Source organism: Saccoglossus kowalevskii, chromosome 5 (assembly GCF_978046115.1).
Source record: "Saccoglossus kowalevskii chromosome 5, keSacKowa6.1, whole genome shotgun sequence".
Classification (NCBI taxonomy): domain Eukaryota; kingdom Metazoa; phylum Hemichordata; class Enteropneusta; family Harrimaniidae; genus Saccoglossus; species Saccoglossus kowalevskii.
The window spans coordinates 26,439,358-26,511,446 of NC_140645.1; the positions used below are offsets into that span (position 1 = coordinate 26,439,358).

General features: G+C 34.8%; 1 protein-coding gene and 1 long non-coding RNA gene across 2 annotated transcripts; both read right to left on the reverse strand.

Annotated features, from left to right (window-relative positions):
* Positions 1-12,380: 12,380 nt before the first annotated feature.
* On the reverse strand, positions 12,381-33,887 carry LOC146745952 (uncharacterized). The gene is made up of 15 exons (XM_085498843.1): positions 33,845-33,887; positions 32,801-33,058; positions 31,839-32,105; positions 30,791-31,087; positions 20,412-20,663; positions 19,190-19,311; positions 18,336-18,482; positions 17,964-18,177; positions 17,745-17,855; positions 16,754-16,908; positions 15,799-15,918; positions 15,468-15,579; positions 14,474-14,570; positions 14,257-14,353; positions 12,381-13,899 (listed from the first exon to the last, which is right to left on the reverse strand). The coding sequence occupies exons 1-15, from the start codon at positions 33,885-33,887 to the stop codon at positions 13,846-13,848; spliced, it is 2,346 nt and encodes a 781-aa protein (XP_085354969.1). The 3' UTR covers positions 12,381-13,845.
* A 14,763-nt stretch (positions 33,888-48,650) lies between these two features.
* Positions 48,651-53,970, reverse strand: LOC146745953 (uncharacterized). Its single transcript, XR_014929552.1, has 3 exons — positions 53,923-53,970; positions 49,465-49,722; positions 48,651-48,786 (listed from the first exon to the last, which is right to left on the reverse strand). It is a non-coding gene; the product is annotated as an uncharacterized LOC146745953 (long non-coding RNA).
* Positions 53,971-72,089: the final 18,119 nt, after the last annotated feature.

The following is a 72,089-nucleotide window of genomic DNA, read 5'->3' on the forward strand; positions in this document are numbered from 1 at the left end:
TGCTGATCTAAGATTGCACAGGCAAGGATGTAAGCGTATTTAGTATTTATTTTAAGATCGTCACTAATTAAAAAATAAAGGCTCAGTTTTGTATCGTTTGCATTCACATTCTGCTTTATCTTCAGGTGTCAATTAATCTGTATATTTCCATACTTTCATTCAGGACATAACTTTGTGTCCCCTTCCCATATTATTTGGGCATCTGGATCAATATCCTCTTCTATTCGATGTTGTTACCGTGAAGTATCGATTTGAGTTTCTTAGTCATCAGAACTGGAGTTGAGTCTATATATTTTTTTAAACATAGCTTTTTATTGCGATTGCTGCCCTCTGTATTTGAAACCAGTTTCATTAATTTCAATTGTTTTTTAACGTAGAGGACGCTATTACGAAAGTCATGGGTACTAGATGACTGCAGCACAATTTGCCTTGAAATAGTTAACAATTTTAAATAACTTGGCAAGTTGATGGCAATTTGAAAGTATAGTTTTTGTGGAGCAAGTTGATATTAACGAGCAAGTGCGATATATTTCAGACCTAGAATGGCATAACGTTACAATCTAATCACTTTGAACAACATAATTTGTATATGATGTAACCGTCATATGTATCATCAAATACACAATACAGACAATAACAGGATTTTGTCACAGCTACAAATTAACATTACTGAGCCGCCCCTCACGACATCCGACATTGCCGCCGAACCATGTGACCATTCGCCACAAGATATATCGTTTATATAACAAAAACACAACATTACTATGACCCCAAGTATGAAAAATGGCGCACTTCTGTTTTTTTAAATAGTCAACAAATTTTCAAACTTTAGTGTACCCATCATATACATGATGTATAGCAAATATCAGGAAAGGTGATTAGTGGTTCTGAAAAAGTTCAAGACGGCGCCCAAACGACATGATCAATCAGACCTTCTTAAACTATGTTACACTTTCTGATTCTGAATTTCCAATTTAAGGTCACGTGGCCGTTAAAGACTGGAATGATCCCTGGACCCGCCTTAGGCGGCAGTATTTTCATGCAAGGTCAATTTCGGATCACCAGGTCATTCTTAAACGCGTAATTAGGACTGAATCGAGAATCAATTTTAGGTGCCAGAAATCAACCAAAGACGCTTATTTAGGTGTAATTTGCGCGGTCAAGACAAAGTTCAGGTTAATAAAATAAGATCGACGACGTTTTCCCGGGAGAAAAAAGTGAATTAATTGTTAAAAAAAGCGAAGATAAATTGACAAGCAAAAGTCGTGATGTCGATTCGACGCATGCAATGTAGCGTCATGGAAATTGTGTACAGTACACAACGAACACGCACCTTTTCGATGATGTAGATTATTTTGCCAGCCAGCCGATGACCTTGTACTATAGGTGGGAGCTGGTACCCTTACCTTGTACTATAGGTGGGAGCTGGTACCCTTTTATAAAGGCCAAAATAAACGTGACGTCTCATTGCGGCCACGGCAGCATGTCATCGCCAAACATTGCATCCTACATCAATCATAAGATCGATTTACTAGGCCTGTGCCTATGGCCTGTGAAATCATGATTTGTGTGATGTGCACATGCACAGTGCGACTAGTAACAATTACCTAACGTTGTCACGATGCATCTCAATTTAGCATCTAAAACCAAAAGTTAGGGTCGGTATGTGTAAATACTTGTACATTAATAGTTTGGTCTATGCAGCAAGCAATAATGAAATTGCAAGAATAGCATTGGCAAAATGATGACCTCGGATGTAGCCATGTCTAGGGGTATGTATATGATTTATAGTCTTTGCCCATTAATGTAATATTATAGTGTCTATGAAGTATGTGACCCTGATTAATTGTCATGATCGTTTGTGAGCACGCCATTGATTATTTGGCATAGGCTACCACACACTGTGTAATATTGAACAGAAAGTCATGCAAAAATTGCATTTCATTCACCACATAAATTGGCATGGCTGGCTATACCCATTCTTACTGTTCATGGCCATTGTTTGGCTCACTACAATTTGTTTGTGATTTAGGCTGATTTTTTGACACATGCAAGACACAGCAAGAGCTGCAGTGTGTACATCAGGAATCCTCTTATCATGCTTGTGATGTTGCTATTGTAGGTAAATGACCACAGCAGGAATGTACATAACTGTCATTTATTAAACAGAAACGTATAGGAGTCAATTCCTATTGCTGATGTCTACATACATATTTCTGTTCAGACTAAATCAAAGATGGTGGCAAGAGTGTTTGGCTAATCAGGAAGCTGCAAGAAGTGTTTTGTAACTCATACAAGCACTTTTGCACTTACTAATAACTGTAGCTGCAATTCTAAAAAAAATACCTATAATGCATCATAATTGGAAATGTTAATAGTACGTAGAAGTAAACCTCAATTCACACGTAAGACTTTATTCTTTAAAGAAATTGCTACACAGTGATAACAACTTGAAAAAAAAATAACTCAACATAGGAAGAACAGTTCAAAACATCAATTTCGACACAATGCGCACCTCTGTGTAGATTAAATGGCGGTGGTCGTCGCGTGCGCATGTGCGACATTTGTTGCTTTGCTGCCTTTTAACATGAAATATAAGTATGATACATAAGAAATGACCTTGTTGATCTCCTCTTTATTACTTTGATGAATTACCCCTGGGTTATCCATGTTATGTTTTAATTTGTTTATTCGTTTACTCTATTTATACTTTCGTTGATATTTGATGTTGACGGTATATTTGCTTTCATTATTATTTTAACATTGGTAGGATATTTAACCTGGATCACGTGTATAATAACAATCAATGTTTATTTATCTACTTCTAATTTTACATTTGCCACCCATAGCTCCTCACTCAGTATACTCTGATTATTACTTTACCGCGATCTTGTTACTGATATCAGAAACTGTCGAAATTCTTATGAATTGAACTGTTTTGAAAGAAATAAACCGAATAATTGGAAAGAACGGTTATTAATATATCCCCAGATGCCCCAGAACTATTTATTTTTACAATTTATGGTAATAAATGGCTAGTTGAAATGGACGATGCGTCGATTTCATGGCAACCTAGTTTCACTTAGGTACTATTATTGTAAAAGTGACAGAAATACAGGGAAATATGTTACAAAAACTAATAGTGCAGATCAATTTATTTGGATTGTTAGACCTCTGGTTTCAAGAGAAGGTTTATAACAAAGATCCCCTATCTGAATTGGCGAGCAGAGAGTATTTATATATAATCCCTACATATGTTATCTTAGGTTAACGTCAGCAGACACGAGTGATTGCGAGTTTTTTTTATCAATTCAGGCCGCATTTTTTAAAAATTGAAACCGATTTTCTGTAGGAACTGAAAAATAATTCTGAAAATACAAACGTGAGCTCGCCAAAATAAGGCATTGATACCACAACGTGACACTGTAGTGAAATTGGTTTCTCATCTGTCCTGTTTCACGTCACTCTATGGTGATATAGGTGATATGTAAATCAAAAATTATTAGCTAGAGTGTTATTTTAGCTAAATTAGCTAATCTATACTTTTGCTAAGATGTAGTTAATTTAACAGAAAGTATATTCTCACAATGAGATAGTTTGCATTCTGTTCATACAGGATATCAAATTCGATAAAATTGAATTTAAAATTACCATTTCGACGTGTTTTACAGTATACATCAACAACTTTCTTCTCGAAGTAAAACCCGTGAACAACAGTATCCTTACAACGCCAATAGAGGGCGGAATCAAAATAAACAATATTCGACTGTGGTACATCCGGAACAACGAACAACAATGAAAGGATATTTCCAGACCACGACATAAACAAATGTATGTGTTCATATTCTAACATTTGAATGCATAACCTTACTACAGAGTAAAGTAAGTATCCATTCGTGTATCGCCCACGGTTTCGACGTACATTCAAGGGCCCATGAAAGTTTCTACATACTTTCACAGAGAAGTTGAAAAGTGTCAGTCGTCACCATTCAAAATATCTTGAGATTTGACTAATATAAGTGAAATAGTTGTTCTTACCTTTCAAGACGACTTGAGATTTGACGAATATGAGTGAAATATTTCAGTCACAAAATCAATTGAGGAAAAACAGCAACTCACTTTCGACTGTACTATTTTATCCGGAAGTGTACCTTGACGAATGAGCATGCGCCAATATGGGTCGGAGGTCAACCGCAAAACATAGTCAACTGAAGTGTGTTTTGTTCCACTACATTAATGAGCGTCGGGGAGAGGGTTATTGCATTTGGTGGCTAAGCATCTGTTACTGGGATTTTAAGAAGAGAGCTACATGGTACAAATAATTATGTCGCTATTAGAGATCAAAAAAAAAGTGAAACATTTAAGATATCATTAGTCGCGTCGATTTTGGAAAATAACATCCCATTGTCGGCAACTTTCGAGTCAATTTCCCAAGGATTGAAGGAGATCCTGATCCACACGCATGGCGAAAAAATATATATAGCGCGTAACAATCTATCTATCTATCACTGATTCATTATATTGAGCGAGAGACAATCTTTTTTACAAAAAAAAATTAAATTCAGAAATACTAACAATTCTAGGTATTAATTACGTTTTTAAATAGGAATTCACCGATATTTATTGTATATGCTTCTCGGGGGCGGAGCTACGTCACAGCACATTTATTTATTTATTTATTTGATTGCTATCACATTTCATTAAAATATGATGTGACAATGATGATTTAAAAATAAAAACATGACATGATATTCATGAAGTCTTCATATATGTAGTAAGGAATCCAGATTTTGGTAGTGATGTAAATTTTAATTGTGAATGTGTTATATAATAGTCATGTAACTTCCCATAATAACACGAAACTGCTGCATTTTAATAATGTGCATGCAACAAAATAATACAGTGAAAATATTGGTTTTCAGATCCCCATGGATGTAAGACTTGGTTACCCTGACAACACTGGTCATGTTGTAGCTGGTAAGACATTGAAACTCACCTGTATATCATGTAGCAGTAATCCGAAAGCTGAACTGGAATGGTACAAAAACAACAGGAAGATTACTTCAGGTTTCAGTGATGCGTAATATCAAGATAGGGTACGCGATAGAATCCTCATACTGATTGTTATATTGTGAAACTAACAATTTTTACTTCACTACAAAATAATCATCAGATACAAACTCGGTAACTTAGATTATGCCATTTTTTTTATCACATGACTACCGCTTTAAAGAAGCAGGTCTGGAAATTACTGTCAGTTTTAAGAACCCACTTTCCATGTGATGTACTGTAAATTGTCATTATCTTGTCTTGTATTCATTGTATTCAACAGATAGAGCATTTGTAGTGAATGATAAAAAATAACAAACAGTCAGCAGTAAGTTACAGTGCTAAGGTAGCAAGAGAGAAAAGACGAGAATTTTTTTCAAAAAATTTCAGAATATTAAACGTTTTATTGTATGCTTTCTAGATCATTATCTTATGAAACAACACTGAAACAATCTCATAGAAAGAACGAACAACGAGAAACATCCAATCCCGCAAAAAAACCTCATTTTAGAATGTTCACGGGAATATCTGCTACCTTAATGATTCTACATATTATGTATTTAACCTGTCGTGTATTAGGCGTCATTTTACTATTGTTTCTCTGGAAATATCACCCCAAAGATCTGTCATCGTTTAATGAGCCGATGCACAAATATCCGACGGAAAGGTGAGTCGTATATGTTATATCAATTATATATTTTCAACGGTGGTGGGATTTAATACAGGTAGTCTTGATTATGTTCTTGCTTATAACATTGTTAGTTTGATTTCAGAAGCACGTCGACCTTTACGTATTAATGAACCTTCTCACTACAGATGGCATCATGTTGTGTCGCTTAATGGTTTTAAATTGAAGTGTATGGGTTTAGACCGTCGTGAGACAGGTTAGTTTTACCCTACTGATACCCATAGTCTAGGTACTGTATACAATATTTTATATTTAGTAGAATCAATGTAACCGTGCTTAGTATTGTTGATAAACAAAAAATGGCAACCTGGAGCTGAAAAATTAGCTACTTGAAATATTGTCTATAACGGATAATGTGTGTGTGTTGATTACCTTTTTATTAACCGTATACATGTATATTTAGTAACCGATTTCTATAGTTTTGTCGATGAAGAGGTAAGGATCAGTAGGGGCACTAATATTATATAGTATATTGAAATCATATAGTTTTCACTTCATTTAAAGTCATTTGAAGTTTTGTGTACAATTATGAATTACAATTGCCAAATAGTTAGAAGGTTGATATTCCTATATTAGGTTTTGCAACACATGCATAGATTACACACACTGTCTCCACTGCAAGATACACGTTGTAAGTGGAGTTCAATTGTTTAGTTTCTCATAATACCAGGTATCCATTATAATGTATAGTATTCAAACATTGTATTCAATTATTTAAATTTGTCACCCATAACTCTTCCATGTGATGATATGTATAATAGCGAACTAATGATACAAAAATTAATATAGTAATACACAACACGCATTTCTCACAAAATACGCCCATTTATCGCATTTATCAAATTTTCGTCGCCATCTATCAATTTTGCATCGATTATTGAAATGATTCCACATACCAATATATGTTGTTGCAACGTTCAAAATGAATATTTATATTCTGTGTGTTTGTACTCAGCCTGCTTTATGATTCGAAAAATATTACGACTCAAAAAAGGCAATGGTGAAATTAAATCAAATTATCATCCTCAAAAAAGAGAGGTTTGAAAAATAACGAAACCAATTTGGTTTCTTATGTTATGTTGTCCTGATTTATTTCAAAACTCCGAGTTTTAAAGATTGGTTATTTTTTCCATAGCGTTGTATTCTATGAAATCACAATTTTTGAAAAAATATCACAATTCGCAAGTGGAAGGCACAAAGAATAAGTTTACATAATAAACTAATGAACATTGTTACGCGAATTAGGACCAATGCACTCGCATAGAAACTACAATATCGGCGTAACTTATACTGACTGTTAGTAGTGCGAATAGTGAAAAACAACAACTTTGAGAAAATAGTCATAAATACTAGCTCTTAAAAACGCTCGAAATAAATTTAGGTAAAAGTACAACCTTTGAAAGTAGTGCTAACAACGCGACTACATATAAATTCGTCTTGAGAGAGAGCGGGTTAAAGCCATAACACTTATTTAAGTTAATGCTTAAACACTGCGACCTTTAGTTCCGACTAGTTCCAGTGCTGCAATGTGTCAGTATTTGTGGCCAAACCAACCGATTTTTTTTTATCTTGGTAGTCAAAATAATCATTGGAAGGTGTATGCTTACACAATGGGAATGCAGCTTCAAAATTCAATTGCTGACTGAGACGAGTACCAACTTGGAGAATGTAATGTAAGAACAAATCATTGATTTAGGTTTTATTTCTAATCTTAAATACGTCATCAGTTTTGTCATAAATGAATGCAAACATGCTTGACGTCGATTATTGACATCAAAACATGGCATATTTACCGATTACGACTCTGGAATTACCGTGCTTGATATTAAACTTTGTCGTTAGCATGTCAATGCAATAGACAATGACACAGAACACTTAGGCATCAGGTGATGTAAAATCATACCTCATTCGACCGACTCTGATATTTACTTGATGATCTCTTCGTTCACTATAAATTATACACCTACACGTCACCAGTAAACGTTTATTCAGATTCACTTTCTACCAAGTACCAGATAGAGTACTACAAGTGCAAAAAATCGTATATCGGCGACAAAGTCATGCGTCCCATTATGTATATTTATTTTATTCAAGAGTATCATGACTTGTTTTACATATACATGAGTCTAACCTAATCACTGTTTATTATTGTAATACTGTGGATACATGATTGACAGCACGCATTAATTGCAATTTGTGAAGAAGGGTTATTACATAGTGCCTCTTTCCATAAAACCATTATTTATCACGGGTCAAATATTAAAATAATAACCCTGGACTAAAATAACAATATACACATGTTTAATTATCGTATTAATTATGCTGGGTAATAATTTAAAATGAAACCTACACATAGTTTTGTATACCGCCATGTTGGATTAATAGACCTGTACCGATACAAATTAGGGAAAAACAAGAAATCACTAATTTAAAACAATCATAAATACCAGAAGCCTAAGACGGTTGTCATTAATCGAGGTCAAAGTGCAAAAAAGGTACATACAACTCAAACACACAGTGTGGAAGTATTCAACATTTTGCTCACACAGTGTCTGAATTGTGAAAATTCAATTTGCATATCAAAGGAATTGAGAACATGAACCTAAGTTGTCAGTCTTTACTTCAAACACAATTGATCCCTGTGCTGACCTGTATTGTGTAGCGCATGCTGTGGTATTCAGCGGTTGTTGAGCTGTCAAATTTGTAAGGTTTAGACTAGTGTTTCTATTCAAAAGAATTACACTAAACATATTATATAAACTCATTTAGTTAATGTTCACATATGTATGTATGAATCACTGCAAAAAAACTAACTGATCAGTCGTTAGCGGCTTTTCATTTAAAAAAAAATGAAGATTCTTTCATCGATGCCAAATAATGCACCTTTAATAAAGCTCGTCAGTTCTAGCCAAAAATGCGAGGTATGATTCACGATAACAGTTTATAAAATATGTCACAGTTATCTGTAACAAGTATACATGTCATATGAATACAGCCACAGAATACAGCGCATCACTCGCGAAAGTACATTCATACTCCAACAAACGCCAGGGCGATGCCATGGCATTCTATCTTATCGATATCTCGTGTTATGATTTGGTTGTACTATTATATGATGTAGGGATTTATCATGCGATGTTAACGTTGATAAGTTATTACGTCGTGCAGATGTATCATGACAAGATGTGGGTATATTAATACGCCAGTTTAGAAACACTAATATGCAATGTTGATATACTAATACCTCGTGTAGATACATCATGACACTATGTAGGTATATTATTATTTGATGTAGACACTTTATTAGCAATGTTGATAGGTCATTGTGCCTTGTTGATATATCATGACATGACACTATCACGTGAGGTTGATATACCATCGCGTTGTGTGAATACACCGTGACACGATGTGTGTATACTATTTTATGTCAATGTTTTATTATGTGATTTTGATATGTCGTTACGTCATGTCGATATGTCATGAGATGATGTAGATATACTATTATGTTATGTAAAGATTCGGGTGCAAAATCTTTATCTGATTGAGTCATACGCACTGGTCTTGTTCAAATCATGCACGACAAAGCCATAATGAATATTTTGAGTTTAGAGGCGTACCTGTCAGCAACTGTCACTTCGCGCACTTGAATCCAAAAAATAAAATAAAACAGACGGTGTAATTTGGGGCCATGCATTGAGGAACTGACCATTTGGAGCATTACAAGTGATCGAGCTCGCTTCCGGGGTTTGTGACCTAAAATACAAGCGGCATATATCTACATCACGTCATATAATGCCATGTGCATCACATGATGCTGTATCGACATTACATAATGTCAAATCTACATCAAGTAACGATTTATCCGCACTATTCAATGTCACATAAATATCATGTCATATACACATCACGTTATGATCTCTCAGCATCACATACCGATACACCTACATAAAATAATGACATATCTCCATCGTCATATAATTGTAACATTATATTATGTTATAAATGCAACACATGATGTCATCTAACGTCATCATGTAATGTCAAAATAACGTAATCGTAATATCGACATCACACAATGCTATACCTCCTAACATGACATAATAATGATATTTCAACATTATGTAATGTCACAAATACTAGATAATATCATATTTACATCACGAAATATCAACGTGATTTTATATCTACATCGCATAATACTCTATGGGCACTCCCAAACGTCATAACTGTATTAAGTAACGTCTTATAGACATCACATAATAACCCACGTCAGGTAATTTAATATTTACATTATGCAAGGTCACGTTAATATAAGACAATGTCATGTCTTGTAGTCTACGTTTAGTTTACTTTTCAAAAATATCAAAATGGTTCACGTTGTATTTAGAATTTCATTCGTGGGTATCACGTGACCCCTATATAGAACACATTGATAATTGTAGTGTGGGAGTATTGTTTTGCTCATTTGCACATTGATAGTAGAAATACTCATTGCATTTTTAGTTATGCAACTATATAAACTGCCGTTCATAAGATTGAGATACACACAATGACGCAATGTTACAGAGGTAAATAATTACCACATTAGAGAGAAAAATTCCACATAAACCAAAACTTACAGTTCATAATTGTTGTCATTTCGAATTCGGGAGTTTACTTCACAAAATTGTGTGGTGATTTGAATGTCTGCGGTCACAGTGGCAATTAATACAGCGCATCGCCAAGGAACCTGACCCAACAGTCTCGGCACAGCAAGGCGATATGTGTTATATTTTCAACAAGAATATTTTAAATAAAATAAAATCGTTAGACGACCCGGATGCTGATCTGTCTAAACCTATTTATGTATTCGAATTGTGTGTTTCGTTTGTGATGGGTTACCAAAAAAAAGATTAAAAACACCATTATCTTTGTCACTATAATATGCTCATGTAACTCTAGTGAGAATATATTCGTATGTATTGTATATATTCATTCGCCCGCTGACCAAACGTCGATAAAGTTAAGAATTGCGAAGGAAGAACAATTTAATTTTCACCCACTATAATTGAATTGTATTACTTGTCAAGAATTCACACATTTAACATATATAAGCACAATGATTTTCATCAAATTAATCTACATCTGACTGATATTACAGTATGCTTGTGATGTATATGTTGTCTATATGAGTGAATACAATGTTCAATTTATATCGGTAATGAAAATACCAACAATGACACCCCGAATTTCACAAATTGCAACCAAAATTACGTGCTCAACTCTAGTTAGTTGTATATGTGAAAACTACAAGTACAAGTACTAAGCGTATACATTGTGTGTTCTGTTATAGGTACATATTACATGTTAGCATGGCACGGCTATGTGATTACCTTAATTGAAATATAAAACACCACATTTGTGGCGTAATGCATTCAAATTCATTGTGTAAAAACAACAACCTATTAGCAAACAATGTATTATATAGAAGTCAAATGCGAACAATGTTGAACACAATAGCGATTCGATGCCCTGCCCAAATTAGGTTTGCTAAAGAGAGAGATTTAATTCACCTAAAAGTATGTCGACTGATCTGGCACATGGTTTCGAGACCAGGGCTCAGCCTTGAGACAAAAATAGACCAGAGCGATTTTTTGTCCTGCCAAAATTAAAATATTCTGGTAACTCCCGAGCCGTTGCATAAAGCACAGTATAGTGATCGTGGACTAAAGTGGTCACATGAGTCGGCTAAATATCAACTCAAGATTATAAGACTTTGACATGATTCCAATTTGGAGGATCAGCTGGAGCCTCAGAATACACAGGATCGTATTTTCACTGGCACAATGATATTAAAAGGGAATGCCCAATTATATTAAAAGATACTGCCAAACATGTTACATCTGTCAACGTACCACGTACCTAAGGGTAGTATTTCATTCAAACGTGTGACTATAGATCTAGTGGGGATAAACCAACATATTACTCTACCCGGTATCCAAAGATTACTCTACTATAAAAGTAAATGACTGCAAAGCCTTGGTAAGAATTTATAGGTGATTTGGCATTCCTGTACAAGTCCTTTCTGATCAGAATAGACATTTTGCGGGCGAGCTTATGATGAAGGGCATTCATTTGCTGTCTATACGCAGACTTGTTACTACTGTATATCACCCAGACTAGTGGATTATGTGAATATTTTAATGGAGTACCTAAAACCAAGCTTAAACATGTACTAAGTGACCAACGGACTGGGACTGCGATTTATGGAAGCAGCTCGGGCAAGTTTGTTTTTTTCTTTTTCATTTAAACTCCCATATGACAGGATGTTGTGAAAATGCACGAAACGGTCATTTTGAATATATGCAAATTAGATATATTTCGCAAGCCTAGATTTTCCTAGTATGTCAATCTAGGCACCTCCCGGAATGTATTGTGAAAACATTATTTCTGTTGCAATTTGTGATGGGTCAAACCATAAATTGACTGGACTATTAGTGGGTAACACACAACCTACATACAAATCGTTAGGAAGCATTACGAACGTGCAATTGGAAAAGCAAAATAATACGATAAAAGTGTTTTTTTCATGTGATTACCATGTTTCAATAATTTCAGCTGAAAAATTAATTGTCTACGTTTTATCATCATCATATGCTCACTGTTTGTACTATTACGTACATAATGTGTTATTTATATTAACTTTCATGTCAACAGCGAATACTCTAGAAAAAGGGTATAAATTACAACCAAAAATGTCAATATTGTAAACAGATCTCACCATATCTCCATACACACCCTTTGTTTATATCAGCTTGGAGAAAAGAATGTTATTGTGAATTATTCGTAAACATAAAATTGAGTTTGAGCAAAACAACGTTTGTTTACAGCAAACTAAGTAGCTTTTATATGAAGAATCAATACAAATTACCAGCATAAACATTATAGGTATTCTATGGATGTAAGACAAATTACTGTATTGTACAGTTTTTTATGGTCATGTATTTTAACTGGAATTGCAGATGCAAATATTGTCTCATCGCCAACCATATTAATATGAGTTTATTCTCCCTACATGATGCTAAAATACTGCAAATAAAAAGCGGCAATAACTGAAGATACATGCAGTGTACAAGATATTATAGAAGTGTACAGAGCCATCGGAATTTCGAGATAACATTTCTGTGCTGAATAACTAATAGGGTAAGAAAAAGTAGAAGTTGTCATTCAAACACAAACCAGAATTTTTGTTAGAGATCTAGTTGTCTTAGATATAATTGTCAAAATGGTTATCGTCAGTTTCCTTGAATGAAAAACTCAATTTGGTCTTTCTTTTCAAACAAAATATACAACATGGTACAGGTATTAGTGAGACTTTTTCAAGTTATGTTACTTCAAGTTATGGTAATCAGTTTCATTAATATTGTTACAGGTTGTATGAATTGTATTTTTCCATTTAATTTGGAATTCCTGCGGTATTCATTGGCGGATGCCAAGATAAATAAAGTTTGATAAATAACCAGTTTGACCGTATTCATATCCTCAAGCAAAAAAATGTATGTGAAATTTGCACAAATTGTATTTTTAATTAATTAGAATTATTGTAATTTGTATTCAATGACATTTATTAAGAGATTGAAATGTGTTGCAAGCGAATTATTAATTATGATAATATAATTAATTCTCATTGCTAAACTTTCTGTGGTAGATCAGTGTAAATAGTGAGCATGTGTACAAAATTATACTCGACTATTTACAATAAACACCTTTCCTAAACATAATTGAATTAATATACGCTATAACATATGATAATAACTGGAAAAAAACACGCTCATTGGGTATATCAAGCTATTATGTGATCTGAGTATATGTTGTTACAATTTACTATTAGCCGTAAATTATTATTATTATAATCAAATATTATGCAACTCTTAGTCAAATAATTTGAATTTAGAATTGTTGCTAGCAATATTACGTAAATCCCCCGGATATTCTGCAAAATAATTCATGAACGTAAAAACACATAAAAATTCAGTGATATGAAATACAAGTTGTTGATGAATAATACTGTAAAACTTGTATGCATTGTCACCACCAAAGTTGTTCGTTCCAATTACAATGACAGCACCCTATTTGCTATCAAAATTGATGTTTACATACTGTTGATTCTTCTGAAGAGAACGCTGCTGCAAGAAACAAAATAATTGTCACCGGGTTTAAGAATAGCTAAATGAAATCTAGAGGAACAACTAGATGCTCAGTAGAATTGAAGATATAACTAATAAATTAGTATTAGTACTGATTACAGGTTTCTTAATCAGGTTTGTAAACGTCATGTTGCCGCTACACAAACACACATATCTAAAAATACAACGCTCCGATTACTACTGCCCTCTGTTCTCATAAAACACTCATTGTTTGATTAGTAGAACAAATACAGTTAATATATAACTTATATACATAGACTCCGGTATCAAATATACTATTTCAATAGCATACACAATATAGAGTTATATAATGTAGTTATGAATGTGGTTCACCTGTTTTTTCAATAAACCTTTCAATGTTGTTATGATTGTAGGGAATGTCGGTCGTTTGTTTGGATCTTGTCTCCAACATGACAACATCAAGTTGTATCTACAAATAAAGATTAGAGAAAATATGAATATATAAATGCAAGATTGTGATTCGTTGTTTTTAATTCTCATCCACCCAATCTACGTTATCTTAAATCATCATGACTGGTGAAATAAATACATGTTACTGGTACAGTGTTCTGGTTTTGACATTCGATATCCTGCTTGTATCTTCCTAATTACATCATCGTCTGACATTCCCTGGTAAGGTTCGCCACCTGAAATATGAGTACAGGAAACGACAATTATTATACGTCTAGCTCAGTAAACTATGGCGCTGACCAATACAATAATTTACAGGAGTTATTGCACTTTGTTTAATCCTGATATCTGTACCTTATCAATGAAAACACAAATAACCACGCAGCATATATGCCGAAGCGTACGCTGTATGAGAAACTGAATTCGGGCATTTTGTTCATATTCTTATTATTGTATTTTTATTATTATTGTATATTGTATAATGTTAATTCTGAAATTTCGTTTCGTACTCAATCGACCGTAACCTTTCATTTATGCTTCAATAAACATCGTAATAACGAACATAAAATACAATTAAATTGATCAGCGGGGCTTAGATACAGCTGCTATGACGGAACTCGTGGATAACCAACGCCAACATTTTCTCGTATACAAATCACTGAATATTTTAATTTCTACATGATTTGGGTTCTGAGTATTGGTAATCCTGACAATTATGTCCCCGTACCTTGAGGCGGACATTGAAACATCAGACTGCAGGCGGTATGGTGAAGCCGAAGCAGCGTTCGACATCATACAAATTATAGCTTATAATAAGCCACTGAAACTTGGGCAGTAATGGTGTACTGCAAGTTTTAATCTCCACCTAATAAGAACATTCTACCAGCATACAACAACGTTGGCAAAACATAAATAGTATCTAGTGCAATACTATAATTTGTGCGTCGCTAAAAGTGTTTGGTATAATGAGTATATGACGACTTGCCCCCTTGAATATATCAAACTTTAATTTTCAGATACCTAATATTTGTTAGTAGTTACAATTATTACGACGTACAAATGTGTGTATAATATATGTTTAATTTGCGACTAGTAGCTAATTACATATTTGATAATTACATGTTAAAACTCACCTAGAGTACTTATCTCCCACAAAACAACACCAAAAGCCCAAATATCAGTTTTAGAGGAATAATTATCACCAGAGAAAAGTTCTACTGCTTTCCAACGATGCTGAATTACAGCCTGTAGATTTAAATTTAAAGTAGATTGAAAACAAAATTATTTCTGGGTAAATAATGAGATTAGACCGTTTTAATGAAATATTTGATGTCATCGACAAAATGATTTGTTTATTTTCTAACAGGTTCTTCAGTTTATTATCGAGTTTGATATTGTTTGAATATGTTGTTAATTTCACAATTTACAGACTCTTCTACATATTGTACCGCTACTTGTACTTACAAAAGTATTAGTTGCGGCGGTTGATGTAGTATTTCTGACAGCATACTTCATGTTTGTTATCTTGCAGATGTTCCCTTCTCCAACAATTATCGTTTCAGTGCAAAGGTTTCTGAGTGTAATCTGTTGAGAGTAGAGACACAATCTTGAAATTGAAATTGAATAGATTGTATAAATTGATGATTATATATTCTTGTTATTATCAAGGAAACACATTTGGAAAAACAATAATTGAAATAGTATTAATGTTAATGTTATTGCTACAATACATATACACATCATATATTTAAAAAATAAAACACCGCATTAGTCGGATATAAGATATTGAACAGTACTGAGTTGCAGACAATCATTTTCAAATATGACTGCCTCTACCGTGCTAGAATAAAATAATCTTTGGAGCTAGGTTATGGTTAGCGACGATGTGCAATTGCCATATTCGACATAATTTAAAATATCATTTTAAATACATCTGTATATATGACATGATTTATAATGAATATATTTAATTTCAAATATAATAATCAAAGTATGTCAGATATCGCATTCATTAAAACAATATGGCTGCCAGCCTGCCATTTTGAGTTGATCTGAAAAAACAAAATAACGTGCATCAGGGAGTTAAATGTAAGTACAAAGTTTGAACAAAATCGATCGATAAACGACCGAGATCCGGTTCTGGAATTTAAGAAATGCTTGATTTTGGATGATTTTTTTAGCACAAAACAGGCCATCATTCTGCCATCTAATCAGAGTGTGAAACAGATTAATGTGCATATGTATGATCTATGTATCAAATTTGAATGTAAGCAGTCCAAACATGCCTATGGAACAGGTCCGGGCGCAATCCATCTGCATCCGAACGGGGACTAAAAACATTTGATATATGAACGTTTTTACTATATATAAATAAATCCGTTTCAAATAACTAAGTAACAACATAATACTCATTCTTTACATCACGTGTTTCCAAGTGTTCCATTGCTTCTGCTATTTGTAATGCATATACGAGTACGTTATCTTCCTTTTCGTCGTTAATGTTCTTTGCGCTTTTCAATAATGTATACTTAAGGCTGTTATTTCCGATGTAGTCTTGTACAAAATACGGTGGTTCTAATAAAAAAAGTTTAAAATAGAATCCCGTGAGATGAGGATATTTAAAGCACAGAGAGTATGATACGAATAAAAAATGAAAATTTAGGATTAGTTTTAAACAGGGAGCCTTCAGTTACTGGATTCCTGTTTTCAGACCTACAGTGAGAAAGCAATTACACAGTATGTAATCGAATGATTATATCTTTGTTAACTACTAATATACAAAAGGTTTATATTTGTTTCGCTTCTCAGCTAGAAAATAAAAAGGTGCGTGAACACCGCAAGTTTCAAGTGCCTGAACGTTGTCAGAAACAAGTGTTCGATGATACATTGCACGTGTCCCGCATAACGGACATTACCACGTCTATATAGCTACAGGAATTTTGATTTCTTGTAATTGTTTTAATAAATTGAGCACGTCAGGCATTTTGTATATTGTACTGATATTTTTGCATACAGATTATTTGATTTGTATCAAGACGGTATCTTGAGATTATCTTACAATTTAAGTACTAGCATTTCTAGTAATTATAATATTATTATCACTGATTGTAATTCAATCTAATATATTTAGTAATTGCTGACTGAGGTTTACATGTTTATCCCCGTCACGCTTAAGATAACTGAAGTGAAGTTTGTTGTTGCGCCAATCCGTAATCTGGCGTTGAGATAATATTATTTATAAAGTATTCTGAATGCTTTATTTGTTACAAGTGATTAAGGCGTGCACACCAGCAGTTTCTTCTACCTTTTTAAAATACATGAAATAAGTGAGGCGGAGATTACATTAATCTATGCATAAATACCAAAAGTAAAACAGTGGAAAAAAGAACCTAGTAAGTTTATTAACTAACCTGTTACAGTAAAATATCCTATTAGTGTTAAAATATTTGGATGTGGAGTTATGGTCTTCATTATGCATATTTGGTTTACAAAGATATCTTTCATCCTCTGACTCGCATGTCCTGAAGAGAAAAGAGAAACATAACAAGACGTTAATTATTACAATGACATCAATTAGAACGTTTCAGCACATTTGCATGCGAAAGACATTCCATTCATATTACTCTCACTTTTTAATCTCTCTACTTCGACACGTGTGACGCCATCTCTACCACCAACAAACCAAGCATCAGCCACAAAACGCTCACGTTCTTCATCGTCATGTAATGCTTCTTTGAAATGTAACCTGTCCGGTGGAATTTCCCATATTTGTTCACCAAGTTTCATATATATTTCATTTCTTGGCTTTTCTTTATGAAGATCTTCATATACACCTGTATCATTCTGGATAGTAATGAAATTTGGTAACATGACGGTAAGCGTGCATGGGTTTGCGTTTTACAAAATAGTACGTAATATCACGTGACACATAGGTCAACAGGCCTATACCATGTAACATCATATAATGTATAACTATTGCAATTCAAAATATATTTCATTACCTTGACGGAAATTTCTTCCATAGGCATAATAGTCGCATATTCTGCTGATGAGGTATTAGTGTGGATAGAATTTTTTAAAGCCAATGAACGGCAATCAGCTTGATTACTCGGCGTTTCACCTTGATCTTGTTTCTTCAATCCAAAACACTGATGTGAACGAATAATAATTATAATAAAAGCTCAAATAAGCATTACATGTCTCCAAGTTAGGACAATAATGCATATAGCATGTACACATGTACATGTACATTTAATCAGCATAGATTAGTATGGCCATCGCTGCTTGGAGTGACTTATGATCCAATAAATGTATTCTGTACACACATTTTATGTCAACACATGTACATTTGTAGAAATAAAAAACTACTCAAATGACATCGTAATTTGCATAGATTAGATCAAGTTGAATGACACTGTCTGCTTGTACTCAATCGAATCAAGAAGATCACACCATATGACTTATTGTTTGAATTGGGCCATATATATTAAAAAAAACAAATTTCGCATCAGATGCTATTTCAAGCCTGCGATATTTATTTTAAAACATCTTACATCATTTTTCAATTAATCTTATGTGGCAGGCAAACTATGTGTCCACGTGCATTGAGCTTGCCATCAGACTGCTGGCGATACATAAATGCTACAATCAAATCTTCAAGTCAAAGAGGTTAGCGGTAGAGATTGGAGGTAAATCAAATATGGCGGCGACAATCACACGATAAGTAAACTTGTTATATGTGAAGAGGGCCATCTCCATCAATATACGAGTAATAGAGCAATTCCAGGATTTTACAATGAAAAACATTTATATGAAGTTGGTATATTACTTCAGTGACAATTCACATACAATTTACCTTTACATCACGAGTGCGTTTCAAATACAAATAGTATCCAACTACAGTTCCCGCAATACACACCAATAGAACAATAATAACACTCAAGATAATTCCAATGTAGTTGGTGCCTGACTTATTTCCTGTAATAAAACAATAATAAAAAAAAGTGTTGATTATTATGTTTTCATTCATGATTTTTTCGGGCAATATAATTTGATGGGATAATCCTTATAGTTATTTGAATCCTTGTCAAAATCTTAAGTGGAAACAAAATATTAGTAGTATTTACTAGCTTCTTATAGTTTCGAACTAAGAATCGCAATTCAAATATCTGGAATTTTATGTTTTTTTTTTCATATCTCTATGAAATTATCCGACATACATGACAACCTAATTAGAAATACTTCTAATATAGCATGAAATGAATTTACTTAGTGTTGTTATTCTTGTTTATTATTTACATGGGTTGTAATCAAAATAGGGGAGGTATATTAATTATACATTTTATATACAGTAAACGGGAGGCGTAATTTTGACTCTGATGATTGGTAGTTAACTGGGGGCATTGATTAAAAAAGGGCTTCCACTCAACTTCACAGATTTGTGGTTATATAAATTGCATCATTTTGGTGCTAAAATAAGCTGTTCATCGTGAAATATGTTAATTTGGTAATATTTGTAATTTCAATTATCAGACACAATATAATCTGTCAAACTCTCCTGCATGCCTTTCAGTTGTGATATATATATAATATGTCTTGAAAAACGATTTATACCCAAAAGACATGTTTTTCATGCACATTCATTCATTGTTTCAAACAGACTGTATATAAAATGACTATTTATAAGCGAATTGTAATTATCTTAGATATGCTTTATAATTGAACTTTTCATTATTTTGTTCACAAAACATATATTATTTGTAATGGTAGCCTCCAATAATGAACAATTGAACATACTTGTCAAGGTGAAAATCATGACCTTAATTATTGGTGGCTACAACTAATTAATAAGATTTATATAGTATGTACATATATATGCAATGTTACATGTTTATATTGTGAATAGATATAATGTCACTAGTTTTATTCACCAGTCACTAAACTTTCGGAATAGACCGTACCTAATATAACCAGAGTTATTTGAGGCAATGAAGTTATATACTTGTAATAGATTCATTTAAAAACCTACCAACAAACACCCACAGGACTATTAACATATTACGGAATAATGTTCATACCTGGTAATAATTTCACGGCATCAATTGATTCTTTTAAACAATGATCTCCATCTGTTGTACAGTATGTTATTCTGTATTCAGCATTCACATCATCCACTGCATATTCAAGTTGACTATCAAGTACACATTCTTCTATTACAACCCAACTGTCATCTATAAGTTTCTTTATTTTCACACACTGATAAGTACTATTCTCATGCTGTGTCCATGTTAGTTTACCAGTATCTACATTGAGTTTAATGGTTGGTTTACCTATACATTTAAAAACAAAACACATATTATAACTATAGAGAAACATGTCAAGGATGGAATGTTTCGAGGAGTTAATTGCCAGTGAAATAATAATAGAAGGCTTTTTTCCCTAGCATTATGATTCGAGTCATTGTCAGGAATCATTTTGAAATGCAGAATGAAATGTATTTAACTATCCATCAAAATCAAGTAGATTTCCGAAAGAAACACAGAACAACACATCGCATCTTTACACTACATACTAGTCACACAATAAATCAAAGAAAGCTTAGAAAGAACCCCTGTGTTCTAAAGGTATTAGAGGCACTACAAATAAGAAATACTGTAATTACTATATTAGAAGCACATCATTAATTCACATAAACCAAAAATATATTGTCTACAAAATCATTGAAGAGTGTTTTATTTGGACAACAGATTTGTCTTTGACTGAGATATTACGTTATGCATATGAATGAGGCCACATGACCATACATTGACATGTGGTATATTAGTGGTATCTCTTGTCAAATGCCCCCAATATAGCACTAGTTTCATGTCTATGTCTGAAGTTTTATGCATATTAATGAAGTCACATTATCCCATTGATACACGATGGGTAATTATTATACATTGATTACTACGTTAAAATAATCGGATCTGTGGATTATCCAAACGCACCTGAAGATAGCTGTAGAACAGTAGCACATGTTTGCAAATACGGCAATCAGTAAACACATAATTTAATCCTGAACTATACATGTATATTGCTTCTTGCCGACCACCTATGTACCAAATTTCATTGGAATATGTTAAATGGTGTTGTAGGAAAATCAGCCTAGTTTTCTGCTATGTAAATGCGAGCTAAATTTATAAATAAAATTGGCCCGACCCTTGGTCGAGCTTAACCAAGCCAAGTGTTGCATTTGCTTTGTACAGCGTATGATGTGGATATTTGCGTATGAATGGGAATGTAAGGTTGCATGCGTCTTGCAGGTGGCTTTGTTATGTAAATTCATGCGAGTTGTGTGGTGGACGTGGCAAGTCTGTACACCACGAGCCGTCGAAGTATGAGCACCGTATTCAGCTCTGCCTAGCAGCAGTTTGTAAGGGCATTTCAGGCTCTTCGTCACCTTGCTTATGCTGCAGAACCAGACTAATAGTCAACCAGCGGTACGTTTATACCTGTGTACAGACAGGGCGAGTTGTTGGTTTCTGTGGTTCTGTCCTTTGCTGAATGGAACAGGGGGAGTGACGGCATATCAACCGTAAGTCGTACTTTGCATATTATTTTGGAGTGTCGTGTAGACACAATTATTTATATGGCGTTAAAGCGATGAATAGAAGCATGGAATTTATTGTGAATTATATATGTCGCATTATTTAATCTTTCTTTAAGTGTAATGTAGCGATACATAATAGTCCTATAGAATACTCGTCGTGTGATGGGAATTTAATTAATTAGCACGTGCAATTGGTATTGCTATTTTCAGTTGGCTTGGTAATCGTGAACTGGTGTATCGTGGTCGTGTGGACATACGTTAATATTGGCAACTGGTGGTGAATGGTTTCTATTGTATCAACCCGGATCGGTTACTGGTGGCACAGGCAGTGTTAGAAGCTCTATGGATTTGATGTGGATGGTAGCTGAAGTATTGTCGATGCAAAGATTTGAGGAGCGTAACAGAACACTGCAGGACTACAATAAGACACTGATACTGTAAACTTTATCAAAGTTTTGCTTTGCCTTAATTCCCTGACCCGAAGGCCTTGTATGGCTCAACTTGGTTTTACGTAACTGTGTATTAAGCATATTGTTGTATTTCGCATAAATGGATAATAGATTGAAGTCGTTGATTTGTTGATTAACGTGATTTATTAGTGATAAGTTCTTGTGCACAAGTTTCATGTTAATTTCTGAGTATGAATATCTGTTGATGAGGTTTAGAGAATAAAATAGCTTAGTTAACTGTATGCACTTTGTCATCACCATTCATTGTGTGCTCCCGCGTGCTTAGCCAATCCTCGAATCTGTGACATTTTGGCGAGCGTGCCAGGATTGGCTTATAAGAAAAAATCGAGCACGTGCATCTTAACGGGTGACCCGCACTGATTGGTGTTGTCTCACGGTGCTTATAATTTTTCCTTTTGCTGCATAAGTAATTTTGTAATTTTTCATTTACTAATATATTGTCTGGTTTTATCTTAGCTTAGCTTATTTCAGATATCCGTTCTCCTGGCTATCCACTCGGCAAGGGACAGTGCCGTCTTTATGTACACAGGCGTGGGCGATCTGGTTTGGTAGATGCTTCCATCGTATTTCAGTTTAGATTTGCAGGCTGAATCCGGCGCCTAATATGGAGAAGTGGCTAGACTTTGGAAGAGAGACAGGACTGACAGGGGCGGATTTGCTTGAGTTTGCTAGAGAGAGGGAGAGAGATGCTAGGGGTGAACGAGCGGAGCTGTTAGAATTGAGGAAGCGTGAGATGGAGATAAAGGAGGAAAGAATGTTGATGGAGCTACGGGTAAAAAGCGATGTGTTGAGGAAAGGTGAGAGTGATGAAAGTGGCAGTGAGAGTGATGAGGATGAGCACAAGCATAGGCCAGCCTATAATGTAAAAGCCCCCAAACTCCCCATGTTTCAGGATAGTAAGGATGATTTGGATTCATATATACAGCGATTTGAAAGATATGCTGTGTCAGTCAGATGGAAGAAGGTAGATTGGGCTACTAACTTGAGCACATTGCTCACAGGTAAAGCTTTTGATGTTTACTGTCGTCTAGCAGTTACAGAGATAAATGATTATGAAGTAGTAAAAACGGCGTTGTTCAAACAATACAACCTAACAGAGGAAGGGTTTCGTACCAGATTTCGAATTCCTAAACCAGACCGTGTTGAATCAGCAATTCAGTTTGCAGCCAGAATAGAGAATTTGTTTACTCGGTGGGTTGATCTGTCAGAGATTGACAAAGATTTTGATAGTCTAAAGAACCTTCTCTTGCAGGAACAGTTTTTGAACAGTTGTGGCCAAGAACTGGCTATTTTTGTGAAGGAGCGATCCCCAAAGACACTGGCTGAGATGGCAAGGTTGTCAGAGCAGTTCGTTGAGGCGAGAGGTTCATCATTCGGGCGTTCCACACAAAAGCAGTCGTGGAGTGGTGGAAAGGCACCACAAGCTGCAGTAGGTAAGCCAGAGACTCCTACTCCACCATCGCAATCGAGTTCAGCAGCTGGAACTAGGAAGAGCCAGCTTATTAAAGATTTGACCTGTTATGTTTGTCATCGCAAAGGCCACATGGCTAAGGATTGTAACCACAGAGCGCCTGCTAGTCTGAAGGCATCCAGCATGGTCTCAAGTAAGTTCAACCAATCTGCACCACAAGGTAATGGTTTCAGACATGTGCCACTAAAGACAGGGGACACGGTCAACGGGACTGCTAAGGGTAAACCGATGAAACGGAGCAAACAGCCTGCCAAAGGGCTGGGAAGTGGTAGAGTATCAGGCCCTCTGCAGTCGCCAGCCACAAGTATGTCATCTCATAAGCACACCACAGGAGCTATGCCAGTGCTAAGTGGGTTTGTTGGTAAGACAAAGGTGTTGGTTCTTAGGGACAGTGGGTGTAGTGGTGTGGTTGTTCGCAGGGATTTGGTATTCGACAGCCAACTTACAGGCGAGCATCAGTCATGTGTTCTGATAGATGGAACAATTAGAAGGGCTCCAGTAGCCACAATATACATTAACACACCATTCTATGTTGGTACTGTAGATGCCCTATGTATGGAGAAGCCAGTATACGACCTAGTGTTGGGGAATATTGAAGGAAGTAGAGGACCTGAAGACCCTGACCCCAAGTGGACTGAAGAGGGTGTGGACACTGAGTGTGCGAGGAAAGTTAAGGTCACATCTTCAATGCAGACACGATCACAAAAAAGGGCAGAAGGTAGGCTGACCAAACCATTGAAGGTACCAGATGACTTCGCTGAGGTCATTACACCACAGAAGCTTAGGGACAAACAAGGAGATGATGAAACCCTTAAGAGATGTAGGTATTTGGCAGATCAGGGTCATGAGAGGATAGACAGAAACGGCTGCAAGTCCAAGTTCATTGTTCTCAAGAATGTGTTGTACAGGGAATTCCAGTCTCCAAAGGTTGGGAGCAGTGACTGCATTCACCAAGTTGTAGTTCCCTGCAGGCTTCGTCCTATGGTTATGAAGATAGCTCATGAGTCACTATTAGGAGGACACCAAGGAGTTCAAAGAACTGTGGACAAGGTAATCACTAGTTTCTTCTGGCCTGGTGTTCAGTCTGATGTGAAGCGTTATGTCCAGTCGTGTGATATTTGTCAGCGAACAAGTTCAAAGGGTAGAGTAGTAAGGGTACCCTTGGGACGCATGCCATGTATTGACATCCCATTCAGGAGAGTGGCAGTAGATATTGTGGGACCCATCTTCCCGATAACTGACAAGGGTAATGGGTACATACTCACCGTAGTAGATTATGCTACAAGATATCCGGAGGCAGTGGCAATGAAGAATATTGAGACTACTACAGTAGCAGAGGCACTGGTGGATGTTTTTTGTAGGATTGGTGTACCGAGGGAGATCTTGAGTGACCAAGGCTCCCAATTTACATCGGGTATCATGCAGGAGGTGAGCAGATTACTTTCAATAAAACAGTTGACTACAACACCCTACCATCCTGCCTGTAACGGACTGGTGGAGCGTTTCAACGGCACACTGAAGCAAATGTTGAAGAGAATGAGTTCCGAGAGACCCAAAGATTGGGATCGCTACCTAGCATCACTTTTATTTGCATATTGTGAGGTGCCACAAGCTAGTCTTGGGTTTTCACCACTTGATCTGATATATGGGAGGAGTGTTAGAGGTCCAATATCCATACTTAAAGAGCTGTGGACTGGCGAGGTAGAAGAGACAGAGGTAAGGACCACCTACCAGTATGTTATCGATCTGAGGGAAAGTTTGGAAAAGACGTGTGAACTCGCACATGAGAACCTAAATAAGGCACAGATGAGACAAGAGAAGTTTTACAATAGAAAGAGTAAACCACGTCAGTTTAAGGTGGGTGATTATGTTCTGCTACTACTTCCCACTGATAGTAACAAGCTGTTGCTGCAGTGGAAGGGCCCATTTCCAGTGGTGGCAAAGCTCGGTAATGTGGATTATCAGATTGACATGGGTGGTAAAGTAAAAACATTCCATTCAAATTTACTAAAGTTGTATGTTTGCAGGAAAGCAGAGGGTGTAGTTGGCTCAGCGGCCCCCAAGGAGAAGGATGATGTAGAGGTGACGGCGTCCTCAGCACTTCTTGACTCAGAACCAGACCCGGAACAAGGGCACGAGGCTGTACAACCACATGGTGACTTGTTGACAGTGCCAGTCTTACAGCAAACGCAGACTGCTAATGATGTGAAGGTGAGTGACAGCCTTACTTTGGAGCAAGGTGTTGCAGTGAGGCGGCTACTTGCCCAGTACAGCGAAGTACTCACAGATTTGCCAGGGAGGACATCACTATATGAACATGAGATAAAGTTGACTACATTGAGCCAATCAGACAGAGACCCTACCCCATAGCACATGCCTTAAAGGATACAGTGAGAGAGGAAATATCGTCCATGTTGCGTCTGGGAATAATAGAGCCCTCTGAATCCCCTTACTCTTCTCCAATAGTCCTTATGAAGAAAAAAGATAACATCATCAGGTTCTGCATAGATTTTCGGTCATTAAATGGTATCACAGTTTTTGATGCTGAACCAATGAATGATCCAGATGAAATTTTTGCTTCACTTTCACATGATAATTATTTCAGCAAGCTAGACCTCACAAAGGGGTATTGGCAAATTCCATTTGAAGAAGGAATCGCGGCCAGTAACTGCATTTAAAGCCCCAAATGGTTTGTTTCATTTCCGCATGATGCCCTTTGGCTTGGTAAACGCACAGGCATCGTTCAACAGGGTTATGCGATTGGTACTGGATGGAATGAAGAGTGTTGATAGCTTTGTTGATGATATATTGGTTCACACAGCAACTTGGGGTGAGCATCTCGCGACCCTAGATGAAGTCATGGCACGACTTAAAGAAGTGAACCTCACAGCAAAACCAGGTAAATGTGAAATTGGTTTTAAATCTATCAACTTCTTGGGTCATATAGTTGGAGAAGGTCAGCTTAAGCCACAACTTGACAAACTACTGAATATCCAAGAGGCTAAGAGGCCATCAACCAAGAAGCAGCTGCGTTCCTTTCTCGGACTGGCAAACTACTACCGGAAGTTCATCCCCAACTTTGCGGCGATTGCAGTGCCCTTGACGGATCTGACAAAGAAAGGGGAACCTAATTTGATTGGATGGGGCGAGAGTCAAGAGGGCGCATTCAATGCACTAAAATTCCAGCTAACCTCTTCGCCTATCCTTCATCTGCCAGACTGTACCAAGCCGTTCATGCTGCGCAAAGATGCATCCAATCTCGGCTTAGGTGCAGTTCTACTCCAGGAACATGACCATGAAGTTTTCCCAGTAGCCTATGCTAGCCAGAAGCTCCTGCCAAGGGAAACCAGGTATGCTACTATAGAAAAGGAATGTTTAGCAGTTATTTGGGGCGTGCACAAGTTTGACGCATATTTGTATGGCCGTATGTTTACTCTTCAGACAGACCACCAATCTCTTATATACATGCAGAGGGCCAAAATGGTAAATGCAAGGGTGATGCGTTGGGCTTTGGCATTACAGTCCTACAGGTTTCGTATTGAAGGTATTAAAGGTTCTGAGAATGTTGGGGCCGACTATCTCAGTAGAGTTGAATCGGTACATTTGTGAGGCTCTGATTTCCCTGTGGAAAGTGTATCATGAGTAGATATATTTCTAGAGAGGGGAGTCAATGTTGTAGGAAAATCAGCCTAGTTTTCTGCTATGTAAATGCGAGCTAAATTTATAAATAAAATTGGCCCGACCCTTGGTCGAGCTTAACCAAGCCAAGTGTTGCATTTGCTTTGTACAGCGTATGATGTGGATATTTGCGTATGAATGGGAATGTAAGGTTGCATGCATCTTGCAGGTGGCTTTGTTATGTAAATTCATGCGAGTTGTGTGGTGGACGTGGCAAGTCTGTACACCATGAGCCGTCGATGTATGAGCACCGTATTCAGCTCTGCCTAGCAGCAGTTTGTAAGGGCATTTCAGGCTCTTCGTCACCTTGCTTATGCTGCAGAACCAGACTAATAGTCAACCAGCGGTACGTTTATACCTGTGTACAGACAGGGCGAGTTGTTGGTTTCTGTGGTTCTGTCCTTTGCTGAATGGAACAGGGGGAGTGACGGCATATCAACCGTAAGTCGTACTTTGCATATTATTTTGGAGTGTCGTGTAGACACAATTATTTATATGGCGTTAAAGCGATGAATAGAAGCATGGAATTTATTGTGAATTATATATGTCGCATTATTTAATCTTTCTTTAAGTGTAATGTAGCGATACATAATAGTCCTATAGAATACTCGTCGTGTGATGGGAATTTAATTAATTAGCACGTGCAATTGGTATTGCTATTTTCAGTTGGCTTGGTAATCGTGAACTGGTGTATCGTGGTCGTGTGGACATACGTTAATATTGGCAACTGGTGGTGAATGGTTTCTATTGTATCAACCCGGATCGGTTACTGGTGGCACAGGCAGTGTTAGAAGCTCTATGGATTTGATGTGGATGGTAGCTGAAGTATTGTCGATGCAAAGATTTGAGGAGTGTAACAGAACACTGCAGGACTACAATAAGACACTGATACTGTAAACTTTATCAAAGTTTTGCTTTGCCTTAATTCCTTGACCCGAAGGCCTTGTATGGCTCAACTTGGTTTTACGTAACTGTGTATTAAGCATATTGTTGTATTTCGCATAAATGGATAATAGATTGAAGTCGTTGATTTGTTGATTAACGTGATTTATTAGTGATATGTTCTTGTGCACAAGTTTCATGTTAATTTCTGAGTATGAATATCTGTTGATGAGGTTTAGAGAATAAAATAGCTTAGTTAACTGTATGCACTTTGTCATCACCATTCATTGTGTGCTCCCGCGTGCTTAGCCAATCCTCGGATCTGTGACAAATGGTACTCGGTACTCGAAAGTGAAAATGCTTAAAATTGGTTAATTAATATGCAAATTAAATCATTATTAAACACAAATTTCAACCAAAAACTAATGAGGTCTGTGCATTAATTAGATCATATTTGTACCAAGCTTTATTTAAATCTGTTAAATAATTATTATGCAAATTAGATCATTAATGTGTATATATTTAGAACAAAAACTAATGAAGTCTGCACATTACCCAGATCTTTTTTGTATTTCATCAATATATGTCAAATAGTTCTTGAGAAACAAACATCCTCTCAGCTAAGAAAGCTTTGCTGTTAGAAATGCACATTTTATTGAACATATCAACTAAATGAATAAATATGAGATTGCTCTACCCGAGGTACCTTTTATCTATAATAACAAAGTAATCAAACTTGCTGTTATTTTAAAGATTAAGAATTCAAGATATCATAACGAAATGAACAAATCAAAGGGAGGCCTATCTAAGATACCTATATGTTCAATATCAAAACAATCAGACCTGCAGTTTTTCCCTAAAAAGTCAAAAATATCACTTTTTACAAAATATTTAAAAAATGCGTGAGATCCACCTGTACTACCTATATGCATACTATTAAAGCAATCCGTCTTGCATTTTTCATCAAGAAGTCGAAAATATTAATTTTTACCAAAAATGACAAAAATATTCACCAAAATTTGAGAATTATAGATATCATCACGAAAAGAACACACCTGTGGGAAATATACCCAAGGTATATTTACACTACGTATCAAAGCAATACGGCTTGTAGTTTTTTAAGAAGTAGAAGTTGATGCAAACACCAACGCAATTGACTACATATATATCACTCATATGATAAGCTCTGCTTGAAAGAGTCAACGGCGAAGCTAAACCTACTAACCTAAAGCCAACAAACGACCTTGCGATCGGAAGAGCTCCGCTATAATTGACACGTGCAGAGGGCAGTGGTTGCAATAACCCCATTATTCAAATATGTCCAAAATGTGACAATTGATCTTGAGATAACCTTGACCTTTCCTTGAAAGATCCTGATTGAGTGGTGACTTCCTGACCCACAATAAACATTCAATCAAACATGTCACCTTGAGATGACTCTGACCTTGAGATGACCCTGATCCGGCATTCACGATTGTTGGGAGGTGTTTTAGTCCCTCCCACCCCCACTGTTTCGTGTCATCCATATAAAAGCAGCAAACGTACAAACCATGAAATGACCTGAACCATTTCTGGAAACATTGGCCCATTCAGTTTATTTTCCAAAACATGGTGTACTGAGGAGGCCTAGCGCTTCCAACTGACACAGTTGTCTACTAGAGTCCATGCATTATACATAGCCCATATAAGAACTGAACAATACCCCCCAAAAAATCATAACTTATAAAAATAGAAATATCTTCACCAAATGAATTATGAATTTCGAAGCGATGTGGCATGCGGTTTCAGAGAACAAGTCGGAAATGTGCAAAACTGAGAAAATAAAAATAAAACTATTTTTAACCATAAATGACAAAAATAATCCACCAAATCCGGAAAATCTATATAAACAGCTCCACTTTGTCATACATTGTGATAGCATATTTAAAAGTTGACACAGACAACGACGATGGACAATCACTAATGCGATTAGCTTCACTCAACAAAGTCTACAGTGGAACTAATAAAACAGTATGGAGCAAAAATATATGCCCCAAGAAACAGTGCACTTCTGGTCAATGGGCGGCGAAACGAGACAACTCATTCATGACAAAGCATCTTCAAACGTGTTCAATGATAAGGCAATTATTTTCTGATCAGTGGCATAACACGAATCCTGGGTGGTGTAATCTTGAGAATTCCAATCAACTCAGGCATGATAATAACTTGACTTCTGCAGTTCACAAGATTTGACGTTCTACTGTTACGTTAGTTCTATTTTCAGTCAATCAATAAATTACTCTGCAGCACTCGATTGCAAGGCAATGCCTGCTACATTTTTGTGTTGCACACAAAAAAGGTATTCCGAACAACAAGATAACTTACCATATGTCTTAAAACGGTAAATGTTTGATAAATCTCCATTACCAAAGCTGTTTGAAGCATGTGCTTTGAATTCATATGTAGTTCTAACATTTAAACCTGTTATTGTCAATATTTCATTCACACTACCACCACCATCTTCTGGCCATGGTTTATAAGACATATTATTCTCAAGACCATATTGCAGGTAATAAACAATGTTGTCTGGTTCACCACCATCAAATCCTGGTATTATTTCTACAGTAAGTTGTTCATAACCAGTCTCCACAATAACAATGTTCTTTGGTGGTTCAGGAGGTCCTACCAACAATGATAATTAATATAAGCAAGTTTCGTAGAAAGAACTGAGGGTATAGTTATATTTACAAATACAGATAGAATATATTGCCTCGTCAGTAGAAGAGCTGAAAATAAGTTATTATTATAAATATTATCCACATAAGACAATATAAACCAACTCAAAAAGTACATGTGTACCTGTGTTTCATCTGTTGAGTGGTTCTTGATATGTCAGTGAAATTTGGTCAAGAATCCTTGTACAATTATTTTAAATGGGAACTGCGTGATACACGTTGATTCATTTTTCATGGTACAATTTTAATATGCATGCCCATCCAGAAATAATCTCCTCCCTGAATAAACTGACATTTTAAAATAAATAAAACGTATACCAATACAGGAAATAATTGTGAGTCACTCAAACACATAGACAAGACTGCTGAATGTAGAAAGTTATGCATATCATATTTATTCACTTATAACTGGTGCATGATAATTTGGGTTGTGAAGAATAATAAAAGAATCATGAGCCCAAAACGAATAATTAAAATAATAATATTAATATCAATAAAACCCAGCTTTCTACTAATTCAAGCAGAATTGTAACATTTATGCATGACACTAGTTTGTGTTTGTTACAACTCTTACATGTACATGTTGTTACCAGTTCTCAGAGATACATTATCAGCACATTTCCTGATGGTACCACATCAATCAAAAATACTTGCTCAACACTACTCTCAATAGATATTGTAAATCCAACAAAAATTACCTGTTGGCACCAACTGAATCTGAATGACGACTTCTCCAACACTGTTTGACGCTGTAATATTGTAGAATCCAAAATATTCTTCAGTTACCTCATCAATATAGACCACACTGCTTGATGATGAATCAGTTTTAATGCTTAATGTTACATTTCCATTCTTCCATTCACTGAAGGTGGTGAGAGAAGGATTTGCATCTACAGTTAAGTTCATTACAACTGGTTCACCAATTTCACCAGCAAAAGTGTTTTTACTAATAACAGTAGGCAAATCTATGAATGAAAAAAAAAATGAGACAAACAAACAATGCTTAGAAAACACTTCTGCATGCTCATAGCTATACTATCTGAAAGAGCATGAGCCACCATAATATACAGGTAGAATAATTAGTTCATCATAATTTATTTTTGCATATTGAAATATCAGAAAACAATGTCATTTTTACCCCATTTTTTGATCAAACAACTACCCTACAATAACCATGCCATGCCCAATAAAACTGAAAGTGCATATATCACCATAAGATGCCAGTAGAACATGTATACTAGTATTAATTTCTACAAATTTTGAACAAAATTACTCAATGAATACCTAAATACCAGAGAAAACTACATTTTTTAATTCTCATTTTTGACCAAAACACTGTCTAAAAATACATGGATTACCATAAAATTTCACCTCATTGTGTAATCAATTATAAATTGTTGTATACTTGCACCCATTTTAACCTATATGTAAAACCCATACCCAACATGTCCAAAAACAAAATTCATGTTTATCTGTGCAATTTAGTTATATACCGATCTGTAGTGAATTTCATGAAAATCCATCAATTTGAAAGTGTTTTAAGAGTTAGTAGTGAGACACACATTTTTAGTCTTTTTTGACCAAAATGACTTAACATTCTGAAATCCAAAAACAAAATTGAAAGTTTATGCACGGGCAGATTCATTTGCAGTATACTCACATTGTACATCAATGATTGTGAATGACTTCCTTTCAGTTACACCAGTATACAAAGTGTTGGTAGCTATACATGTATATTTATCAGCATCATCTCTGTGAATTTCAGTATATTCCAACAAACTATCATCTTTAATTTTCACACCATTAGAATCCTCCCATGTTACTGTAGCCTCAGGATTTGAGCTTACATGACAGGTTACTGTCAAACTCTCACCTTCAATTATTGTTATTTTATCAGTTAATGTAATAGTTGGTGCATCTACAATACAAATGAGATAAATTATATGTATGAATATAGACAATGCTGTTTTAACCTTAATGTTATCTTTGGAGTGGTTAAGATGGTATGTACATTTGGTTGCTTGCACTTCAAGCAGGAGATACTTGTAAACAGTCAATAAAATATTGTAGAACTGTAAATGCTCAACATGTTAGAAGAGATATTCTCCTTTGAATTACTTAATATACTTGACAGTTTCTGTGTTCATAGTGGAAGTGGTAATGATAATAAAACAAATCCTTTTTTATCTTTGAATATTTAAATGCTTGTGAGAATGATGATACATACGTACATAATATTAATACTAATTATTAAATAACATTTGATCAAAAGTACATGACAATGTTTAATGAAAAAATCACATAAGAAAGAGTAGTGATGAATACATGTTCATAACAAAGAAGAAAATGCATAATTCATACTTTGATAATTTTCTTTAAAAAACATGTTTTAATATTTGTTTAAAATTCATTAATATTAGTACACTGTTTAATTTCAATGGTAGAGCACTTCATAACAATGGTACAACCACAGCATAAGCTCTTTCACCGCAGGTCATCAACCTTGACTGTGGTACCACCAGAAATGAGACAGAGGCCGATCTCAAGACAAAATATAATTGCACACATGGAGTCACCATATTCCACAGATGTATGTTGGTGTTTTATATCCATGTGCCTTAAATACAAGCAACAAAACTGACATTGTTATCCATTTTTAAATTTATCAAAAATTACGTCTGAACACTGACTGACACAAAAGTACAATCAACCGCAACCGAGCTCAGATTGACTTTGTAAAGTGACATGGCTTTAATACCAACTAACACACTATCTGTTTATACAGAACGCACTTAATAAATTCAACCACCTAAACAAGACAACATTTCAACACCTTAGGATGAAGAGGATCCAACTCGCATGGTAAGGTGATGAAATAATCAATTTTTCAACATGACTGTAGCGTGAATGTGGCATACAAAATGTCAATAGAAAAATCAAGAGCTTGTGTAGCATGACAATGAAGGCGCCTATGATGATGAACGTCCACAAAGGATGCAAGGCATGGCTTGTAGTGTTAACGCAGGTGTGTCATTATAGACCTGATATGCTCCGACATCTTCCTTTAGCCTTAATCAACCAGTCTGGCAGGTTTGTTTCTACTGTGATTGCCGCTGCCCCTCTTCTGAAGCTGTGGGTTGTGTATACGTGGATGTTGATTCCGGCTCTGGTCAACAGCTCATGCAGGTGAGTAGTTAAGTTTTTACATGTGAGACAGCTTTCTTCATTTAACTGGAAAGTTTGTGTTTGGGTTGATGAAACTTGTAGCTCGATTACACATGTTATGCCGGGGTGACATTGTGTTGAATTTGCCAACCATAGCATAAGTTTGTAGAATGTTAATAGTGATAGGTGGTCAGGGTTTCCTTAGCAACCTTTTGCTGCCAAGTAGTATGTGTTACAACTGCCTGTGGTCAGCGATGTTTGGTTAGCCAGAGTCGGTGTGTACCGGTATACAACTTTAACGGTTTGTATGTTAGGCCACTCTGAGCCAGGTACGTGACAAAAAGAATGGTCAATTTTGAAAGAGTTCCCTTTTACAGCGACAATGGATATTGTCTGGACAAGGTGTGTGATATTTGGACTTTATGTTGTACCTTTCTTCCAGATGTAGACAACACCTTTATTATCACAGTGAAACAATATATGATGACTATGCTAGGAATTTCTCCTAAATGAACAAGCGATGAAAATAGGATAAATTTGTTTCCACTTGATGGTGGTTTGGAAAAGTTGCTGGCCATGATATGGTGAACCAATGGTCAATGTAGAATCCTGCACAACCCATGGAGGCTGATGCATCTGTTAAAAGTTCAAGCTTCAGAGCAGATGACCAGTGTGATTCTAAGAATGATGCAGAATCATTCTAAGATGGTGGAAAATTGCACCACCACTGAACATCTAGTTGAAACTTTCAGTCAATGCTGCCATACCATTAATGTTGGCAATGTATGTGATGAGGTTAATCAAGCAGCAAAAGAAAATGCATCCAAGCAAAGCTCAAGGTGTCAATCAGCGACAGGAGCTCTCGTTTCATGCTGGAGGTTTTATGGAGTCAAGTGGGAAGTACTTTTAGTAGGTCATGTAACTTGTCGTCTGGTAGCCTGATGACCATTTTTACTATATCGAGTTCAATCTTGAGGAATATGAACATAGATAAGAGGCCTTTGACCCTGCTCCCTCTGAGATGTTGCAGTAAACTCTTTGTCTGGGTGGTCATGTAAGGATAATGCTAAGGTAGTTTGAGTGGTGGTTGATATTGGGTTAGCTCCACCACTGCGAATTAATTAACTATGGTCGGTGGCAGAGGCATTTGTTAATGCTTTCAGCTTGATAGGGACTGCTGCATGTACCATTGTTGAATCTTCAACAGATCTGAACTGATATTGCTGACGATGTACGGTGTTACACGGTAGTATGGGTTTGTGCTGATTTGCTGGTTAATGATGCACTCCATGTCCTTTCCTGCCTCATAAAGACATGTCGGAATAATGAGTTGTGGGTATTGTTGAAAATGAAAACAATCTATTTAAGAATTTGGAATCTTCCAGTTGATTGATGGATATCATGCTGCTTTCATGTGAGCGACTTATCATAGGCAAGCCAAGCTTCGAGTTGATAAATTTCGGTCTTTGATGCGATAAAACGAGAGTAATTAGCAAGTTGATGGATTCTGACGAAAAGTAGAATGGTCTTTAGGCATGGAAAACAGAGAAGCGCTGAGACCAAGATGCATAGCTGGATCATAAATGATGTAATTCCATGTATGTCTGGAAAATGTTTGTTTTCAAAGTTTGAGTGTGTCGAGATGTAGATCACTAGGTACAATGAAATTGTTTGTCTTTCTACGCATCTGTATCGCAATTTATTCAAAATTCTAATAGGGATTCAAACGCAATAAAGATTAGTATTGTTATGAAGATTTGTAGGGAGAATGGCAGCTGATGGTCCTGCTGGCATAGAAAGCCGAATGGCCCTGTGGTAAGGGCCCTGTTTGTTTACATATCTGTGGTTAAATGTTGCATTACAGCTCATGTGCAGCAAAGTACAAATGTAGGTAAATTGCCAAATCAATTATCAGTAGAAGACAAACACTTGAATGACGAGTTGGAGATTGCATGGTAGCAAGTTGTGCTGTGACACTGATTTTCCAAACTGATTAAAGTTTGAGATTAAGTGATGTCGTTCACAGGCTGGAATAAAGCAAGTGCTGTAGTGATTCAGGCTTTAATGAGATCATTGATATTACTGGCGTGTTCTAAAATTTTCTTATTGGATGGACGATTTAGCATTGACCCTAGTTGCATTGTGCATCATAGTAGAATCAATGAGGTGGACTGGTCTCCATGTAGCACAAGTTAACTTAGCTTTTGCTATGTTGAATGTCAGTGTTTTAGGGTAAAATTATCAGTAAATGATCAGATTCACTGACGGCAGATGAATACTGTGGAAAATGTGTTCAGGTCGGTTGCTGAAATAGGAATGACTATACTAAGTTAAAGCAAGATACCAATTTTCCAGTCCCACAAATCAAGTGAAGATCATAATAAAATGAGGTGACGTCAGGGCGATATTCATGATGAATGCCATAGTGACCTTTAACATTTTGTCCCTAAAAATTGTTATGCCATGTGAATTACCAATATGCCAAATTTTAAGATTCTATAGCTATTCCTCCTTGTAGCTCAATACTGAACATGCATCAATACATAATGTGTCCTGAAAATGCACTCATATGGTGCGTGTCACAAATGGAATGCAGCTGCCAAATCTGAAGACCCTTGCTACCGCACGAACACATGCATGCATGCACGCGTACACAAACACATTCACGTCTGTCTCCATCCTGTAATGCACTCTTAGCAATACATGTATATACTCCAGATTCATCTCTCTGAATATTATTAATTGTGATATACTTACATTGTACATCTATACTAATTGTAGTTGATGCACTTCTGTCTCCATCATGTAATGCACTCTTAGCAATACATGTATATACTCCAGATTTATCTCTCTGAATATTATTAATTGTGATATACTTACATTGTACATCTATACTAATTGTAGTTGATGCACTTCTGTCTCCATCATGTAATGCACTCTTAGCAATACATGTATATACTCCAGATTCATCTCCCTGAATATTATAAGGTTATTACGAAGATAACTCAAAGTATGCACGAAGACAGTACAGGGGGAGTATCGACTGACGCACAGCAGTGGTTGATGAGGCGGCATACTGACTGAGTGTATACTTTGAGATATCTTCGTAATAACCTTATTATTATACATATTTTCCTTCCAAGGATACATCATAGGAATGTCGAAATCCGAAAAGTTTAGAAGAGAATCAGCGAACTTCTTTCTGTGGAGTCCGTTCAAACTCTGGTGGCAGCCATGTTTGTTTTTATTATTAGAGTAAGCTTATGCGCGTAATCATTTCATATTTGGAATTCGCATTTCCAAATATCGTAGGATGAAAATACTGCAAAATAACAGCACGCTGTAACATATGGCTTTACGGTGACAGATGTGTAATTATTAATTGTGATATACTTACATTGTACACCTTTACTAATTGTAGTTGATCCACTTCTATCTCCATCATGTAATGCACTCTTAGCAATACATGTATATACTCCAGATTTATCTCTCTGAATATTATTAATTGCGATATACTTACATTGTACATCTATACTAATTGTAGTTGATGCACTTCTGTCTCCATCATGTAATGCACTCTTAGAAATACATGTATATACTCCAGATTTATCTCTCTGAATATTATTAACTGTTAATTGTGATGATGTAGTTATCTGATCATTTGTTGTAGTGAATTGTAGTTAATGCACTTCTGTCTCCATCATGTAATGCACTATTAGAAATACATATTGTATATACTCCAGATTTATCTTTCTGTATATTAATTAATAGTGATATACTTACATTGTACATCTATGATAATTGTAGTTGATGCACTTCTATCTCCATCATGTAATGCACTCTTAGCAATACATGTATATACTCCAGATTTATCTCTCTGAATATTATTAATTGTGATATACTTACATCGTAAATCTATACTAATTGTACATAGTTGACACACTTCTATCTCAATTATGTAATGCACTCTTAGCAATACACGTATATACTCCAGATTTATCTCTCTGAATATTATTAATTGCGATATACTTACATTGTACATCTATACTAATTGTAGTTGATACACTTCTATCTCCATCATGTAATGCACTCTTAGTAATACATGTATATACTCCAGATTTATCTCTCTGAATATTATTAATTGTGATATACTTACATTGTACATCTATAATAATTGTAGTTGATGCACTTTTGTCTCCATCATGTAATGCACTCTTAGTAATACATGTATATACTCCAGATTTATCTCTCTGATTATTATTAATTGTGATATACTTACATTGTACATCTATACTAATTGTAGTTGATCCACTTCTGTGTCCATCATGTGATGCATTCTTAGCAATACATGTACATACTCCAGATTTATCTCTGAATATTATTAATTGTGATATACTTACATTGTACATCTATACTAATTGTAGTTGATGCACTTCTGTCTCCATCATGTAATGCACTCTTAGCAATACATGTATATACTCCAGATTTATCTCTCTGAATAATATTAATTGTGATATACTTACATTGTACATCTATACCAATTGTAGTTGATGCACTTCTGTCTCCATCATGTAATGCACTCTTAGAAATACATGTATATACTCCAGATTTATCTCTCTGAATATTATTAATTGTGATATACTTACATTGTACATCTATACTAATTGTAGTTGATGCACTTCTGTCTCCATCATGTAATGCACTCTTAGCAATACATGTATATACTCCAGATTTATCTCTCTGAATAATATTAATTGTGATATACTTACATTGTACATCTATACTAATTGTAGTTGATGCACTTCTGTCTCCATCATGTAATGCACTCTTAGAAATACATGTATATACTCCAGATTTATCTCTCTGAATATTATTAACTGTTAATTGTGATGATGTAGTTATCTGATCATTTGTTGTAGTGAATTGTAGTTAATGCACTTCTGTCTCCATCATGTAATGCACTATTAGCAATACATATTGTATATACTCCAGATTTATCTTTCTGTATATTAATTAATAGTGATATACTTACATTGTACATCTATAATAATTGTAGTTGATGCACTTCTATCTCCATCATGTAATGCACTCTTAGCAATACATGTATATACTCCAGATTTATCTCTCTGAATATTATTAATTGTGATATACTTACATCGTAAATCTATACTAATTGTACATAGTTGACACACTTCTATCTCAATTATGTAATGCACTCTTAGCAATACACGTATATACTCCAGATTTATCTCTCTGAATATTATTAATTGCGATATACTTACATTGTACATCTATACTAATTGTAGTTGATACACTTCTATCTCCATCATGTAATGCACTCTTAGTAATACATGTATATACTCCAGATTTATCTCTCTGAATATTATTAACTGTTAATTGTGATGATGTAGTTATCTGATCATTTGTTGTAGTGAATTGTAGTTAATGCACTTCTGTCTCCATCATGTAATGCACTATTAGCAATACATATTGTATATACTCCAGATTTATCTTTCTGTATATTAATTAATAGTGATATACTTACATTGTACATCTATGATAATTGTAGTTGATGCACTTCTATCTCCATCATGTAATGCACTCTTAGCAATACATGTATATACTCCAGATTTATCTCTCTGAATATTATTAATTGTGATATACTTACATCGTAAATCTATACTAATTGTACATAGTTGACACACTTCTATCTCAATTATGTAATGCACTCTTAGCAATACACGTATATACTCCAGATTTATCTCTCTGAATATTATTAATTGCGATATACTTACATTGTACATCTATACTAATTGTAGTTGATACACTTCTATCTCCATCATGTAATGCACTCTTAGTAATACATGTATATACTCCAGATTTATCTCTCTGAATATTATTAATTGTGATATACTTACATTGTACATCTATAATAATTGTAGTTGATGCACTTTTGTCTCCATCATGTAATGCACTCTTAGTAATACATGTATATACTCCAGATTTATCTCTCTGATTATTATTAATTGTGATATACTTACATTGTACATCTATACTAATTGTAGTTGATCCACTTCTGTGTCCATCATGTGATGCATTCTTAGCAATACATGTACATACTCCAGATTTATCTCTGAATATTATTAATTGTGATATACTTACATTGTACATCTATACTAATTGTAGTTGATGCACTTCTGTCTCCATCATGTAATGCACTCTTAGCAATACATGTATATACTCCAGATTTATCTCTCTGAATAATATTAATTGTGATATACTTACATTGTACATCTATACTAATTGTAGTTGATGCACTTCTGTCTCCATCATGTAATGCACTCTTAGAAATACATGTATATACTCCAGATTTATCTCTCTGAATATTATTAATTGTGATATACTTACATTGTACATCTATACTAATTGTAGTTGATGCACTTCTGTCTCCATCATGTAATGCACTCTTAGCAATACATGTATATACTCCAGATTTATCTCTCTGAATAATATTAATTGTGATATACTTACATTGTACATCTATACTAATTGTAGTTGATGCACTTCTGTCTCCATCATGTAATGCACTCTTAGAAATACATGTATATACTCCAGATTTATCTCTCTGAATATTATTAACTGTTAATTGTGATGATGTAGTTATCTGATCATTTGTTGTAGTGAATTGTAGTTAATGCACTTCTGTCTCCATCATGTAATGCACTATTAGCAATACATATTGTATATACTCCAGATTTATCTTTCTGTATATTAATTAATAGTGATATACTTACATTGTACATCTATAATAATTGTAGTTGATGCACTTCTATCTCCATCATGTAATGCACTCTTAGCAATACATGTATATACTCCAGATTTATCTCTCTGAATATTATTAATTGTGATATACTTACATCGTAAATCTATACTAATTGTACATAGTTGACACACTTCTATCTCAATTATGTAATGCACTCTTAGCAATACACGTATATACTCCAGATTTATCTCTCTGAATATTATTAATTGCGATATACTTACATTGTACATCTATACTAATTGTAGTTGATACACTTCTATCTCCATCATGTAATGCACTCTTAGTAATACATGTATATACTCCAGATTTATCTCTCTGAATATTATTAATTGTGATATACTTACATTGTACATCTATACTAATTGTAGTTGATGCACTTCTGTCTCCATCATGTAATGCACTCTTAGTAATACATGTATATACTCCAGATTTATCTCTCTGATTATTATTAATTGTGATATACTTACATTGTACATCTATACTAATTGTAGTTGATCCACTTCTGTGTCCATCATGTGATGCACTTTTAGCAATACATGTACATACTCCAGATTTATCTCTGAATATTATTAATTGTGATATACTTACATTGTACATCTATACTAATTGTAGTTGATGCACTTCTGTCTCCATCATGTAATGCACTCTTAGCAATACATGTATATACTCCAGATTTATCTCTCTGAATAATATTAATTGTGATATACTTACATTGTACATCTATACTAATTGTAGTTGATGCACTTCTGTCTCCATCGTGTAATGCACTCTTAGCAATACATGTATATACTCCAGATTTATCTCTCTGAATATTATTAATCGTGATATAATTATACATTGTACATCTATACTAATTGTAGTTGATGCACTTCTGTCTCCATCATGTAATGCACTCTTAGCAATACATGTATATACTCCAGATTTATCTCTCTGAATATTATTAATTGTGATATACTTACATTGTACATCTATACTAATTGTAGTTGATGCACTTCTGTCTCCATCGTGTAATGCACTCTTAGCAATACATGTATATACTCCAGATTTATCTCTCTGAATATTATTAATCGTGATATAATTATACATTGTACATCTATACTAATTGTAGTTGATGCACTTCTGTCTCCATCATGTAATGCACTCTTAGCAATACATGTACATACTCCAGATTTATCTCTCTGAATATTATTAATTGTGATATACTTACATTGTACATCTATACTAATTGTAGTTGATGCACTTCTGTCTCCATCGTGTAATGCACTCTTAGCAATACATGTATATACTCCAGATTTATCTCTCTGAATAATATTAATTGTGATATACTTACATTGTACATCTATACTAATTGTAGTTGATGCACTTCTGTCTCCATCGTGTAATGCACTCTTAGCAATACATGTATATACTCCAGATTTATCTCTCTGAATATTATTAATCGTGATATAATTATACATTGTACATCTATACTAATTGTAGTTGATGCACTTCTGTCTCCATCATGTAATGCACTCTTAGCAATACATGTATATACTCCAGATTTATCTCTCTGAATAATATTAATTGTGATATACTTACATTGTACATCTATACTAATTGTAGTTGATGCACTTCTGTCTCCATCGTGTAATGCACTCTTAGCAATACATGTATATACTCCAGATTTATCTCTCTGAATATTATTAATCGTGATATAATTATACATTGTACATCTATACTAATTGTAGTTGATACACTTCTGTCTCCATCATGTAATGCACTCTTAGCAATACATGTATGTACTCCAGATTTATCTCTCTGAATATTATTAATTGTGATATACTTACATTGTACATCTATACTAATTGTAGTTGATTCACTTCTATCTCCATCATGTAATGCACTCTTAGCAATACATGTACATACTCCAGATTTATCTCTCTGAATATTATTAATTGTGATATACTTACATTGTACATCTATACTAATTGTAGTTGATGCACTTCTATCTCCATCATGTAATGCACTCTTAGCAATACATGTACATACTCCAGATTTATCTCTCTGTATATTATTAATTGTGATATACTTACATTGTACATCTATACTAATTGTAGTTGATACACTTCTATCTCCATCATGTAATGTACTCTTAGTAATACATGTATATACTCCAGATTTATCTCTCTGAATAATATTAATTGTGATATACTTACATTGTACATCTATACTAATTGTAGTTGATGCACTTCTGTCTCCATCGTGTAATGCACTCTTAGCAATACATGTATATACTCCAGATTTATCTCTCTGAATATTATTAATCGTGATATAATTATACATTGTACATCTATACTAATTGTAGTTGATGCACTTCTGTCTCCATCGTGTAATGCACTCTTAGCAATACATGTATATACTCCAGATTTATCTCTCTGAATATTATTAATCGTGATATAATTATACATTGTACATCTATACTAATTGTAGTTGATTCACTTCTATCTCCATCATGTAATGCACTCTTAGCAATACATGTATATACTCCAGATTTATCTCTCTGAATATTATTAATTGTGATATACTTACATTGTACATCTATACTAATTGTAGTTGATTCACTTCTATCTCCATCATGTAATGCACTCTTAGCAATACATGTACATACTCCAGATTTATCTCTCTGTATATTATTAATTGTGATATACTTACATTGTACATCTATACTAATTGCAGTTGATGCACTTCTGTCTCAATCATGTAATGCACTCTTAGCAATACATGTACATACTCCAGATTTATCTCTCTGAATATTATTAATTGTGATATACTTACATCGTACATCTATACTAATTGACTAATTGTAGTTGATGCACTTCTGTCTCCATCATGTAATGCACTCTTAGCAACACATGTATGTACTCCAGATTTATCTATCTGAATATTATTAATTGTGATATACTTACATTGTACATCTATACTAATTGTAGTTGATACACTTCTGTCTCCATTATGTAATGCACTCTTAGCAATACATGTATATACTCCAGATTTATCTCTCTGAATATTATTAATTGTGATATACTTACATTGTACATCTATACTAATTGTAGTTGATACACTTCTGTCTCCATCATGTAATGCACTCTTAGCAACACATGTACCTACTCCAGATTTATCTCTCTGAATATTATTAATTGTGATATACTTACATTGTACATCTATACTAATTGTAGTTGATACACTTCTGTCTCCATTATGTAATGCACTCTTAGCAATACATGTATATACTCCAGATTTATCTCTCTGAATATTATTAATTGTGATATACTTACATTGTACATCTATACTAATTGTAGTTGATGCACTTCTGTCTCCATCATGTAATGCACTCTTAGCAACACATGTACATACTCCAGATTTATCTCTCTGATTATTATTAATTGTGATATACTTACATTGTACATCTATACTAATTGTAGTTGATCCACTTCTGTGTCCATCATGTGATGCACTTTTAGCAATACATGTACATACTCCAGATTTATCTCTGAATATTATTAATTGTGATATACTTACATTGTACATCTATACTAATTGTAGTTGATGCACTTCTGTCTCCATCATGTAATGCACTCTTAGCAATACATGTATATACTCCAGATTTATCTCTCTGAATAATATTAATTGTGATATACTTACATTGTACATCTATACTAATTGTAGTTGATGCACTTCTGTCTCCATCGTGTAATGCACTCTTAGCAATACATGTATATACTCCAGATTTATCTCTCTGAATATTATTAATCGTGATATAATTATACATTGTACATCTATACTAATTGTAGTTGATGCACTTCTGTCTCCATCATGTAATGCACTCTTAGCAATACATGTATATACTCCAGATTTATCTCTCTGAATATTATTAATTGTGATATACTTACATTGTACATCTATACTAATTGTAGTTGATGCACTTCTGTCTCCATCGTGTAATGCACTCTTAGCAATACATGTATATACTCCAGATTTATCTCTCTGAATATTATTAATCGTGATATAATTATACATTGTACATCTATACTAATTGTAGTTGATGCACTTCTGTCTCCATCATGTAATGCACTCTTAGCAATACATGTATATACTCCAGATTTATCTCTCTGAATAATATTAATTGTGATATACTTACATTGTACATCTATACTAATTGTAGTTGATGCACTTCTGTCTCCATCGTGTAATGCACTCTTAGCAATACATGTATATACTCCAGATTTATCTCTCTGAATATTATTAATCGTGATATAATTATACATTGTACATCTATACTAATTGTAGTTGATGCACTTCTGTCTCCATCATGTAATGCACTCTTAGCAATACATGTATATACTCCAGATTTATCTCTCTGAATAATATTAATTGTGATATACTTACATTGTACATCTATACTAATTGTAGTTGATGCACTTCTGTCTCCATCGTGTAATGCACTCTTAGCAATACATGTATATACTCCAGATTTATCTCTCTGAATATTATTAATCGTGATATAATTATACATTGTACATCTATACTAATTGTAGTTGATACACTTCTGTCTCCATCATGTAATGCACTCTTAGCAATACATGTATGTACTCCAGATTTATCTCTCTGAATATTATTAATTGTGATATACTTACATTGTACATCTATACTAATTGTAGTTGATTCACTTCTATCTCCATCATGTAATGCACTCTTAGCAATACATGTACATACTCCAGATTTATCTCTCTGAATATTATTAATTGTGATATACTTACATTGTACATCTATACTAATTGTAGTTGATGCACTTCTATCTCCATCATGTAATGCACTCTTAGCAATACATGTACATACTCCAGATTTATCTCTCTGTATATTATTAATTGTGATATACTTACATTGTACATCTATACTAATTGTAGTTGATACACTTCTATCTCCATCATGTAATGTACTCTTAGTAATACATGTATATACTCCAGATTTATCTCTCTGAATAATATTAATTGTGATATACTTACATTGTACATCTATACTAATTGTAGTTGATGCACTTCTGTCTCCATCGTGTAATGCACTCTTAGCAATACATGTATATACTCCAGATTTATCTCTCTGAATATTATTAATCGTGATATAATTATACATTGTACATCTATACTAATTGTAGTTGATGCACTTCTGTCTCCATCGTGTAATGCACTCTTAGCAATACATGTATATACTCCAGATTTATCTCTCTGAATATTATTAATCGTGATATAATTATACATTGTACATCTATACTAATTGTAGTTGATTCACTTCTATCTCCATCATGTAATGCACTCTTAGCAATACATGTATATACTCCAGATTTATCTCTCTGAATATTATTAATTGTGATATACTTACATTGTACATCTATACTAATTGTAGTTGATTCACTTCTATCTCCATCATGTAATGCACTCTTAGCAATACATGTACATACTCCAGATTTATCTCTCTGTATATTATTAATTGTGATATACTTACATTGTACATCTATACTAATTGCAGTTGATGCACTTCTGTCTCAATCATGTAATGCACTCTTAGCAATACATGTACATACTCCAGATTTATCTCTCTGAATATTATTAATTGTGATATACTTACATCGTACATCTATACTAATTGACTAATTGTAGTTGATGCACTTCTGTCTCCATCATGTAATGCACTCTTAGCAACACATGTATGTACTCCAGATTTATCTCTCTGAATATTATTAATTGTGATATACTTACATTGTACATCTATACTAATTGTAGTTGATACACTTCTGTCTCCATTATGTAATGCACTCTTAGCAATACATGTATATACTCCAGATTTATCTCTCTGAATATTATTAATTGTGATATACTTACATTGTACATCTATACTAATTGTAGTTGATACACTTCTGTCTCCATCATGTAATGCACTCTTAGCAACACATGTACATACTCCAGATTTATCTCTCTGAATATTATTAATTGTGATATACTTACATTGTACATCTATACTAATTGTAGTTGATACACTTCTGTCTCCATTATGTAATGCACTCTTAGCAATACATGTATATACTCCAGATTTATCTCTCTGAATATTATTAATTGTGATATACTTACATTGTACATCTATACTAATTGTAGTTGATGCACTTCTGTCTCCATCATGTAATGCACTCTTAGCAACACATGTACATACTCCAGATTTATCTCTCTGATTATTATTAATTGTGATATACTTACATTGTACATCTATACTAATTGTAGTTGATCCACTTCTATCTCCATCATGTAATGCACTCTTAGCAATACATGTACATACTCCAGATTTATCTCTCTGAATATTATTAATTGTGATATACTTACACTGTACATCTATACTAATTGTAGTTGATCCACTTCTATCTCCATCATGTAATGCACTCTTAGCAATACATGTACATACTCCAGATTTATCTCTCTGAATATTATTAATTGTGGTATACTTACACTGTACATCTATACTAATTGTAGTTGATACACTTCTGTCTCCATTATGTAATGCACTCTTAGCAATACATGTATATACTCCAGATTTATCTCTCTGAATATTATTAATTGTGATATACTTACATTGTACATCTATACTAATTGTAGTTGATGCACTTCTGTCTCCATCATGTAATGCACTCTTAGCAACACATGTACATACTCCAGATTTATCTCTCTGATTATTATTAATTGTGATATACTTACACTGTACATCTATACTAATTGTAGTTGATGCACTTCTGTCTCCGTCATGTAATGCACTCTTAGCAACACATGTACATACTCCAGATTCATATCTCTGAATATTATTAATTGTGATATACTTACATTGTACATCTATACTAATTGTAGTTGATCCACTTCTGTGTCCATCATGTGATGCACTCTTAGCAATACATGTACATACTTCAGATTTATCTCTCTGAATATTATTAATTGTGATATACTTACACTGTACATCTATACTAATTGTAGTTGATCCACTTCTGTGTCCATCATGTGATGCACTCTTAGCAATACATGTACATACTCCAGATTTATCTCTCTGAATATTATTAATTGTGATATACTTACACTGTACATCTATACTAATTGTAGTTGATGCACTTCTGTTTCCATTATGTAATGCACACTTAGCAACACATGTACATACTCCAGATTTATCTCTCTGATTATTATTAATTGTGATATACTTACACTGTACATCTATACTAATTGTAGTTGATGCACTTCTGTCTCCATCATGTAATGCACTCTTAGCAACACATGTACATACTCCAGATTTATCTCTCTGATTATTATTAATTGTGATATACTTACACTGTACATCTATACTAATTGTAGTTGATGCACTTCTGTTTCCATTATGTAATGCACTCTTAGCAATACATGTATATACTCCAGATTTATCTCTCTGAATATTATTAACTGTTAATTGTGATGATGTAGTTATCTGATCATTTGTTGGTGATTTCCATGTATATGTAGATGCTGGATTACTATCAGCTGTACAGGTTGCTGTCAATGTATTGCCTTCAATAACTTTACCGTTGTTGTTTTGGCTTATTGATATTGACTCAGGAGGATCTGTGCATCAAAACAACAAATTTTAAAATATGTTAAAATTGTGATCAACGTGCAGTAGATTTATAAATACAATTACTTTTGAATGTGCGCTAATGATGACTCAATGTACTAATAATTCTGCTAGTCCAATATTTCAGTGTCAACAATTACAACACATTTACAGTAGTCAAAGTTACACATGTAGTGAAATATATCTCAGTAAACTTAATTTTGAGAAAGGGAATACAATTTAAATAACTCTACTTTGCAATTAAACAATTATATGACAAGATAATATTTTAGCTAGATATAAGAACATGTATACAGTACTAGAGGGAATTAAAATGAATAGCAATAGGCAGATTAATGCAAAGAAAAACAAGCTCTAGATCTTTATACTAAAATATTTTAATCCTGTTGAAAAGTTGAAGCAGAGATAGCAAGATAGTATGGAGAGTAAATGATAATGTTGTAAATCAAGAGATATAAAATATAAGTTTTGAGAAGAGTATAATGCCATTCTGCTACACAAGAGGTACACAGGTACAGTAATCTGTCATTTTCAAGAAATATCAAAATGTCAGAGTCATTGAAAACTAGGTTATAATAATCGCATATTCCCAATATGGATAAGATTCCATATTTGTTGTGGTCAGATAGAGTACAACCCAGAGACTGTAGAAAATGCTATTCACTTACACTGTACTTCCACTGTAGTTGTTCCTGTCTCAGTTTGTGTACCAGTAAATAATTGGTTAGTAGCTTTGCAGATATAACTACCACGCTCATCTTTACCTATGTTGGATATTCTCAGTTGATAACTAGAAGATATCTCTGTATTACCTTTCCACCATGTTATACTAGAAGTGGATGGATTGGAATCTACTGCACAGTCTATGGATAGTGTTTCACCTTCTGTCACATGCTTTAATGAAGGAACAGTTACTTCAGGTGCATCTGTAAATAGGACAAACAGAAATAATAAATGATAGGTTTCTTATAGAAAATTAATTAAATACAAGTCTTTGTCGATGACATAGCCCAAGATGGATTTAGGGAAAATTTTATTCATGCCAAAAATAAAGCATTATGGACCAAAAGCATAGTTAGTAATTGAGAGTGAACAAGACATGAATGTCACAGTCCTCGTTATTTAATTATAAAATACTCATGTTAAAATAATACATGGAACAGATGAATTAATATGTACTCTATGTGCGTACAACTCATCATAAAGTGATTTTCCTTAATCTAGTATTGTACTGATAATTGAAAACTTCCATTGACCCATGACCAAAATCTCATACATACTCAAGAAACTGAATAAAAAAATCTGAGTAAACCTTGATGTACCTTTAATAACAACTTGACTTCTTTGTTAATTTAGGTTATTGGATATTACCAGGACCTGGGTTTGTTTTAGTATCAACACTATAATTCCCATCAAAATGTAGCCCTGACCCCCTTCTAGTTTCCACTGATATTCGTAATGGTACGACCCATTTATCCACTAGCCTGACAACAGAGCTATATTTAGACAACATGTGTCAATGTGCCTGGCCAAGATTTATTTATAAACAGTAACTGTAAAGTGTTTTCACTGATCTTCAACTTTGTGACCCGATATTTCAGTGATGGCCTTTTATAATGGAATGCAATTTTTACAGTTTTTTTTCAAAATTTCAATTTAAGTATTCATAAAAGTAAACACAAATCAGAGAAAGCTTAGAAACAACTTCTATGTGCTGAGAGTATTGGAGACACATTAAAAATTAATTAATTACTTGTACTCTACTTGAAATATTGATGGCAAAGCCGAAAACTAATTATGCAAATAAGGAAATTATGATGAACATATTTGAGTGTAAAACTAATAAGGTCTGTGCAATGTAACAGACCATCTATGTACCAAGTTTTATTGGAAATTATGAATTATTATGCTAATTAGGAAATTAATATGAACAGATTTTAACCTAAAACTAATCAGGTCTGTCTATTGTCCTAGAGCATGTACCAAGTTTCATTGAAATGTGATGATTAGTACTTGAGATATCAGTGTGAAAGATTAAAATTGGTCAATTAAGCAAATTAAGTAATTAATATGTACAATTATTCACCCCAAAACTAATCATGTCTCGGCATAGTCTTTGTTTCATTGAAATGTGATGACTAGTACTTTAGATATCAGTGGAAAAGCTGAAAATTAACTAATTATGCAAATTAGGTGATTAATATGCACAAATATTTATCCCAAAACTAATCAGGTCTCTGCATGTCCTAGAGGATCTATGTACCAAGTTTCATAGAACTGTGATAGTTAGTACTTGAGATATCAAAAGCTGAAAATTAATTAAGTATGCAAATTAGGTAATTAATATGTACTGATATTACTATAAATACTATCAGGTCTATATATGAAAGTCATGTAACCGCGAAATCCCAACAGACTTGCCATCAGTGTAAGCACCCTCACATTACCTGCCAGATTCGGGCTTGTAATGATTGACATATCTAATATGAATAAACAAGTGATGAAAATAGGATAAATTTCTTTCCACTTGATGGTGGTTTGGAAATGTTGCTGGCCATGATATGGTGAACCAATGGTCAATGTAGAATCCTGCACAACCCATGGAGGCTGATGCATCTGTTAAAAGTTCAAGCTTCAGAGCAGATGACCAGTGTGATTCTAAAAATGACGCAGAATCATTCTAAGATGGTGGAAAATTGCACCACCACTGAACATCTAGTTGAAACTTTCAGTCCATGCTGCCATACCATTAATGTTGGCAATGTATGTGATGAGGTTAATCAAGCAGCAAAAGAACATGCATCCAAGCAAAGCTCAAAGTGTCAATCAGCGACAAGAGCTCTCGTTTCATGCTGGAGGTTTTATGGAGCCAAGTGGAAAGTACTTTTAGTAGGTCATATAACTTGTCGTCTGGTACGCTGATGACCATTTTTACTATATCAAGTTCAATCTTGAGGAATGTGAACATAGATAAGAGGTCTTTGACCTTGCTCCCTCTGAGTTGTTGCAGTAAACTCTTTGTCTGAATGGTCATGTAAGGATAATGCTAAGGTGTGTAAGTTTGAGTGGTGGCTGATGTTGGGTTTAGCTCCACCATTGTGAATTAATCAACTGTGGTCGGTGGCAGAGGTATTTGTTAATGCTTTCAGCTTGATAGGGAATGCTGCATGTACTATTGTTGAATCTTCAACAGATCTGAGCTGATATTGCAGGCAATGTACAGTGTTACACGGTAGTATGGGTTTGCGATGATTTGCTGGTTAATGATGCACTCCATATCCTTTCCTGCCTCATAAAGACATGTCAGAATGATGAGTTGTGGGTATTGTTGAAAATGAACGAAGTCTATTTAAGGATTGGAGATCTTCCAGTTGATTGATGGGTATCATGCTGCTTTCATGTGAGCGATTTATCAAAGGCAAGCCAAGCTTCAGGTTGATAAATTTCGGCCTTTGATGCGATAAAACGGGAGGAATTAGTAAGTGGATGGATTCTGAAGGAAAGTAGAATGGTCTTTAGGCATGGAAAACAGAGAAGCACTGAGACCAAGATGCATAGCTGGATCATAAATGATGCAATTCCATGTATGTCTGGATAATGTTTGTTTTCAAAGTCTGAGTGTGTCGAGATGTAGATCACTAGGTACAATGAAATTGTTTGTCTTACTTCGCATCTGTATTGCAATTTATTCAAAATCGTAATAGGGAATCAAACGCAATAAAGATTATTATTGTTATGAAGATTTGTAGGGAGAATGGCAGCTGATGGTCCTGCTGGCATAGGAAGCCGAATGGCCATGTGGTAACGACCCTGTTTGTTTACATATCTGTGGTTAAATGTTGGATTACAGTTCATGTGCAGCAAAGTACAAATGTAGTTCAATTGCCAAATCAATTATCAGTATAAGACAAACACTTGAATGGCGAGTTGGAGATTGCATGGTAGCTGTTGTGCTGTGACACTGATTTTCCAAACTGATTTACCTTTGAGATTAAGTGATGTCGTTTACAGGCTGAAATGAAGCAAGTGCTGTAGTGATTCAGGCTTTAATGAGATCATTGATATTACTGGCGTGTTCTAAAATTTTCTTATTGGATGAACGATTTAGCATTGACCCTAGTTGCATTGTGCATCATAGTAGAATCAATGAGGTGGACTGGTCTCCATGTAGCACAAGTTAACTTAGCTTTTGCCATGTTGAATGTCAGTGTTTTGGGGTAAAATTATCAGTAAATGATCAGATTCACTGACGGCAGATGAATACTGTGGAAAATGTGTTCAGGTCGGTTGCTGAAATAGGAATGACTATACTAAGTTAAAGCAAGATACCAATTTTCCAGTCCCACAAATCAAGTGAAGATCATAATAAAATGAGGTGACGTCAGGGCGATATTCATGATGAATGCCATAGTGACCTTTAACATTTTGTCCCTAAAAATTGTTATGCCATGTGAATTACCAATATGCCAAATTTTAAGATTCTAAAGCTATTCCTCCTTGTAGCTCAATACTGAACATGCATCAATACATAATGTGTCCTGAAAATGCACTCATATTGTGCGTGTCACAAATGGAATGCAGCTGCCAAATCTGAAGACCCTTGCTACCGCATGCACACATGCATGCACGCACACGTACACAAACACATTCACTTCTGTCTCCATCTTGTAATGCACTCTTAGCAATACATGTATATACTCCAGATTCATCTCTCTGAATATTATATGGTTATTACGAAGATACCTCAAGATATGCATGAAGACAGTACAGGGGGAGTATCGACTGACGCGCAGCAGAGGCTGATGCGGCGGCACACTGACTGAGTGTATATCTTCGCAATAACCTTATTATTATACATATTTTCCTTCCAAGGATACATCATAGGAATGTCGAAACCCTAAAAGTTTACAATAGAATCAGCGAACTTCTTTCTGTGGAGTCCGTTCAAACTCTGGTGGCAGCCATGTTTGTTTTTATTATTAGAGTAAGCTTATGCGCGTAATCATTTCATATTTGGAATTCGCATTTCCTAATATCGTAGGATAAAAATACTGCAAAATAACAGCACGCTGTAACATAAGGCTTTACGGTGACAGATGTGTAATTATTAATTGTGATATACTTACATTGTACATCTATACTAATTGTAGTTGATACACTTCTATCTCCATCATGTAATGCACTCTTAGCAATACATGTATATACTCCAGATTTATCTCTCTGAATATTATTAATTGTTAATTGTGATGATGTCGTTATCTGGTCATTTGTTGGTGATTTCCATGTATATGTAGATGCTGGATTACTATCAGCTGTACAGGTTGCTGTCAATGTATTGCCTTCAATAACTTTACCGTTGTTGTTTTGGCTTATTGATATTGACTCAGGAGGATCTGTGCATCAAAACAACAAATTTTAAAATATGTTAAAATTGTGATCAACGTGCAGTAGATTTATAAATACAATTACTTTTGAATGTGCGCTAATGATGACTCAATGTACTAATAATTCTGCTAGTCCAATATTTCAGTGTCAACAATTACAACACATTTACAGTAGTCAAAGTTACACATGTAGTGAAATATATCTCAGTAAACTTAATTTTGAAAAAGGGAATACAATTTAAATAACTCTACTTTGCAATTAAACAATTATATGACAAGATAATATTTTAGCTAGATATAAGAACATGTATACAGTACTAGAGGGAATTAAAATGAATAGCAATAGGCAGATTAATGCAAAGAAAAACAAGCTCTAGATCTTTATACTAAAATATTTTAATCCTGGTGGAAAGTTGAAGCAGAGATAGCAAGATAGTATGGAGAGTAAATGATAATGTTGTAAATCAAGAGATATAAAATATAAGTTTTGAGAAGAGTATAATGCCATTCTGCTACACAAGAGGTACACAGGTACAGTAATCTGTCATTTTCAAGAAATATCAAAATGTCAGAGTCATTGAAAACTAGGTTATAATAATCGCATATTCCCAATATGGATAAGATTCCATATTTGTTGTGGTCAGATAGAGTACAACCCAGAGACTGTAGAAAATGCTATTCACTTACACTGTACATCCACTGTAGTTGTTCCTGTCTCAGTTTGTGTACCAGTAAATAATTGGTTAGTAGCCTTGCAGACATAACTACCACTCTCATCTTTACCTATGTTGGATATTCTCAGTTGATAACTAGAAAATATCTCTGTATTACCTCTCCACCATGTTATACTAGAAGTGGATGGATTGGAATCTACTGCACAGTCTATGGATAGTGTTTCACTTTCTGTCACATGCTTTAATGAAGGAATAGTTATTTCAGGAGCATCTGTAAATAGGACAAACAGAAGTAATAAATGATAGGTTTCTTATTGAAAATTAATTAAATACAAGTCATTGTCAATGACATAGTCCAAGTTGGATTTAGGGGAAAGTTTATTCATGCCAAAAATAAAGCATTATGGACCAAAAGCATAGTTAGTAATTGAGAGTGAACAAGACATGAATGTCACAGTCCCTGTCATTTAATTATAAAATACTCATGTTAAAATAATACATGGAACAGATGAATTAATATGTACTCTATGTGGGTACAACTCATCATAAAGTGATTTCCCTTAATCTAGTGTTGTACTGATAATTAAAAACTTTCATTGACCAATGTCCAAAATCTCAGAGTACACAAGTGCAACCAAACTATGTCTCATACATGTATACATGCTCAAGAAACTGAATAAATAAATCTGAGTAAACCTTGATGTACCTTTAATAACAACTTGACTTCTTTGTTAATTCAGGTTATTGGATATTACCAGGACCTGGGGTTATTTCAGTATCACCACTTTAATTCCCATCAAAATGTAGTCTTGACCCCCCTCTAGTTTCCACTGAGATTTGTAATGGTACGACCCATTTATCCACTAGCCTGACAACTGAGCTATCTTTAGACCACGTGCGTCAATGTGCCTGGCCAAGATTTATAAACAGTAACTGCAAAGTGTTTTCACTGATCTTCAACTTTTTGAACGGGTATTTCAGTGATGGCTCTTTATAATGGAATGCAATTTTTACAAGTTGAAGATATAATGTACAATAACATTTCTGACCACTTTTTTTTCAAAATTTCAATTTAAGTATTAATAAATAAAGCAAACAAAAATCAAAGAAAGCTTAGAAAAAACTCCTGTGTGCTGAGAGTATTGGAGACACATTAAAAAATAATTCTTAATTACTTGTACTCTACTTGAAATATTGATTGAAAAGCAGAAAACTAATTATGCAAATCAGGAATTCTGTCAATGAGGGAGAGATATAATGTAGGTCAGGAGAAGCTTAATGTCCCCAAGGTTCCTTTCCCTTCCGTCACGAACCACGTGACCGAGCCCATATGGCGGTGCAATTAGGGCTGGATATCCACTCTGGTTCTTTTCTCTCCGCATCGAGGACTTAGACCAACACTACGGAAAGAGTGGGGTGGTTGGGGGGGGGGGTCTATGGTGGGTATGAACTATGTGAATAGGCGGGTTCGGAGAACCCTCTGCCTAAATTCACTACGTTCAATTAGTCTTTTCCCAGTCCGGGATGAAAAGCTCTACAATAATCACTCAACACCTTAGTTAAGACCCAAAAAAGGGTGGTGTCTTACCTTGCCAGTGCTGTCCCCGGAGCAAGAAGCCAAATGGCTGCTGCAGTGACAGGGTTCGGTGTGCCCGAGAAAGCTAGACCCCAACCCAATACCGGGAGTAGTAAGCTTTCGAAGTAAAGACCGAAACAGTTCTGCATGAGGGCATAGGCCGCAAAGCGGGACCTGGGAGCTTCCCCAGAAGAGACGTGTTTGAATGCAAACGATACTTTTATGTCAATTCCTGCTTGCTCACCGGGGGGCTGCAGTGGAGACAGCTCGCTCCAACTGCGTCTGATCTACCCGGCCTGCCAGGGACGCAATTGCCCCGACAGTCCTTTGACTGTAGCCCTAAATTCGGAGGTGAACCCTACGCCGTGCGAGGAAAGGTCCACAAAGGGATCCGCAACATGCCCCATAGAAGGAAAGCCTCCAGGGGCACAGCCTCGCTGTAGCCGGTAAAATCGAGGAAACCACCGCCTGAAAAAAAAGACTGTGAGAATGCCCTCCGATCGGCGGGGGGAGACCGGGAAAAAATATAGGTTCCACCACCATCGAGCCTCCTACTCGACGTCTTGGTACACGAAACACCGGTAGCCGAGCGTGAGGATTTCCAATCATGCCAAACACGCAACTCACTTTAACCGATTTTTTTACTGGACGCGCGACCTTGCTGTGAAAATACGAGCGACGCGATCAGTCTCAGTGATTTTGATGGCATGAAAAAAAATCTCGGGTCTCAGAACTTCAGTGAAAGACACACGCCTTCAAGTCAAAACCCCCGAACCGTGCACGCAGATAGGGCAAAAATATTTCGGATGCGGGTTCTATGCTGGTAAATTCTGAATATAACCAAAAAAACAGCAGCGAGCCCTGCTGCTGCCATTACATCTATTCATTTCTAAATACATAGATCAAGCATAAGATGAAGACGCCATGCATAAGGGAAGCAAATTACAGTAGGAAAAGGAGACGTAACGAAACCAACAAGTGATTAAGCTACGACGCCCGGGTTTTATTTCTTTGTTGTGAAATATCCTACACACAAAGGGGAAAACGACACAGGAAAACTTATCCTACCAGCTACAATGTCGGATGCCGCATAGCGGCAACAACCCAAGCAGAAACCCGGACAGGAAAAAAGCAGGCGATCCAGGCAGAGACGCTAGACTTGATCTCCCCACGATGCCGAGAAAAAGCAGAGTGGATATCCAGCCCTAATGGCGCCGCCATATGGGCTCGGTCACGTGGTTCGTGACAGAAGGGAAAAGAATCTTGGGGTCATGGGGCTTCCCCTGACCTAGATTCTATCTCTCCGTCATTGGCAGAATTGCTGATTAATGCCTACAGTTCAAAATAGTCATAGTCACTGACCGGAGTCTATGGTGAGTATTTGAACGTAGTGAATTGTAGTTAATGCACTGCTGTCTCCATCATGTAATGCACTATTAGCAATACATGTATATACTCCAGATTTATCTTTCTGTATATTAATTAATAGTGATATACTTACATTGTACATCTATACTAATTGTAGTTGATACACTTCTGTCTCCATCATGTAATGCACTCTTAGCAATACATGTATATACTCCAGATTATCTCTCTGTATATTATTAATTGTGATATACTTACATTGTACATCTATACTAATTGTAGTTGATGCACTTCTGTCTCCATCATGTAATGCACTCTTAGCAATACATGTATATACTCCAGATTTATCTCTCTGAATATTATTAATTGTGATATACTTACATTGTACATCTATACTAATTGTAGTTGATGCACTTCTATCTCCATCATGTAATGCACTCTTAGCAATACATGTATATACTCCAGATTTATCTCTCTGAATATTATTAATTGTGATATACTTACATTGTACATCTATACTAATTGTAGTTGATGCACTTCTGTCTCCATCATGTAATGCACTCTTAGCAATACATGTATATACTCCAGATTATCTCTCTGAATATTATTAATTGTTATATACTTACATTGTACATCTATACTAATTGTAGTTGATGCACTTCTGTCTCCATCATGTGATGCACTTTTAGCAATACATGTATATACTCCAGATTTATCTCTCTGAATATTATTAATTGTGATATACTTACATTGTACATCTATACTAATTGTAGTTGATGCACTTCTATCTCCATCATGTAATGCACTCTTAGCTATACATGTATATACTCCAGATTAATCTCTGAATATTATTAATTGTGATATACTTACATTGTACATCTATACTAATTGTAGTTGATGCACTTCTATCTCCATCATGTAATGCACTCTTAGCAATACATGTATATACTCCAGATTTATCTCTCTGAATATTATTAACTGTTAATTGTGATGATGTCGTTATCTGATCATTTGTTGGTGATTTCCATGTATATGTAGATGCTGGATTACTATCAGCTGTACAGGTTGCTGTCAATGTATTGCCTTCAATAACTTTACCATTGTTGCTTTGGGTTATTGATAAAGACTCAGGAGGATCTGTGTAACAAAGAACAATACATAATTTTGTAAATGCACACCAGATGTAGAAGTGGAAATAACAATTTACAGCAACACAAAATTGAATAAGAAGCAGTAAAGACTATCTACGAAATAAACAGACTGCCGAAAGATACCCAAGTCACACAGTACAACAAACGCACAAGATCAGATATTTACTACAACAAGAGAAAAAATTGAAGGCGTGAACATGAAAATGGCCACCACACTCTGAAATAGGGGGAGGGGCTAGATGAAGTCCTTAGTTGTACAACACAGGTTAAGGTGGGTAAAGGTATCTGCCACTGGTGAAATATTACATATAGTATTAACAGCCTGAGGAATGTCTCGACTGCATGGTCCAGGTGAAACTCTCACATGATAAGGGATGTAGGGGCTATAAACAGTATTCCCTACATACATGTATATGCGCAATGTATATGGTAATGAATTAGACTCACAATTATGATTGTAGAAAAAATGCACCACCAATTGAGCAAATATGATACCATTCTCGTCCAATTTAATTACCCACCCCTACTTTTGGGACATTTTTATTTTCATGTTTACATTGGGCTAAGCACCCATGTCTTCCAAAATATTCCAATTTTACTGTCTAGTCATAAAACACATGGAAATCGACCACTGTAATTAAGTTGTGAATGTGAAGACCATGGTGCGCATAAATCACACTTCAACAGTGAAAATGTGAAAAGGCGATGAATATTTCTATATTAAATTTACCTTTCAAAAATTGCTAATTACTGATTCAGAAATCAATTCCAACAGAATGTAAATTGACATGCTGTATGCTGGTTCTTAGTTTTAAAAAGAGTAACCTGGTATTTCAATCAATAATTGCTGCTTAATTATTCTTCATAGTATATGCTACTAATACTAGACATATTTAGGAAGGTTATGCAGCTTATTTTAGGAATATGATGGTTTTGAAAGCAAGCTAAACTAGACTAAAGATAGATAAACTTTATGCTTAGACTTCACTGAAATAACATACACATGTATGATAGCAATTACTGAATGTTGCCCCAATCTGGCGAGGAGAGTGCATAAAACATAGCACTGAAAACATCACTGTTGACTAGTATTCTCTCTGGCAGCAGAAACATCAGATATGGCTTCATTGCTTTGCAGATGGGGAGGAATTGGTAAAGTGTAGATTCTGTATGTGACTAGATGTGTTTAGAGAACATTAAAAACTTATGTTACCTCAAATGTTAAAATCTATTTTGATATGGATTGACACCACAATGAAATTTACATCACAGACACAGGAATTGTAAACATGTAAATTCACATCTTCAATGACAGCAGAGCTAATTAACCATCACATTGGCTATTCTCTATAAGATCATATCAAAATAAAAGAATACTACAGTGCATTGTGAAGGAAAGATAATATGAGAGACTATGCAAAGTTACGGACTTATCACACATACAAAGAAAATCTCAACATGGTACAATACATTTACACTTATAAATAGTCGAGATCATATAAGAGAATTAGCCAAATTTAGAATAAGTAATCACAAATTAGAAATAGAAACAGGTTGCTATACAAGACCCAAGACACCAATGGACGAGAGACTATGCACACATTATAACGAAATAGAAGATGAAATATACCACCTAATTGATTGTAATTTATACACAGAATAGAAACACTTTGTACTATGCCATAGAGTTAATCAACAATGACTTCAGAAACAAAAACAAAAGAGAAAAATTTGACTATATAATGCAATCAAGAGATAAGACAATTATATGCTCTAACTATTTGTTTCAATGTAAAAAAACAAACACTGACTAACAATGTCAAAAATTATTATCAAAGTATGTGTGAAAGGACTAATTTCACAATCAAAATACTAGTAGCATAGTCTAATATTGCTATTTTTTTAGTCCCTGTTCAGACGCAGTCCGAAAACGGGGACTTATGTTTTGACCTCTGTGCATCCGTGCGTGTGTGCGTCCAGACCTGCATCTTAGAAATTCCTGGACCAATCACATTTGAACTTAACACATACATCATACATGGTATTATACATATGCACATCAATTTGTTTCACGATCTGATTCAAGATGGCCGAATGGCGGCCATTTTTGTTCTGAACAAGCAGCCTATCGGCTGAGATAGCTCCGCTGTTAGAAATGCACATTTCAATTAAAGAACTGAAGACATCATCAGAAAATGAACAATATGTATAGTATCAAAGCAATCGGACTTACAGTTTTTAACAAGAAGTCGAAAATATCACTTTCTACCAAAAATGACCAAAATATTCACTAAAATTAGAGAATTGAAGATATCATCACGAAATGAACAAATCTGAGAAAGGTCTACATGTAGTATCTATATATGTAATATCAAAGCAATTGAACTTTTGGTTTTTAACAAGAAGTCGAAAATATCACTTTTTTAGCAAATATGACAAAAATATTCACCAAAATTATAGAATCCAAGATATCATCACGAAATGAACAAATCCGAGAAAGGTCTACATGTAGTATCTAAATATGTAATATCAAAGCAATTGAACTATTGGTTTTTAACAAGAAGTCGAAAATATCACTTTTTACCAAAAATTACAAAAATATTCACGAAAATTAGAGAATTGAAGACATCATCACAAAATGAACAAATCTGAGAGAGGTCCACATGTAGTACCTATATATGTAATATCAAAGCAATCGGACTTGTGTTTTTTAACAAGAAGTCGAAAATATCACTTTTTACCAAAAATTACAAAAATATTCACCAAAATTAGAGAATTGAAGATATCATCACAAAATGAACAAATCTGAGAGAGGTCCACATGTAGTACCTATATATGTAGTATCAAAGCAATTGGACTTGCGGTTTTTAACAAGAAGTCGAAAATATCACTTTTTACCAAAAATGATAAAAATATTCACCAAAATTAGAGAATTAAAGATATCATTACAAAATGAACAATTCTGAGAGAGGTCCACATGTAGTACCTATATATGTAATATCAAAGCAATTGCACTTGCGGTTTTTAACAAGAAGTCGAAAATATCACTTTTTACCAAAAATGACAAAAATATTCACCAAAATTAGAGAATTAAAGATATCATTACAAAATGAACAAATCTGAGAGAGGTCCACATGTAGTACCTATATATGTAATATCAAAGCAAGTGCACTTGCGGTTTTTAACAAAAAGTCGAAAATATCACTTTTTACCAAAAATGACAAAAATATTCACCAAAATTAGAGAATTGAAGATATCAACATGAAATGAACAAACCTAAGAGAGGTCTACCCAAGGTACATATACACCAAGTATCAAAGCATTCAGGCTTGTAGTTTTCAAGAAGAAGTCGAAAAAGTAAAACATTGACACGGACGACGACGACGGACGACGACGACGGACAATCACTCATATGATAAGCTCCGCTCGACAAAGTCGACAGCGGAGCTAAAAATCATCAATATCAAAGAAAGCTTAGAAAGAACTCCCATGTGCTGAGAGTATGGGAGACACATTAAATATAATTCGAAATTACTTGTACTTGAGATATTGATGGAAAAGCTGAAAACTAATTATGCAAATCAGAAAATTAATATGAACAGATTTGCATGTAAAACTAATGAGGTCTGCGCAATGTAATAGAAAATCTATGTACTAAGTTTTATTGAAATGTGATTAGAACCAAAAAATTATGAATTACCATGCTAACAAGTCATTGAAAATGACACAGTCCCCGTTAAATATTTGAAAGTTCTCTTTGTGCTCATAATATTAAAGCAGAGGGGTTGTCGTGAGCGTGTTTTTGAAACTTGAGTTCCAAGTGGCGAGGTATGTACGACTTAGAAATAGTGCCGTATGCGAGTACCAAGTTGCGAGTCGCAGGTAGCAAAATATGCCATATGCTAGTGGTAAAAACGGCATATGCGAGTGGTAAAATGTATCGTTTGCTAGTAGCAAAGAAGCCCTATGCGAGGGGTAATACAAAGGCTTGTAACGTTTGCTTATAATATAACAACGTACGTTCAATTGTGTTTTATCACAGTAAAATCAAATATTTACCATGGTTATGAAATGATGTGTACATGGTTGGTTAAGATTGGCATGATGCTGTTAAGGTTTTTACTTTAGAGGTGATTCATATGCTACATTTTGTGTTCATTCTATATTCTGTATTCACCATTGGCTGCAAATTGTCTTTATTGTTTTTGATTTGTTTTATTTTTTTAGAAAAGTTTTCTTTTTTAGATTGTAGTTTTTTTAAATTTCTTTCTGTAAGACCTTTTTTATCCTTTCCTAAGGATTTTATGCGTCTAATAAAAAAAATATATAAAAATAATGGTAGCAAATAGGTGTCAACGCGATCTAGCCTAGGTGTCAACCGGCGCACGCCGCCCTGTACTCAACATTACAGTCGACTAGTGTACGCGGATTACATTGCGAAGGTCGCAAATAAAAGCAGCTTTAACTACTATTTCCAGTGCTTTTTGTTTATTATTCATTTATAAGTGTTTATATCAAAAAGTTCGTTCAGTCGAAATTTAATAAATAATTTAATAATTTAATAAACGGCCATACCAGCCAGCACACTCCGCATAACATGTGAAAATTGTTTTTTCTTTTGGTAAAATTAGTATGAACCCGTGGTCAGCGATTAAAGAATCATAGAATTATAATTGTAGTTAGTAAAAACGGGTGCATGTTCACCGAAGGGTTACAGAATTCTTGTGTCACGCGCCGCCGTTTAAATGAAGACAATGGCAGGATTCAAAAGTCGTCACACCTCGGAGAGGTGTTAAATTTGCCACAACCCAAGTGTTAACTAGCACACAATTCCATAATACATAGTATATAACAAAGAAATAAAGTGTATGTTGAGTGATAAGTCCGCATGTTTACGAGACGTCCCTCACACATGGAATGTATTTACACGCAACCCGGATCAAATTTGAATTGAAACAAAGAAGCGTCTGCCGTTGCTTGGTCAGGATAGAGAGACAATTTTCATGGGTAAACGTTAGTAGAAGACCCTCAATGCCCCAAATACTTCAACCATGGAACTATTATAGTTCCATGCTTCGACCTAACCACTTTATTTGTACAAGTAGAAAAAGTGTTATGTTTCGTTAAAACATAGACCTTAGAAAAGATAATAAAAATAAAAATATACAGTTCACATATATACTCTCAAGCAAAGATCCTGGCATAACTATAGAACTTGCCAATTATATTTACACAACACAAAGATTTATTTAACATTTAAATACCAGTTAAGTCCTTTTGTATTGTTTTTTGTACAATTCTTACATATATCTTGTTATTATTTTAAAACTCTTTTTTGCTGTACTTATTTTATGTAAATCTTTTTACATGGAGGCAATAAAGTTATTATTATTATTACTACATGCCCGGGGACTTCACGTTCAAGTATCCAACTTTCCAATACAAAACATGATTAGTATCCGCAATAATTTCTAGTACTGCCTGGATAATTGCGTATTATTAGTTGACATTTTTCTTGTGTTGTTTTTTGTCAATGTATTAAATATAAGTGCGTTGGGAAATAGCATAATTATATTGCGTGAGTGAAAGAGGCTGGTGATACTGTGTCACAACGCAGTATTTATTTCCAACGCGCGTGGTCGGCGCCTCTGATTGCGTTTATTTTGTATTTTTATTTTCGAAATGTACCACTGGCTGCATTTTTTGTTATTACGTCTCGCAAATGTCCAAGGTCCAAGTAGTCTGGTTGAAACGTTCGTTCCCATTGGTCGACAGAATCAACAGTTTATAGGAGGATTTAGAGGAGGGCCTGTACCTCATTACAAAGCTGTTGAAATACCACGAAATTAACATCACGTTATTCCTAATCAGCAAAACAGCGAGTTTGTTGTCCATGTCTTGTCTGAGACAAAATTGCTTTGAAACCAGCCATTGTTTCTATTGGCTCGCGTGTGAGTTCCTGTTCAGCGAGTTTACTTGTACTGATGATAACTGTACTTCTATGATTATTTCAATGCTAACATGTCCATGCTTATTTTAACGAAACATAACACTTTTTCTACTTGTATAAATAAAGTGGTTAGGTCAAAGTATTTGGGGCATTGAGGCTATTTAAAGTCTTTTAGAGCTATACTAAAGCTGCTTTTATTTGCGACCTTCGCAATGTAATCCGCGTACACTAGTCGACTGTAATGTTGAGTACAGGGCGGCGTGCGCCGGTTGACACCTAGACTAGATCGCGTTGACACCTATTTGCTACCATTATTTTTATATATGAATCACCCCTAAAGTAAAAACCTTAACAGCATCATGCCAATCTTAACCAACCATGTACACATCATTTCATAACCATGGTAAATATTTGTTTTACTGTGATAACACACAATTGAACGTACGTTGTTATATTATAAGCAAACGTTACAAGCCTTTGTATTACCCCTCGCATAGGGCTTTTTTGCTACTAGCAAACGATACATTTTACCACTAGCATATGGCATATTTTGCTACTTGCGACTCGGAACTTGGTACTCGCATACGGCACTATTTCTAGGTCGTACATACCTGAAGTGGCATATACAACAGATTGTTTATTTTCATCAAAACACGTGTTCTGTGTAGTAGTAATATGGCAAAAAATTAAAACAGCCGTAATTCGGCCATCTTTGATCTGATTATGAAACAAACTGATATGTATGATGTATGTGCCAAAAATGAATGAAAATGGTACATAAATTGTGGAAATATAGTAGTAAGGCCAAAAAGTCAGATGGCTGTCAATCAGCCAGCTTTGACCAGATTTTGAAACAAATTGTCATGGACATGCATCCTAACATGTATAAACATGCATGTGCCAAATTTGAATGAAAACTGACAGAGCACGTCCAAGATACCGCATAAAAAAAAAACAAGATGCCTGCCAGTCAACTATCTTTGATTCAATTGCAAAATAATTCGTCATGAACATGTATCCTAACATGTATAATCTATGTACCAAGTTTGAATGAAAACTGACAAAGCATGTCCAAAATACAACATTTTCAAAAAACAAGATGGCTGCCAGTCGGCCATTTTGAATCGAATCGCTCAACCACTGCATATGCATATGTCCCACATAAGGTGCTAGGCACATGCAAAGAATGAAGGAAATTGGTAAACAGGATTCTGAAATATGACTCTGGACAGACTGACGCATGGACATACGGACACACGGATGGACGGACAGACAGACTCAGGAACTCACGGACGGTCAGGACATGTATCCTAACATGTATGATCTATGTACTAAATTTGAATGAAAACTGACAAAGCATGTCCAAAATATGACATTTTCAAAAAACAAGATGGCTGCCAGTCGGCCATCTTTGATCCAATTGTGAAATAAATCGTCTTGGACATGTATCCTAACATGTATAATCTATGTACCAAGTTTGAATGAAAACGGACAAAGCATGTCCAAAATACAACATTTTCAAAAAACAAGATGGCTGCCAGTCGGCCATTTTGAATCGAATCGCTCAACCACTGCATGTGCATATGTCCCACATAAAGTACTAGGCACATGCAAAGAATGAACGGAATCGGTCCAAGGGATTCTGAGATATGACTCCGGACGGACGCATGGGCGCACAGACGTATGGACGCACGGACGGACAGAGACCGAATTATAAGTCCCCGTTTTCGGACTTCGTTCGAACGGGGACTAATTAGGGAATTAATATGAACAGATTTTTACCCCAAACTAATTAGGTTTGTACATTGTCCTAGAGCATCTTTGTAATGGAATAATTAGTACTTTAGATATAAGTGTGAAAGCTTAAAAATGGTTAATTATGAAAATTAGGTAATTAATATGTACAGAGTTTAACCCACAATTATCCAGGTCTGTCTATTGTCCTACAGCATCCATGTACAAAAATTCTTTGAAATGTAATGATTAGTACTTGAGATACCAGTGTGAAAGTTGGAAATTGGTTAATTATGTAAATTTGATGATTAATATGCATAAATATTTACCAAAAACTAATTGGGTCTCTGCATAGTTCTAGATTCATTGAAATGTGATGATTAGTACTTTAGATATCAGTAGAAAAGCTAAAAATTAATTATGCAAATTAGGTAATTAATATGCACAATTATTTACCCTAAAACTAATCAGGTCTGTGCAGTGTCCTATGACATCTATGTACCAAGTTTCATTGAAATGTGATGATTAGTACTTGAGATGTCAGTGGAAAAAACGAAAATTGACTATTATGCAAATTAGGAAATTAGTATGCACGGATTTTCACCAAAAACTTATCAAAACCTAGCATTAGTTCAGAGCATCTATGTACCAAGTTTCATCAAAATCCAATGAGTGGTTCTTTAGATATCAGATATCAGGAACAGTCAGCTAAAAATTAGCTAATTATCATGCAAATTAAGTAATTAATGAGCATGGATTTTTACCAAAACCTAATCAAATCTGCGCATTTGCCCAGAGCATCTATGCGCCAAGTTTTGTCAAAAACCGATGTATGGTTCTTGAGATAGCAGTGGAACAGTCAGACACACATACACACATATACACACACACACACATACATACAGACACACTAACTGCAAAGACTCCCATTATGTGCTTCGCACATGGGAGTCAATTAAGCATTTCTCGGCTGTTTGCAGATGGATTTTGTTCAAACTAGGTATATACATTGGATATTATAGGACCTTGATGCACATCATTTTGTTTTTCAGATAAGATTCAAAATGGCCGACTGCGGCCATTTTGTTTTAATGAATGTGGTTCTATAGTACTATATCTCTGACTTGCTTTGACTGATTATGTTCACATTTTAAATATACATTATACATAATGTCATAGATATATTGGTTTGACGATCCTATTAAAAATGGCCGAATGGTGGCCATTTTTGTGCTAAAAAATCATCAAATATCAAGCATTTCTGGCATTTATGGCATCTATTAGGCATTACGGGTTCCTGATGAAGGTCATTTTATTTTTTCAGATTGGATTCAAAATGGCTGTCTGGCGGCCATTTTGTTTTAATGAATGAGCTTCTAGAGCCATATCACTGACATGCGTTGACTGAATTTGTTCGAATTTTATATATTCATTGTACATCATGTTATAGACATGTACTCAAAATGGCTGATTTAGTTTTAATTAATGCTTTTCCAGAGCAATATCTCTCAATATGGACAAGTACTCGTTTGCCGATCAGATACAAATGTCAATCATTTTAATGTTAAACAATCATCATAATCAAATTCCTACATGGTTATATTCCAGCTATATTACTATAAACAAAATTATATATCTTAAATTCGATAACTAACAGGGACTGTGTCATGCATGGCTTGTTATTATATATTTTTTACTTAATACACTATGTTTTCAATTTTTCAACTTCATTGATGTAATATTTTCTTTATGGTGTCAATAAAGCACTATTCTATTCTATTCTATTGCATTGTATACTTACATTGCACATCAAATACAATATCATTGTCACATGTTGGTGACTGTGTCAGTGTATCATGGCTGTATCTGCAATTATATCTGTCATTTGCATTAGATCTGGTTACCATTCTACTCAAATGCAGTGGTCTATCACCCTTCACATTGGCGTCAACACCATTTATCATCCATACTAGTTCACCAGGGGGCGCTGCTTTGTTTAAATTGCAAGTTAGTGTAACTGTAGTCCCATCAATTACTTTATTGTTGCCATCATTGGTAGAACATACTGGGTCCTGATCTGATAAATTGAGAAATATGACATTTGTTATTCAAATTAGGAGAGATCTTATTTTAGTCAGTGTAAATGCATCAGTAAAGCACCCTTCATAGTTGTTCATGGTTGGGGTAGAAACAAACAATAAATCAAATATATATCGGATTCTGCCGTAAATTAGCCCATTTGAAAAATCGCCCTGGGTAGTTTCACGGCTGGTGGGCCCCTATTTGGGGTTAAAATTTTCAAAAAATGATCATCAAATATTTTTAGAGGGGCTTATATTTTCATTGAAAAATCCACCTATGCCGATTTTCAACGCCGGCAGTTGGACCACCCAAAACGAAAGACACTATTGCAATTTATTAAATTTTATACATTTTGTTCTTGCTGGATTAAAAAGTAGACCGCGCATCTTTCTTCCAAAAAATCACATTAACGAACCTTGTGCGCCAAATACAATTATTTTATTTCATTTTAAAACGGAAGTATATTCTAAAAGAAGTTTCAAATAAAAACGAACCCAACTGCATTACTTAGTAGCAAATGATCGCGGTAGCACAATGCAGTCATGCTGCGTTTCACGATTGTTGATTATTACCTAGTAATGCTTAATAATGATTCCAATCGCATTTTCAACACTTGATGCTGTAGAAATGAATATCCACCATGTTTTGACCTGGACGGTGTTCTTTGACCTGACAGGTCAAATTTATAATTAACCAATGAAAACGATGGATGATGCCAACGTGTTCAAATTACCATAGCTCATTTAAATATGTTAATATTATTGAACGCAGCACGGAAGAGATTTGCTGATGTTGTTGTACGATCTTTTTGCTTGGATTTTGATGGTAATGCGACATGATTTGTTTTTAAATAAAAAAAAATTGTTGTTTTCAAAAGATAAACTGAGCATTTGAAGAATAATTTAACATTGTTTACAGCGATAACAGCTCATTGTCAAAACGAAGCTACCCATTCACGCTAGTCGCAATAAACATCAGTACTCTTGAATATGCGTCATTGACTACGGCTAAACTTTTAGGAATCAGAAAAGATTAAAATAACACCTTAAAAAACTGCCGAAAAATCGCCCTGGGTGATTTCTTGGTTCCATTTAATTTTTTTTTAAACCTGAACTGCCGTTTAATGGCCCTGGGCCAATTTACGGCAGAATCCGATAATTACAATGTACCATACAAGAAAAATTAGAGGTGCTTTACAATGAAGATATCTCTAAGAGTAAACAGGCAGACTTTCAGCTCAGATAGCTCTGCTGTTAGCAATGCAAATTTCAATTAAATAATTGAACAAATCTGAGAGGGGTCATCATGAAATGAACAAATCTAGGTGAGGTTTACCTCTACTACAAGGGAGTTCAAGAAGAAGTCGAAACAGTACAAAGTTGACGTGGACGGCGACGCCGGACAATCACATCACTCATAAGTTTCTCTTGACAAAGTCAACAGCAGAGCTAACAAAAGTTTTACCAACAGTATGATATTGCTCAAAATATTAATAAATACTCTTGTATGGTTTTGCAGGCATTAAACTTATTGCATGAATAGTTGGCAGGATAAATAAAACAATTGCTACAAAAGGTAGGGATTTCCTTTTACAAAATTTGTAAATTAAATTAAATAATATATCATACCCAATACAGTCAATGTAGCTGACTTGGCACTAGGATCCACACTGAATGCTACACATTTCCACAATCCTTCATCTGTGTTCATATTCACAGGGTTTATTGTCAGATAGAATTCACCATTACCATGGTTACCACTTAGACTGCAAGTACTACATTCATCAGTGTTTATATTAGCACCAAGCGATACGACCCTTGAGTTTGTTGGGTCATTTATTTGCCGCCACTGTGGATATGAAGTAGGCTGAGGACCATCAAATGCACATCTCAGTGTAACAGCTGTATTGTGTACTGCTACTGTATTTATAGGGTCTTCAGTCCATGACAACGCTGAGGCACCTAACAAAATACAAATTAAGGTTAGTTATTTTTACTTAAAATAACAAAAATATTCAGTAATCAAAGAAAGCTTATAAAAAACTGAGGCACCTAATAAAAAACAAGAAACATGCATTTTTATTCAAGATATAAAAGTTTGCTGGTAAACATTAAGTTGATTGGTAGCTCCAATGAAACAAGAAAAAAACATTAACCCAAAAATAGTTATTTTTACTTAAAATGCCAAAAATATTCAGCAATCAAAGAATGTTCATAAAGAACTCTTGTGCAGTGAGAGAAATGGAGGTAACAATAGGCTGACTCCTGAAGACTTGTATATGTCTGCTATTGGAGATGTACAATGATATCCACAGTATTGGAATTTTTAACAAGCACAGACAATTTTTAACAGAATACATTTGATTGTACATCTTGAACTGGTTTGCAGTCTGATTTATTCCAGAGCACCTTACTGTGCAACAAGTTTAATTTTAACAGTAAAGTATTGTTTTAGTCCTAAAACTAATCACCTCTGTGAGCATCTATGTCCAAGAGCATCATTGAAATTCGGACTAGTGGTACTTGAGATCTGTGGAACTAAAAATTTGCTCATTTATTATTACCTTATACTAAAATTGACACTCCCGGTCCGGTTAGACTTAAAATACACCACGAATATTCACTTTTGAGATATAATTTTTTGTATGTGTTTATTCTTGGATATTTCAGCTTCGTCGTCCTGTACTTCGTTTAGTAATTCAAACTTTAAAATTTTGTTAAAACGGATAGTTTAGCGATTTCGACACCAAAAATGCCTTGGCTTAATTATTTGCTGAGGGATGGCCGCTTAGGTATGTGCTGCAAGTTACACGGCACATACCTAAGCGTTGTACTGAAGTACAACAAGTTAGTTCAAGGTCTTCACTTTTTCATATCATAATCAATGAAAGCTAAGAAAGAACTCCCGTGTGCTGAGAGTATTGGAGACACATTAAAATTAATTCAAAAATTAAGATTTGCATTTCAAACGAGAAGCTTAGCAACTAATATTTGTCTGCTATTTGCGATGCACAACATGAAAACGGTGTGATTTACATTTTATCAAGATTTATAATACATACAGAAAATACATTTGATTTTTCATCCATAGTTTTTAGTCTAATTAATTAATTAGAGTACCTCTGTGATGAATTCAATTTAAATCTGATTTTTTTAAGATATCAGCAATAGGCTAATAATAGATAAACAATACGCATGTTTGTCAACATTAAACTAATCACACCTGTGGACTACCTCAATGAACCAAATGAGTCATTATACAAATTAAGCAATTATTATGCATAGACTTAGATCTGTATATTGTTTCAGGGCACACATGTACAAAGTTTCATTACAATGTGACGATCAACTAAATTAGTGGAAAGCTGCAAAGTAAAT

Excerpts from the sequence above, each read along its gene's own strand:
- LOC146745952 (XM_085498843.1), bottom strand. The coding sequence starts at position 33,887 with ATGTCACTTTACAAAGTCAATCTGAGCTCGGTTGCGGTTGATT. Across the intron at positions 17,856-17,963 it reads CGAAGTAGAGAGATTAAAAA|GACATGCGAGTCAGAGGATG; the intron begins GTGAGAGTAATA and ends TTTTCTCTTCAG. Across the intron at positions 15,580-15,798 it reads CCGCCGCAACTAATACTTTT|GCTGTAATTCAGCATCGTTG; the intron begins GTAAGTACAAGT and ends TTAAATCTACAG.